The 72,089-nt window shown below is 33.3% G+C and overlaps 2 protein-coding genes and 1 pseudogene across 2 annotated transcripts; 2 read left to right on the forward strand and 1 right to left on the reverse strand.

Annotated features, from left to right (window-relative positions):
- The window catches only part of LOC107949867 (pleiotropic drug resistance protein 1-like), a 7,905-nt pseudogene extending 4,200 nt beyond the window's left edge, over positions 1–3,705 (forward strand).
- An 11,986-nt stretch (positions 3,706–15,691) lies between these two features.
- LOC107949569 (katanin p60 ATPase-containing subunit A1) lies at positions 15,692–20,276 on the reverse strand. The gene is made up of 7 exons (XM_016884267.2): positions 19,948–20,276; positions 19,136–19,604; positions 18,674–18,871; positions 17,528–17,772; positions 17,077–17,235; positions 16,882–16,969; positions 15,692–16,245 (listed from the first exon to the last, which is right to left on the reverse strand). The coding sequence occupies exons 1-7, from the start codon at positions 20,067–20,069 to the stop codon at positions 15,964–15,966; spliced, it is 1,563 nt and encodes a 520-aa protein (XP_016739756.2). The 5' UTR covers positions 20,070–20,276; the 3' UTR covers positions 15,692–15,963.
- Positions 20,277–43,448: 23,172 nt separating this feature from the next.
- LOC107949570 (D-glycerate 3-kinase, chloroplastic) lies at positions 43,449–48,442 on the forward strand. Its single transcript, XM_016884268.2, has 12 exons — positions 43,449–43,794; positions 44,579–44,967; positions 45,342–45,421; positions 45,546–45,597; positions 45,678–45,719; positions 46,001–46,079; positions 46,174–46,205; positions 46,292–46,360; positions 46,462–46,536; positions 47,131–47,247; positions 47,339–47,389; positions 48,162–48,442. Exons 1-12 carry the CDS (start codon positions 43,488–43,490, stop codon positions 48,303–48,305), a joined length of 1,437 nt encoding a protein of 478 aa, XP_016739757.2. The 5' UTR covers positions 43,449–43,487; the 3' UTR covers positions 48,306–48,442.
- Positions 48,443–72,089: the final 23,647 nt, after the last annotated feature.

Genomic DNA, 72,089 nt, shown 5'->3' on the forward strand with positions numbered 1-72,089 from the left:
GACATCAAACTTCTATTGAAAATTAAACTTTTTTTTTTCTAATCCATTTTCTTTTGTTAATGTCACAGATGACATAAAGAGCTGGTGGATATGGGGTTACTGGATTTCTCCTATGATGTATGGACAAACGGCATTGATGGTTAATGAATTCCGTGGGAACCAGTGGAGTCATGTAAGTCTTGGAATTTGCAATGTTTATGGTTTTGCTTTTATCCTTGAACAATCATCTGATTATATGTTATTTCATATCGAAGTCTCTTCCGGGTTCAACCGAAGCAGCAGGAATTGATGTTTTGAAGTCTAGGGATTTCTTTCAAGAACCAAAATGGTATTGGATAGGTGTAGAAGGATTGATTGGTTTCATAATATTGTTCAACATTTTTTTCACTGTGGCTCTCACCTATCTAAATCGTGAGTATAGCTTTGTCTATTTAAAACTTATTCTTCTTCATAATGGAGAGCTAATCTTTTACATTTTATCAAATAATTATGCAGCATTTGGGAGTTCAAGGGCTGTAATATCAGAACAAACGGAAAGCCATGAACAAACCGATGGAATTGGAGTTGGTGGAAGCATACAGTTAACAAACAATGAAAGTAGTTCAAATAATGTAACTAGCTCAGGTATTAGAACTCACTTATATTTGTATCCGTGTTTTTGTTTACAGGGCATTAAGTAGAATACTAATCCAATTGATATGCAGCGATTCAAGAGGAGGTTCAAAGAAGCATCTCATCGAAGTCCTCGTCTGTGACTGAGGCAACCATCGGGACCATTTCCATCAAGAAAAAGGGCATGGTTCTTCCATTTGAGCCACATTCCATCACATTTGATAACTTTGTTTATTCTGTTGATATGCCACAGGTAACATAAGGTTCCGTGTATAAATTCCATATATGTTCAATGGTTGGATTATATTCTGTTTGTTGCTAATGTGCTCTACAGATATAAAAGTTTGTTTGATTCATTTAAAAATTTCAGGAAATGAAAGAACAAGGTATTACTGAAGATAGGTTGGTGCTACTGAAGGGTGTTAGTGGTGCTTTCAGACCAGGCGTTCTTACAGCTCTAATGGGTGTTAGTGGTGCGGGTAAAACCACTCTTATGGATGTGCTTGCTGGTAGAAAAACCGGTGGTTATATAGATGGGAACATCACTATTTCAGGTTTCCCGAAGAAACAAGAAACATTTGCTCGAGTATCTGGATACTGTGAACAAAATGATATTCACTCTCCTCATGTCACAGTGTACGAGTCTTTGCTCTATTCTGCTTGGCTTCGACTACCTGCTGAAGTTAAAGCTGAAACTAGAAAGGTTGGCATTCATCTTTAAGCTATTTCTTGTCTCTAAATATTTTTTGATATATGTCTAGAGGTTTTTACTAAGATAATCCAGTAGACACAATTCGATCATGAACTCCAAGGACTTATAAAAGTTGAGAAGTTCTTAGTTTTGACACCCCTTCATTGCCTACTGATAGAGTCCAACAAAATAACCCATTTTTCTTAATGATCATTTTGGTATGGCTTAAGTTAATGCTTTGTTTCCAGATGTTCATTGAGGAAGTCATGGAACTCGTGGAATTGAATCCGTTAAGGCAAGCAATAGTTGGTTTACCTGGTGTAAATGGTTTATCAACTGAACAGCGAAAGAGGCTTACGATTGCAGTTGAGCTTGTGGCAAACCCTTCGATCATTTTCATGGACGAGCCAACTTCAGGGCTTGATGCAAGAGCCGCGGCAATTGTTATGAGAACAGTTAGGAACACGGTGGACACCGGAAGAACAGTTGTATGTACTATTCGTCAGCCAAGTATTGACATATTTGAAGCATTTGATGAGGTAAGGAACTTGAAAATCAATTAAAAAAGAATTTACTGTGCTTTTGTTGGTTCTTCATTCGAGTTTATATATTAATAAAACATGTAATTGCAGCTATTCCTTATGAAGCGAGGAGGACAAGAAATATATGTCGGGCCATTAGGACACCATTCTAAACATCTTATCAAGTACTTCGAGGTATGATGAAATGAAGGACCTCAAATTAAAAATTTTAATATACGATATTTATTTAACACTATAGTGTTCATCTTTCTACAGGGAATTCAAGGAGTTAGCAAAATCAAAGATGGATATAATCCCGCGACTTGGATGTTAGAAGTTACCACAACAGCGCAAGAATTAGCTTTAGGTGTTGATTTTACTGATATCTACAAAAATTCAGATCTGTACAGGTAATGATAAGATACTCAGACTTGACCTTGCAACAAAAAGTTATATGGTGGTCCAATTAATTACTTTAATTCAGCACAAGATCGACATCGGAGATAATTAACTCAAATTTGATACTAATGTATGTCATTTGTTCAGGAGAAACAAAGTTCTTATTGAAGACTTAAGCAAGCCTGCTCCTGGTTCAAAGGAACTCCATTTTCCAACTCAATACTCTCAGTCATTCTTGACTCAGTGTGTAGCTTGCTTATGGAAGCAACACTGGTCATATTGGCGCAACCCGCCATATACCGCTGTTAGATTTCTTTTTACAACTGTAATAGCATTGATGTTTGGGACAATGTTCTGGGACCTGGGCTCTAAAATGTAAGCTACAAGTCAAAACCACAAAAGCTGAAGCTTCAAAGTTGGTTTCAATCAACTTCTTTTATCTAACTGTTATATTGTGGAATTACAGGAATAGTGGACAAGATTTGACCAATGCAATGGGTTCAATGTATGCTGCTGTACTTTTCCTTGGTGTCCAAAATTCTTCATCTGTGCAGCCTGTTGTTGTGGTTGAAAGAACGGTCTTTTATCGAGAAAGAGCTGCTGGAATGTATTCTGCCATGCCATATGCCATTTCGCAGGTAAAGTTTCAGTGATTTGGAAAACTTGTAAAAGTTTCAAAATGGTTAAGAAAGTTAAACTAACTTCCATTCTTGTAAATTGTAGGTCATTATTGAGATGCCTTACATTTTTATTCAAGCTGCTACGTATGGCCTAATAGTCTATGCTATGATCGGATTCGAATGGACCGCTGCAAAGTTCTTCTGGTATCTCTTCTTCATGTACTTTACCTTATTGTACGTCACCTTCTATGGCATGATGGCCGTTGCTGTTACGCCAAACTACCACATTGCATCAATTGTTTCTGCTGCATTCTACGGAATATGGAACCTCTTTTCGGGGTTCATCATCCCACGACCGGTAAGTTTTTTTCTTTCATCATGTGATTTTCCATTTTTCAAGTTCATATAGATTTCTTGAAAAGTTTTAACTTGTTGGATTTTGCAGAGCATGCCTGTATGGTGGCAATGGTACTATTGGGCTTGTCCAGTAGCATGGACCTTGAACGGATTGTTTGTTTCTCAATTTGGAGACATAAAAACACCCCTTGAAGATGGTGACTTTGTTGGTCAGTCAGTGGAACAATATTTGAGAAGTCGATACGGTTTCAGACATGATTTTCTGGGAGTTGTCGTAGCTGTAATTCTTGGTTTCGCTGTTCTATTTGCTTCCATCTTTACCGTGTCCATTAAGCTCTTTAATTTCCAAAGACGTTAGAATTTATGGTTTCCATCTTTGAACTGTTTAAGGTCATGTTTTTATTTATTAAATTTATGCCATTTTAATTTTTGTAACATACAAATTCTTTCATTGTAACGGGAGATTTTGTTGTAATAAAATATGAAATAGTGAAATCCCCTTTTATATATATATATAGAAAAAAAATAAGAGTCAATTACACTAAGCCAGAAACAAGATTAGAAATAGATGGTAAAAAAATTATGTAATCAAATTTGATCAACAATTGTAATAGGAACAATATCAAACACAAGACGTAAACCCAAACTCTTTCATTTAATCAGCTATGGATTATAAGGATTGAACTACCGACACCTTATCAAGAACAATTGAAGAAGGCATTAGAAGACTACTAGTCAAATATACCAGATCCAAAAGAATGGTCACAAGACTATTCATAATTTTCTAGCAGTGCAATAGAAAACACGCCAACTTGGACTAATTCGCAGGAAAAGACATCACCTATGGAAGTAGAAGACAATCTTGACAGCTCACGTGATGGTCTTAAACAAAAGATTGAACAGTTGGAGATAAAGTGCTACAGAGCTAAAGAAGAAATAGTAAAGAAAATAGAAGAACTGAACCTCACTTCTGATATTAGTACAAACTATGAAAGTGATTAAATGTGATTAGATGTTTCACTATTTTGTATAAGTCATAAAAGTAAGTTTGTTATATAAGTCAAAAAAGTAAGTTTATTTGTTATGTAAATGAGATTCCTCATTATATGTTAAACTAGTCTTAGGATAAGTCCTGAAAACTCCTCCAGATGAGAAGGAAAGATTTTCCCTATATAAGGAAGAACAATTTTTAGTTGTAATCATCGAATAGCTTAAAAAATAAAAATACCAGTGTGTTTTAAAAACATGTTTTTCTAAATATTTCTTATTCTCTTTCTGATCAACATAGGTCAATCTTTAAATGAAAATCTCTCGTGAGTTTAAAAGTATGCTCTGTGCTTGCCATACAATAGATCTTGCACAACAGAAATTAAACTTAGACCAGGGGTACTAATTGATATTGGATTTAAGGAAGTATTCGAAATTAATAGTTTGACAGTTAAAAGGCAGTGCCTATTTTGTGGCCAAAGAGGAGAAAGGCCCTATTTTTGGCATAACATACTTGTTGTTAAACCCATTAATTTCAAATATTTCAGCCTTAAATCCCGTACACAAATTGGTATCCCGTACACAATTTTGTCCGGCTTATTAAATATAAATGTTATAAAAACTTCACCGGACTATAAGAAACAAAAATGCCCAACTTGAAAGCCACGTGGCTGTTGTGAAACCTTCCCAAAACAATTTCTTGTCAAATCTTTTTACATCAAAAAGCTCTCGTTAGGAATGAATACAACCACGTCCAATCACATCCTCTCCATAACTTTACCTTTGCCCTGACCCTCGGTGAAGCCTACACTCGTATAAACCTTCTCTGCCAGTACCAAGGGGCCTATTATTCGCACTGTTAGAATTAAGTGACCCGAATCCTTATTTAAATCAAATACAGTGGTAAAATAAAATAAAAGTAAAATCCCTATAGAATTATACTTCTTTTATTTTATTTTTAGAATAAGGTTTATTAAACCTTATTAAATTCCATCTATTTGATATTGATTAGAATAAGGTGTTTCAATCTTACTACACTCCTATTAGAATATGGTTTTACAAGCCTATAAATAGACATAGTCTACTTCTCTTGTAATTATTCGAATTCGACATAGTGAATTTTCTTCTCCTCTGCCCGTGGTTTTTTTTCTTGAAAGGGTTTTCATGTAAAATATGTATGTTCTTTATTTTTATTTTTTTGTGATATATTGTCATTACCGACATTCTATTTTTACAAATTGGTATCCGAGCTTTTGAGTTGTTCATCTCAATCACGGTAATGGTGTCTTTGAAGTATGAAATTTCGCTGTTGGATCGCAACACCAAATTCGCGTTGTGGTAGATAAAGATGCAGGCAGTTCTTGCACAGATAGACTTAGAGGAAGCCCTGCAATGGGTAGATAAGATGCCTTCAACATTAATGGGGGAAGAGAAGAAGTGCAAGGATCGAAAGGCGTTAACACAGTTACATCTACATTTGTCTAACGAAATTTTGCAAGATGTGATAAAGGAAAAGACCGCCGCTAGATTATGGAAGAGGTTGGAACAAATATATATGTCGAAAACTCTAAATAGTAAGTTGCATATGAAGCAGCGTCTTTATGCTCATCATTCGGAGGAAGGTGCGTCTGTGCATGAACACTTGACAGTATTTAAAAAAATTCTCTCAAATTTGGAGGCCATGGAGGTTCAGTATGATAAGGAATATCTAGGGTTGATTCTACTTTGTTCGTTGCCCCTGCCTTATTCAACCTTTAGAGATACAATTTTATATAGCCGCGAGTCTCTCATAGTTGATGAGGTTTATGATTCTTTAACCTCGTATGATAAGATGAAACATCTTGTGGTTAAAACCGACTCTTAAAGAAAGGGTCTCATTGTTCAAGAGAGACAAGATAAGAATGCTGATAATGATCGTGAAAGGACACAGGAATGAAATCCTCGCAGTAAATCTAAGGGTAGATCGAAATATTCAAACAAAGGTAAAACTTGTAACTTTTGCAAGAAGAAAGGGCACATTAAGTCTGAGTGCTATAAGCTACAGAGTAAGATCAAAAGGGAAACTGTAAATCAAAATGACAAACAACTAGAAAATTCTGGTAAGACTGATATTGTAGAAGACTGCAGCGATGGTGAACTTCTAGTCGCTTCTGTCAATAATTTTAAATCAAGCGGGGAGTGGATCATTGATTCGGGTTACACATTCCACATGAGTCCCAATCGGGATTGGTTTAAAACTTACGAAATAGTGTCTGAAGGTGTTGTTTTGATGGGAAATAATGTTTCATGTAGAATTGCAGGTGTTGGAACAATTAAAGTTAAGATGTTTGATGGAGTTGTCAAAACACTTAGTGATGTACAACATCTTCCAAAATTGAAGAGAAATTTAATTTTGTTGAGTACTCTTGATTCAAAAGTGTACAAATACACAGTTGAAAGTGGGGTTTTGAAGATTTCCAAAGGTCCCCTCGTTGTGATGAAAGGGCAGAGAAAGACTGCCAAGTTACATGTTTTGCAGGGTTCTACTGTTATTAGTGATGTAGCTGTCGCATCCTCTTCCTTGTCAAATGATGATATTACTAAGCTTTGGCATATGTGCCTAGGGTATATGAGTGAGAATGACATGGCAGAATTGAGCAAAAGAGGACTTCTTGATGGGCAAGGAATTTACAAACTGAAGTTCTGTGAGCACTGAGTTTTTGGGAAGTAAAAGAGAGTTCGATTCACTAGAGGAATCCATAACACGAAAGGAACGTTAGAGTATATTCATTCTAATCTGTGGGGGCCATCCAAAGTGCCTTCGAGAGGTGGAGCTAATTATATGCTAACTTTTATTGATGATTTTTCCAGAAAAGTGTGGGCGTTCTTCTTGAGGCAGAAAAATGATGTGTTTTCCGTATTTAAGTCTTGGAAAACCATGATTGAAAAATAGACAGGAAAGCAAACAAAATATCTCCGCACAGACAATGGCTTAGAGTTCTATTCTGATGAGTTTAATAAACTGTGTAAGTTAGAAGGGATCGTGAGACACTTGACAGTTCGTCATACTCTACAGCAAAACGGCGTTGCAAAATGAATGAACAGAACGATCATGGAGAAGGTTCGATGTATGTTGTCAAATGCCAACTTACCAAAGTCATTTTGGGCCGAAACAGCCTCTACTGTATGTTTTTTGATCAACCAATCTCCATCTGTTTCCATTGAGAAAAAAACTCCACAAGAGGTATTGTCTAGTAATCTTGCTGACTATTCTAATTTAAAGATCTTTGGTTGTCCTGCGTATGCTCATGTTGATAATGGAAAATTGGAACCAAGATTCATTAAATGTGTTTTTCTTGGTTATAAAGCTGGTGTAAAAGGGTATAAGTTATGATGTCCTGAAAATAGAAAAGTTGTGATTAGCAGAGATGTTGTTTTTGATGAAACTGCTATGCTACCTAAATTATCTCTTAAAGACTCTTCCAATAAAGAAAATCAAAAGCAGGTGGAGCATCAGATTAATCCAGAATCTATAACAGAGTCGACTACTAAAGCCAGTACAAAAATAGAACTAGAAGAGAAATTAAAGTTCCAAAGAAGTATGCCGAGGCTGATCTAGTTGCTTATGCTTTAAATGTGGCTGAACATATAGATGTAAACTAAGAGCCATCTAATTATTCTGAGGCAGTTAGTTGTGAAGACTGAGAAAAGTGAATGTTTGCTATGCAAGAGGAGATGGAATCATTACACAAAAATAAAACATAGGATCTTGTGAAACTTCCTAAAGGTAAAAAGGTTGTTCGTTGTAAATGGGTGTTTAAGAAGAAATAAGGGACTCCAAGAGTTGAAGAACTCAGATATAAAGTAAGGCTTGTTGCAAAGGGTTACATTCAAATTCCAAGAGTGGACTTTACAGGTGTGCTCTCCCCAGTTGTGAAGCATAGTTCGATTCGAGCTTTGCTTGGTATTGTGGTCATGCTTGATTTGGAGCTTGAGCAGTTGGATGTAAAAACTGCATTTTTGCATGGATAACTTTAGTAAGATATTTACATGTAACAACCAGAGGGTTTTACAGCCTCAGAAAAAGAAAAACTATGTTTGCTTGCTGAAAAAGTCCATTTACGGTTTGAAACAGTCACCAACACAGTGGTACAAGAGGATTAATTCTTTTATGACTTCTTATGATTTTAAAAGTAGTTTTGACAGTTGTGTTTACTTTAAGAAAAACAATGATGGTTCTTTTGTGTATCTACTCCTTTATGTTGATGACATGTTGATAGCAGCGGAAGATAAAAGAGAGATAAGAAAAGTTAAAGCCCAACTAAGTGAAGAATTTAAGATGAAATATTTGGGACCAGCAAAGAAGATACTTGGTATGGAGATTCTCAGAGATAGAAAAGCAAGTAAATTGTACCTAAGTCAGAAGGGATACATTGAGAAAGTTCTTTACAGATTCAATATGCAGAATGCTAAACCTATTAGTACTCCTTTAGCAGCCCATTTTATACTTTCATCTGCTTTGTCTCCACAATCAGATGATGAGATTGAGTACATGTCACATGTTCCATACTCTAGTGCAGTAGGATCTCTCATGTATGCCATGGCTTGTTCACGTCCAGATTTATCATATGCAGTCAGTGCAGTTAGTAGATACATGGCAAATCCCGGTAAAGAACATTGGAAAGTAGTTCAGTGGGTTTTAAGATACTTACGAGGTACTACCGATGTTTGCTTACAGTTTGGAAAAACTAGAGATAGAGTCGTTGGGTATGTTGATGCTGATTTTGCTGGAGACCTCAATAGAAGAATATTTCTCATAGGTTATGTCTTTACAATTGGAGGTTGTGCAATCAGTTGGAAAGCCACTTTGCAAACTACAGTCACTTTGTCTACCACTAAAGCTGAGTACATGGCGATTACTGAGGCTTGTAAAGAAGCTATTTGGTTGAAGGGACTCTTTAGTGAACTCAATGAAGACCTTCAAATCAATACAGTATTTTGTGACAGTTAGAGTGTCATCTTCCTTACAAAAGATCAAATGTTTCATGAGAGAATAAAACACATTGATGTTCGGTATCATTTTGTTCGTGATATTATTGCTTGTGGTGATATTGTTGTGAGCAAAATTAGTACTCGTGAAAATCCTGCAGATATGATGATTAAGTCACTTCTTATAACCAAGTTTGAGCATTGCTTAGACTTGGTTGGTGTTCATTGTTGAAGTTAAACCCTTAAAGGATTTTATGGAAGAGGTGGAGAACTTGTTTGTTGAAAGTTCGCGATGAAGAACTTGTTCATTAAGAATTTGTGTCAAGGTGGAGATTGTTAGAATTAAGTGACCCGAATCCTTATTTAAATCAAATACAGTGGTAAAATAAAATAAAAGTAAAATCCCTATAGAATTATAATTCTTTTATTTTATTTTTAGAATAAGGTTTTTTAAACCTTATTAAATTCCATCTATTTGATATTGATTAGAATAAAGTGTTTCAATCTTACTACACTCCTATTAGAATATGGTTTTACAAGCCTGTAAATAGACATAGTCTACTTCTCTTGTAATTATTCGAATTCGACATAATGAATTTTCTTCTCCTCTGCCCGTGGTTTTTTTCCCGAAAGGGTTTTCACATAAAATCTGTGTGTTCTTTATTTTTATTTTTTTTGTGATATACTGACATTACCGACATTCTATTTTTACAATTCGCACCTAACATTTCTCATCCCAACCTTAGCTTTAACTTTCTGTAATAGCAGTAGCTGTCAATAGTATTGTGTGAATCAGTTGCAATCTCTTTCCACCAAACCTTGTATTAACAATAAAAACACACCTTCAAAATCATAACTTTTTACTTAGGGGCGTAACATCAAGAAATTAGGTGTCTTGGACCCTGCCAACATCTTTTGCAAATACTTTAAAAACTTTGTACAAAAGATTATATAATTTTAGATTGGTCCTCCAACAACTAGAAAAAATGTTATTATAAAAAGAGAGACTATTAGTTTTTAGTTGGCTATTAGTACGTGTCTTGTCCTATACTAAGAAGGAAGTTTTTAGTGATCCCCAACTTTTCTCTTTTACTACCAAACTCAATTAAATAAAAAAAATGAAAAAAATTACTATCCCCAACACTCCTCTAGACAACAACAAAAGGAGATGAACGGGAGAAAACACAAGGAATCAAGAAAGATGAGTGAATTAAATGTCGGTAATTCAATTGTTTTTTACTTTTTCAATTCCTCTTTATTTTATTATTAACTCTCAAAGCAAGAGGGAGAGTAAATTTGTGAAATTATAATTCAAGGTTTAACTACTTGAATTTTTTTCTTTATTATTTTTGGACTGTCTAACATATAATAACAATAAGAAAATTCATTAACAATTAGACTCAAATTAAAATTAAATAAATAAATTACGCTACTTGTAATTTCCATAAATTATAAAATCACAACAACAACAAAATTATGCTATTAATGAAATCATAATTCCGCCCCTGCTCTTACTCCCTTGACACCATCCAATGGAACCGTCTACAATAAGCAAATAAGCCAAGATAGTGGAACTAGTCCATCTTCCAAAAGCTTAAGTATTAACTTACTGCTTAGTTGAAGTGTTGGAAACAAGACCTCAGTATTCATGGTTCTTTAAGGTATCATCTGTATGAGAAAGAAGCTAGGTGATACAGAAAACCTAACTACCAATGCTAATGAAGTGCTTTAATTTTCAAAATCTTTGTGCCCTTTACCATAGGAAGACTGCCTTTAGGTAAAGCCTTGTGTAGTTTATAAGCGAGCATGAATTTTATGCATTTATTTATATGTCGTAAATTCGATTTGATTGATTTTAGGTTTATATTAACTATTTCGTGATCAATATATCTTTGCCATTTACTCAAATACAATTTTAAAAGATGTCTTAGTGAAAATATATAAATACATACTTCAAGTTGACATTTTAGTCTTAATTTATAAATTTGACCAAAACATGCTTTTGATTATATGACAATCATATTTAGCAACTACTCAAACTCAAATGGGTGCTAAGCAAAGAGTGCTCACTACATAGGTAAAAAGACTCAGTTGTTAAATTCAAGTCTATGCCTGGGTTCTAAATCTCATGTTATTGCGTGGTAAAAATGCTAGTGTTGAGTATAAGGCTTTTTCTAATAAATGTCTCTATGTTTGCATGAATTATTTCTTATTATTGCCAACTATTTGAAGAATGATAACATAAAGCAGGTGACGTTGAAGTTGGGATTGCACATTGCTCAACTTTGATACTTGTCAAATTTCTAATAAATCAATATAACTATTCGTTTTAGTATATATTTATTTGTTTTTTCATCGTAAGAGAGGTTGATTGGGATTGTTTAAGCAATTTACCTAATTATTGACCTCATGTTAATTGATTCTGAATAGTTTTACCAAGATCAGAAGTAAATTGCGCAAAGGCTTTTAATTCGACAAATTGGGGCAAATTCAATTTTGATTTACTAGCGACTTACATTATTGAAGTTCCAATAAGCAACATCATGGAGGCAACAAAAGAAGTAATATGACTTCAAAAGTTCTTAACAGATCTCAAAAGTTCCAATAATTGTTTTAATAAAATATACATTAATATCATTAATATCTTCATTTATTGTCCGGGTTTTGCACTTAAAGCAAAAAGAAAGCAAATATTGACTCAGTGATTATTTAGCGTTTAACTAATATTAAGTGGTTGTAATGGCTCATTTTTGCCCGGGGCCCAGGAATCAAAAACAACAAAAACAGAAACAAACAAAATCCAAATGTCCATTACAAATAGTCCATCAAGCCCAAAGTTACATGTGGCCCGAGTAGCCCAAAATAAAAAACCTAGAGGCCCAACAGGCCCAAAACCTAAAACCTAAAACCTAAAACTTGAACCCCTAACCCTAGCTGCGCCGCACCTAGGCCTACCCCTAGCTGCCGCCACCTGTCAGCATCGCCATAGCCACCAACTCCACCTGCCACCGCCCACTTACGCCTACAAGTGAAGTGACAAGTAGATTAAAAAAAGAGAGTTGTAATCAACTATAAAAGCCATGTTAAACCGACTGTAATGGGGGGATTTTTTTTTAATACAAAAAAAAAGAGGATTCAAGCATACAAACAAAAATAGTGAGCATTGAAGGAGAGAAATACAAATTCAATCGTGCCAAGGTCTCTTTTTTTCATTTTTTCGAAACTATTTACATACATATATATTTCTTTGTTTTTCTTTTTTAAAAAAACTATTTACATTCATTAAAAAAAGTTTTAAAAAAGGAAAAACCTACCCTTGATTTCGCCGGAAAAAGGGGTGACTTTTGTCCTTCAGGCCGCCGTGGACAACGACGCCGTTGCCGGCGACCGGTGGCTGACGCGACGACGACCGACCGAACTCTCACCGGACCCTTAGGCCTTCAGAGAAAATAGAAGGGAGGGGGAATTTTTTTTTCTGAACTACGCTAAAATGATTTTTTTTGGTGAAAATTTTGCCTTAAATAGGCCTCCAAAACGACGCCGTTTTGGGCAGGCCTCTCACGTCGACCCGGCCCGCTCCTAGGATTCGCATGTTTTTTAACAGAAAGGGCTAATTGAGCTTTTAGCCCTTCCGCTTTTTTTTATTGTTTGCAATCAAGTTTTTTTTATCTTTTAATTGTCATATGATTTATTTTGATTTTCAATTCGGTCCATATCTGAACGACACCGTTTTGGAGGAGAAGGGAGATTAGTCCTTCCCTTTTTACTTATTTTTGATTTGCCCCCGAATTTTATTTTAAAGTTCAATTTAATCCTTTTTTGTTATTTTTGCTATGTTATTAATAAATTAATTAATTAATTATTATTATCATTATTTTTTTCCTTTTATTTATTTACTTATTATTACTATATTATATTAATTAGTTTTGCATTATTAGATTTTCTTTATTTATTTATCTAAATATTTTAAATACATTTATTTTATTATGTCATTTTATTTATTTACATATAATCTTTAAACTTTAGATTTCTATCATTATTATTATTATTAAATTTTTTATACAATATTTATTTATTTATTTCTATAATATTAAGTCTTTAACTTTAAATTTTTAGTTTGTTATCCTCATTATTTGTTTTGTTTATTATTTTTAGCTTGTTTATTTTATTTTATTCTTTATATTGTCATTCATATAAACGCATTTATTATTATTCCGTTGTGCATATTAACACCATATTTTATTTCTACCAATTCGTGTTACATTAATTTTACTCGATACATAAATTATGACTTTAAAATAAGTAAAACTTCGTATTTTAAGATTCGAAAAAGTCGTACCCTAACTTACGGGGTTTCGATTTTCTCAAAAAATCTGAATACATGAACCTTTTTAAACATTTTTTAAAATAATCTCAGGAATTAATAAAAGATCGGATTCTAACTTACGGAATATAGTCTTTTCTAAAACCGAGATAGTCGAATATCTTTCAAATAAGTAAATTTTTCAGCGTTTATTCTTGTATCGAGAATTTGAGACATTGTGTCCTAACTTACAGGACATAATTTTTTTTCTCGATTAACGTGAAATATGCCTCTTTCTCGAAAATTTTTAATATTTTAACAAAGGATCGTATTTTAAATCTCTTCAAAGTTTTCAATTTTCGACACATCAACTAAGTACCAATTTTGGGCGTTACGAGGGTGCTAATCCTTCCTCGTACGTAATCGACTTCCGAACTCGTTTCTCTGAATTTCGCAGACCAAAATCAATATTTTAATAAATCCAAACCGTTTATTAAAAACAACCGTTTTACGAGGTGACCCGATCACACATCATCAAAAAAGATTGGTGGCGACTCTCATATTCATTTTCGTTTTCAAAATCAAAGTCGACCCCTTTTACAAAAAAAAATGGTTTCGGTAGTGGTATTACATAATCGACTTGTAATACAAAAAGACACATTCTCACTGATAGTTAATAGACTTTTCATTTTGTATGATTGGTTCGTGATTCTTTGAACCCACACTCAAAATAATTAGTGGGTCAAGAATAGAGGAGAATGCTGCTTAGTAGAAAGTCAAGATTGATTTAACCGCCTCATACGAAGCACAAGTGTAATTTCAATTAAGGATTTATTATTATAAATATCACAAAGGTTTGATTTTAAGAAAAAATTTAAACTTTTATTGTGCCTTAAAACACTAATTTTCAAATTTATTTTTTTCAATAATTGATATTAGAGCCAGATTGAACTATGTTTGTTGTATAAACTGATACCAAAATTTATCTCTCTCTTATTGTTTGATTAAGTTGAGATAAGAAGTGACATTCTTAAATTGTATGCATGTTTTGTATTATTATGTATGTGAAATGAATTATTTTATATATATATATATTATGTTATAAAGTAAGTTTGCTAACGGTTGTGATTCCTAAAAATTAGATCGGTTGTATTTTATGTTTTTATAAATTTTGGGTTTGTGATTAAATTATGAACTATAATTTCTATGCAGGTTCATTTTAATTTTATTTTTTTTGGTAAAACTAGAAAAATTCATGTGAGCCGGAAATGGATTAGAAATTTTTGTAATCTTAAATTTTCAACAAGCTGAAGAAATGAGGTGATCGAAGACGTGATCAAGACAGAACAAAACAGGACCAATCCGATAGAGGTAACAACGGAGGCCGATGATGGCCGATAGTGGTTGTCAACGATGGTGGCCCAACAATGGATTCCCCTTTCGGTTAAAAGTTTAAGTTTTCAATTTTTAGGATTATTGTTGGGCGAACATGTTAATATCAAATTTTGAGATATTTTTAGGAAATCTAAAGGATGTTTGACTTTCATTCAAAATATCTAAAAAATGCTTTGAAAAAATATGATTACTTTATTTTTCTTTAGGATTAAATAATGAAAAATATTTACTATCAGAGTTAATTTAATTTTTGCAAATTTATAATATGTTATATAAGAAAATGATGAGATTATGAGAAAATGATGAAATTATAAGAAGAAAAAAAAACTTCTCTTCGTTTTTCCTTGTTGTGGCGTAAGATTGATGTAAGGATGAAAACATTTATCCATCCTATCTAAATATCATCTAATAAATAAAATATCTAACCTTAATGGTTTAAATTCAAAGGCTAATTTAAATCTCAATTTCCCACCAATGGTTAAAAACTATGCCCACACTTATTTAATTTTCTAATTTCATAATTCATGATTATCCATTCTCATCTTTTTGTCCCAATTCAGGTTTTAGTAATTATTCACTTTCGATAAAATTGTATTTTTAGTCCTTCCACTTTTGGTAACTATTCACTTCTGGTAAAATCTCTGCAATTCATTTTTTAGTAATTATTCGCTTTATAGGAAAAGTGAATAGCTCGCCACTTTACTAAAAAATGAACCATCTACATGTAAATGTAAAGTGGCAAGCTCCACATTGAATGTAGATGGTTCATCTAGAGGAAACCATGATAAAAGAGAGTTGATCTACTGAAGTAACATTCTGATGAAATACAAATTCTAAGTACTTAATAGCGAAATTTAATTTTCCAAGTAAGATGTCATAAAATTCAGTGACCAAGTTACATATAAACCCTGATAAATGCAGATTTTGATTAAATGCACAGTGATAAAATGGTCAACCTAGGTCAGATTACAGGTACAACTAACAACAATGTTCGAACCTCCATACAATCAGCCACAAACAAAATGCCGGGAAATATAATAAGAATGAAAGACCCTTTCAATGAAAACATATCAGGAAAGCAGACAACCCTTACAGGTTTCCGGTTTTGCGTTATGCTGATCCAAATTCGGTAAACCATTTTTCATGCTTCTCAATATCGGCTTGTGAAACACTTCTCTGGACCTTTGGCAAGGCTTCTTCAAAGTCGCACATAGCAACAGGATCCTTTGAAATCTCATCTTTGGACATGTTCTTAATCTCGTCACGTGTCTTACCAGCTATTTTCCGCCTCATGCCATTTAAGGAAGCATCGCGACAAACATTTGTGAGATCATCCCCACTATACCCTTCTGTACGACGAGCCACTTCATCAATATCCACGTCAGCAGCCACCTGCCACATTACCACAAGGACAATAAATGGCAGACAAACTCAATTTCATATCAGGCATAGTATGCTAGCCATTGACCAATGTTTTCTCAAGATCAATTGCAAGGAAACCAGAGCAAGTTTCAGAAGATTTTTTTGGATCGGTAACTATTGATCCAAGCACTAGATTTTTCACTAAAACACACACAAAACTGCATTGGTACAGGGTCCATGGCTAAATAAATTATAATACACCCATCTCTGACACAAATCTGTCCATCTGATGAGAGCAAAACTTGATAGCCAAGTAGTTTCTTCTTTATGGTGACAAAGGTGGCTGTTGAGAGAGATATGATCTACCTATCATAATATTCTATAAACATTTCAAATCATCTATAGTTTTCAAATGATTCATGTGTATACTTTTATTTGGCTTCCAAAAGAAATATTCTAAGCTGCATCATCGCCATTATGCTACCAGGGCTAAAAATTTTCATTTTACCGGCTCATCACATAAATAATAAATTAAAGTTCAAGAAAAACAAAGCATCAATGAAACAAATCAAATGTGGCATGGAAAAACAAATAAACAAAGAAGATAACCATATTATAAAGCCTTAAGAATCATAAGACTAATCATAGATTAGTGAGAATATTTACCTCAACTGTTTTTAGATTGATCCGAATGAGCTCCTTACGACTCTCAAAATTGGGCAGAGGAATATATATTCGCTTTTCCAGTCGCCTCCTACATTCCATGAAGAACAATTAGAAACAACAAATGTAAACTAGTAACTTAATCATAAGATCCCTCAAATGTATGGAGTAGGTGCAAATAAAAGAAACAGGACCAACCTGAGTGCCTCATCTATGTCCCATGGGAAGTTAGTTGCAGCCAAAACCATCACTATCTTGCGGCTGCCATCTTCATTTGTACCAGTATTATTTACACCATCTACCTGAACAAGCAGTTCAGATTTTACCCTTCTAGATGACTCATGCTCCCCGGAAGCCCTAAACCATAAAAAAAATGCAATCAAAGTCAAGAGAATGCAAAAGCCATGCAACAGAGGGAGGGAAGGAGGGAGGGAGAGAGAGATGCACAAATGAAGAAGAAGAAAACGAGAGCATGTCTATCCATGTAAATTTCCAAGTAAACACTTAAAATACTGGCACATACGTTCCCCCATCAAGCTAGACTATATGCACAAAAATTTACATTCAGAACATCAAGAACAAAAGAAAGCCAATTGCCAAGGTAGATCCCAGATAACAGCCAAAGCACAGAAACAAGCAGCAAACTTACCCACGGGCATTGCAAAGAGAGTCAATCTCATCAATAAAAATTGTACTAGGAGCATAAGCTCTTGCAAGATCAAACAAGCACCGGACCATGCGCTCACTCTCACCACGCCACTTTGAGGCTAATGTAGCAGAAGAAACATTGAAAAATGTTGTCCCACATTCAGTGGCAACTGCTTTAGCCAGAAGAGTTTTGCCAGTACCAGGAGGTCCAAACATAAGAACGCCTTTCCATGGTCTCCTAATACCCTAAAGACAAACAAGAAAATAACTCAGCCTGTCTATCAGTATATGCCAGAATAAACACATTTAGAAGTGGGAGAAAAAATATATGCAGAAAAGTTAATTCTGTAATTTTCTAGAAATTTCAAAACAAAAATTACTCCATCTTAATGATTTTGGTCAAATTCTATAGGAAGTCCTTGTACTATATGTCTTTCTTTCTGGATTTAATCTCTTTTTCGAAATAAACACTTTCAGTCCTGAGGCCAACTTTTTTTCCGATTAATTCTGTCAAATAATTAGACATGGCTTATTTCTATTAAACATGCAATGTCATGACAGTTGGATAACTTTTTGCACATTTAGAAAAAGACAAAAAATGAGAAAAAGGTAATATTTGTCCAAATTTTGCCAAGGTATAGCATGTTTAAAAATAAAGTCACATTAAATTATTTGACAATACTAAAAGAAAAAAAGTTGGCCTCAAGACTAACAATGCACATTTCGAAAACTATATGGACTAGAAATTATGAAATCATAATAGAGGACCTAGATATGGAAAAAATGTATGGTACAAGAACCTTCTATACAAATTGACCAATGATTTTCCGTAGTCATTAAATTGTATAGAGAAAACTAAACATATGAAATCATAATAGAGGACCTAGATATGGAAAAAATGTATGGTACAAGAACCTTCTATACAAATTGACCAATGATTTTCCGTAGTCATTAAATTGTATAGAGAAAACTAAACTTAAATTAGCATCCTTATATCCCTTTATTTAATGCAAACTCAAGGCAATGAAATCAGAAGAAATAACATAAAAATCATATTATGTGAAAGAAATGAGAATCAATCTGGCTCTATTATATGTCCTCTACTAAATAATACTTAATGATAATTCAGCTGCAACAGAGCAAGTACCTGAAAATATTCAGGCATCCATAAAGGAAGAACAACAGCCTCCTCTAAAAGTCTTTTTGCTTCAGTCAGACCAGCAACATCATCCCACCGTACTCCAGGCGTGGTTTCTAAAACATCCCTTTCTAACATTGCAGCCAAATCTGGATCAGGTCCCTCATACTGGGACCTCTTAGATTTTCCATCTTCAGCATCACCATTCTGAGAAATTGCAAAAGCAAATCGATAGCCAAAAAATTGAGAACATCAAACTAAAGTAGTTTGACTTTCAATTAGCAAAATTGTTCATGTCCCTATTGCTACTATCTGGAGTTCTATTAAAGCGGCTTCAGATATTAACAGCAAATTTGGCACATGCATTATATTTTGAACCTAAACATGTTAAGCTTTATACTGAAATCTCAACTTCAAAGGCAGTAATAAGTTAAAGTTAACTGGCAAAGCATATTGTCAACCAGAACTTACTGCCGAATCTCCTTTTGTAGATTTCCCTGAGCCAGTACCCTTCTTTCCAGTGGTAGATGCTCTGGCCCCTGTGTTAGTTCTACTCGAACCACCTGCCTTTGCACCTCGTCCAGTTGTACCTGTTCTGGTATTGCCACGACCCCAAGCCCCATCTTGTGGAGATTTCCTCGTGCCCACTTGACCAGCCCTAGCAGGTCTTCTACTTGAAGTGTCCCGACTTGGAGGCCTCCACACATCAGGATCATCCACTGGGGCACCTGATGAAGTTGGATACTCATCTAATGGTTGGAATACGAAAGATGACTTAGCATGAATCGGCGGCGAAGAAGGACGCCGCCCATTAGGAGCTTCCTTAAATGACCTTCTCTCAGCATCCAATTGCTTCACAACTTCTGTCTCCTCTGATAGTGCTTTCTTTACATTCATCCATTTTGCACGAATTAGCGGGTCATCAAGATTGGCTAGATGCCTAAATGCATAACAAAAGATCAACAAATTTTGCAAATTAGCTCAAACAATAGTTAAAATAATGCATATTTGACCAAAAAATCTGAAACAAATAAGCACATTGTGACCCAATAAAATAAGATATCAAGCAAACTCAGCTGATAAAGCTAACATTTTTCTTTTGCGTATTTCCCCACGCACTTCAAATTATTTTAAGAAAATAACTATTAATGTAACTAACTTAATTGTGACTCAAAACTGCATAATAAATCGAAAATTTACGCCGAAAAAAAAAAGAAAAAAAAAGAATGAGTGGCTGAAATTCCAGAAAATAAGAGGAAAATGAAAAGAGGAAGGAAATTTACTTGTTGATCTGAGCAATGGCGCCATCAAAGAAGATAATGGAAGTGTCGTAGAGGCCTTCGAGAGCGTATTCTCGAGCCAATTTCAAGTGATCTTGCAGTCCAGCTAGCGAATTTCCAACCATTTCGAATTCACCATGAAAATCCAAAAACAGCAAACCTCCCAAATTCTGGGGTTCTAAATTTGAAGAAGAAAAATCTGTTTTTTTTCGGGCTTTGAGTGGTCGAATGGATATGGTGGTGTGTTCACGGCGACGGTTGAACTTTAAACCGTGGGGAGGAAGGGGGGGAGACTGAGGTAGGAAGGACTGAAATTACGTTTGAACCCTTAATGTACGAAATTACATTTGAGCCATTTGATATTTTGAGGGCGTTTTAGGCCGTTGGTTATGGTGGACCCAATAACGGAACTCACATTCAAGGTGGGGCACAAAAAGCAAAAGGCTTATTAATTGCTTTAATTTTTATTAAGGAAGACAACATAGGGGATGACTGCCATTCGTGTAGGTATAATGTTCGAATTTATATATCTACGAGTATTTGTTTTTATTAAATTATATAATAAAAATTTGAAAGTTAAAATATGTTTTAAATTTTATATATTTAATATATTTAGAAATTAACTTTTTATTTTTTAGATTTTAAAATTCAGAATTAAAATTTTTTATTAAATTTTTTGATGCGACATTTTAAAATTAAAAAAAATCCCTTCATATTCACCTAACAATAAAAAATAATATTGAAAGTATTAATTAGAAATTTTCTTTCTTAAGAATACCCATTCGAAATTATCATGATAAAATATTTTTTCTATTGGTATAGTATTTTTAAGAAAAATCGATGTTAACATGTTGATTGTATTAACTATTTAGATTAACTAATAACATTCTAAAAGTAGATAGACCAAATTATGTTAAAAGTTAAAAGTATATAGATTAAATCTCAAGTTTCAACATAGTTTAAGGGCCAAAATTAAAATTTAACCATTAACTTATAATATCAACCAAAAAAAATGGGAAACCACAATGAGTATCTAAAATCTTTAGGGTATCCATATCATATATATAACCACGTAATGTTTTAATTGAAAAGTTGGGCTTTGAGATAATTATTAAATATAATTATTGTTCTTTTTATCTGGATAATGTTTTTTATTATTCGACAATGTTGGTAAACAACCTCTACATTTTATATCAAGATATGTTTATTTATAACATAAATACTAAAAGACCTAAAATAAATGACTCAATTTAAACTTATCTTTGGCATTATTGTTTGAGCCACATAAGTGAGGAACACATCTTCAAGCTCCATAAAAAAAAGATTTTTTTAATTTGTTTGTTTTTGAACAATTTGAAGTATGTGAATCTTACTTATTAAGTAAAATTATTAAAGCTTCTTTTACTGAAAAAGTGAGTGAACTAGTGATTTATTGGGTTTAATACGTAGTAATTTATGTTGGCTAATGAATATACAGGCTGGAGATGGTTTTCAATACTTTATTACTTTTACTGATGATTTCAGTAGATATGAGTATATTTTTCTCATGTGTCATAAATTCGAAGCCCTTGAAAAGTTCGAAGAAGTTAAAAATGAAGTACAAAATCAACTAGACAAAAATATCAAGGCATTTCGTTCGGTTCAAGGTGGATAATATTTAAGTTTAGAGTTTAATGACCTTCAGAAGGAATGTGAGATTGTCTCACAACTTACTCCTGTTGGTACTTTACAATGGAATGGAGTTTTTGAGAGAAGAAATCGAACATTGTTACCACAGTTCGATCAATGATGAGTCATGTTGATCTTTTTATTTTCTTTTGGGGACATGCACTTACTTTCACATTAAATCTTGTTCTTTCTAAATCAATTTAAAAGACACCACATAAGATGTGGACTAGGAAGCTTACTAGTACGTTTTTCATGAAGATTCGGGGTTATGAAACTTATGTTAAACGTCAAACGTCTACTAAGCTTGAACTCAAATATGAAAGATGCAATTTTGTAGGATATCCTAAAGAAAGTGCTTGTTGCTCAGACAAGTGTCTTTCTTGAAAGAGAACTTGTATTCAGAAAAGGAAGTGGGAGGAAGATTGAACTTGAAGAAATTTGAGAACCATAAGTACCATTGAACCAGAGATAGAACAACAACAAGTTCCACAAGTTGTTGTGGAAATACAACCGCCACGTAGCTCTTTAAGAGAATGTTATGCACTTGAAAGATATGGATTTCTCGTTACAATACAAGGCAATGTTCTACTTATAGATCAAAATGAGCCTAACACTTATTAAGAAGCGATAGTAAGCATACAATTTGAGAAATAGCTCGAGACCATGAGGTTTGAGATGGATTCCATGTTTGTTAACCAAGTATGAACCTTGGTTGATGATCTACCACAATTCGTTGTTGTAAATTAGAGTCTTTTCGACACTGAATGAGCTTGTTTTTGGACAATTTTATTAGTATTTCAATTAGTTTTCTAATTTAGTAGTTTTAGTAAAATAAGAATTTTTTACGCATATTTTGGTATTGTAACGACCCGTTGGGCCAATATGGACCTAGGGTAGGATTGATGAGCCAATTTAGTGTGCGAGACATTATTTTCAAGCCAAAGAACACCAAGGAAGACATTGATGTCGCGACACTAGCATGCAATGTTGCAACATCACATTTCAAAACAAGAAAAGTCTCATTCGAAGTTCTGTGTCGCAACACCGATCTTGTGGTGTCGCGACACCACTGTGATAAAGGCCAAAATATTGTTGATGGTGTTTTCATCTGTACAATGTACTTTATTCAGTTTAATGGCTTGTATTTGACCTAATTAGGGTAGAAACAACTGTTTATATATAGTTATGTTCAAGCTTAGTTGAGGAGGTTGTTCTTAGATTAGATTTTAGATATTAAATTTTAGTTACAATTTAGTTTTATTTTCTCTACGAATTTTTATTCTTGTTTCAGACTTGGATTTGATTTAATTCCAAGCTTTGGTTTCTTTAATATTTCATAATTTTTCTTTGGTTTTCATTTGCAACCGACGCTATCTCGACAATTGTTAAAGGGTTTTCAGTTTTCGAGCGCATCTAATATCAAAATAGATCAATCTCTTTTTTCCCTTTTCTTTCATTTAATATTTTCTTTGCATGTTTAAATTACAGTCAGGATTTTTTTTATTTAGATCCATGAGTAGCTAAATCCATCAAGTAAATTTCGACTATTAGCCTTATTTAATTATTTTTTATTATTTTCCTTGATTAATTTTTTGTTTGGTTATTCATACTATAATTTCGATTAATACTATTTAGCCATGATAGTGTATAAAGTAGTTTTTGGTTTGATTTGACCTCCCTTGGGTTTGATCCTTGGAATACTTCCTGAATTGTTTCATTGTAAAGTTAGTATATTACAATTTGACCCATATACTTGTGGGCACCACTGTTCTATCTTCTATATTTTTGTTGCAGTATTTTTAGTCTAGATGTTTGCATGTCTGGTGGCGGTCAGTTGACCCACATGGATAGTACTGCACAACCATACAAGGGGTGGTTAGTCACCAAAATTTTTTGCCAAATTTAGATTAAACCTTCACTCATGTTTCCATGTTTAAATCTATTCGGATCTTGCTTGTGATAACTACATTTCGTGATTGTAAAATCTGACAGATAGATATCAGAATAACTTTCCTTAATAACTTTTCTTCATGGGAAATTAGAAGAGGATTTGTGCATGACACAACCTGAAGGATTTGTTGATCCAAAGGATGTTGGAAAGATATATAGGATAGAAAAATTCATATATGAAGAAGCAAGCTTTTCAAAGTTGGAATCTTCATTCTATTGATGTAATCAAAGAGTTAGGAAGTTGGAATCTTCATTTTAATGATGCAATCAAAGAGTTTGATTTTTAAAAAATGAATATGAGTCTTATGTTGACAAGAAATTTAATGAGAGTACTATTATATATTTGGTACTATATGTAGATGACGTACTGATAATGGGAAATGACATACCTACTTTACAGTTTGTTAAGACTTTGTTAGGAAGTTGTTTTTCTATGAAGAACTTGGGTGAGACCACTTTCATATTATGAGTCAAAATCTATAGAGATAGATCAAGATAACTCCTAGGTCTAAGATAAAGTACATACATAGATATAATACTGAAAATGTTCAACATGGATGTGGTTAAAAGTTGGTATATAATGTTAAGTTTCATGTTTTATGATCAACTTGTGATGAATGTGATAAAACTAATTAGGTATATCATATTGATTCTATTTTGTGAGATGATGATTTGTGCCATTTGAATTGTAAACATGATACTGGTATTTGGTATCTTGAAATGGTAACTAGTCATTTGATGTCTTCCTCGGAGATTTATTGTTGAAATGGCTATTTTGTTTTGGTAATCTTTTGAAATTTTGGTTGGAATATATTGGCATTAGAAAGTGTGGTATAAAAGTTTGATTATGGCATATGACATTTGGAATTTATTTGGTACATTTTTTAATAGGTTAATGTAGTGGTAAATACATGTCTTGGTGTCTAAGAAATTGTAGGTGAATTGGCTTGTGTTTGAAGGTATTTTGGGCACACATGGTCTGGGACATGGTCTGCCACACGACCATGTATCCCATACAGTTGCATGACATGGCCACGTGGCCTGTTTGATATTTTGTACAGGTTTGTTCACGTGGTCATAGAGAGTTACACGATTTGAGGACACAGTCGTGTGACCCAGGTTTACCTGACTACAGAGAGTTACACGGCCAAGTTCTTGAGCCACATGGGCTGAGATTCGTCACATGGCCTGGCCACACGGTCGTGTGACCTTTGTTTTCACTTTTTACTCAATTTTTTTAAAAGCTTCATTTTAATCCAAAATTGTTCCCGATTTGTTTTAAATGTTCCGTAAGCTTGAATTAGGTCTAATGATTGCAAATGAATTATTTGGTTATTTTTTTATTAAATTGTGAATGATGTTAACGTTTATATTTGTAATATCTTATAGCTCAGACTGGGCGATCGAACTAGGTATAAGATGTTATATTTGGTACTTATACTAAAAGTATTAGAACTTTGCAAGTCAATAACTAAAAAGTTATAGTTTCTAGCCAAAGTATCAGAACATAAGCTTATGTATCGATACTTTGCCCAAGGTATCGGTACATGGGGTACATGTATCGATACATAACCCTTGATTTTGTACCATTGCACTGTTTTTAGTATTTTGAACCCATCGAAGCTCGAAATTAACCCAGACATTTTCGATTACCTGTAAAATGTTTCTAAATGATTTGAAAATGATTTTACCTAAATTTTATGGTTTTATTTAATTTCTTCAAATTTTGATTACTTAAATAGTTGTTGAGATTTTTTATATGTGTGTGCTCGGGTAGCATTTCACATCAACACTGGATGTCGAGATGGGTGAAGGATGTTATATATTGAACAATTAGCTAATACATTGGATGAAATAATAATACTAGGCTTTTACTATTGATTGATTATTTCATTTCAGATTGATTATTTTGTTTTAGATTGCTTTGTTAAATTTTATTTGTTATTTTGGTATGAAAAAAAATTACTTTGGTAATTAGCATTATAATTAGTAATAGCTCTACCTAGGAGTGATTTTTTATACTACTTGCTATAATACGTATACTTGTGCATATGATATTCGACCAACAAATATATGTAACTTCAAATTAAAGGTTCGTTTGTTTACTAACAAAATATTTTTTGTAAAATATTTTCATTGTTTTACAATATTTGTTCGGCAGAAAATGAATTCCCAAAGGAGCACATTCTCTAAAACATGGGTAAAACTAATGCATTTTTAAGGAAAACATCTTACTGATTTTCATCTCGTAAGATATTCTCTCTACTCCTCTTCACTCTCAACACTGACTTGAATAACAGTCGTTCTCCATTCCTTGTCATTTTTGTCCGTCAACCTTCACCTCTCCTCCTCATCTCTGTCTGTTGGCCTCACCTCATCATCTATGTCAGTCGGTCGTCGTCCTTACCAAGTCTTCCTTCCTTGTCTGCATTTCGAAGAAACCCCAAAAACTAAAAAAAAAACAAACTTTCTAGTCCTATAAAAGTATATCACTATCTTCTTCTTATCAAGGTTTTGCATTTAAAATTTTATATATATATATATAGAAATGGAAGCTATTTACTTCATTCAAAATGGGTCTATTTATTTTTAGGTGAGTTTTTTTTCTTATAGTTTTTTTTTTACTTTGTGCTAAATTGATTTGTGTAAATCAATTAAAGTAAATGCTTGCCAATATGTTTTTTACAACTCCCTTATTTCTATTCTTAGTGTTTTGGGTGGCGTTTGGGTCGATTTGGTTGCTTTGATTCACTTAGCTAGTTTCTTATTCAGTTTATTGATATTTGCTTCTATTATCTTTGTTCCAAGTCTGTCTCTATTGGTGTACTAAAGTTTTGTGTATTGAATAAGTTTTGTATTTTATCTTGAAACCTAAGGGGCTTAGGATTGAGCATAAAGAAAAGAAAGATTAAGCAACTGGTTACTAAGTTGAAAGTACAGTTTCTCACTATTTTAGAGTCCAAGATTGAAAATTATGTTGATTGGTTAATTGATTGTTTATGGCCCTATAGTAATCGAGAATTGATTAGTCAATCTTCAAATGGAAATTTTGGAGGTCTTATTATTATTTGGGATTCTTTTGTGTTTTGTAAGGATTGAGTTCAACTTAGAAAGTGTTTGATAAAATACTTCATTGATGAAAATAAATAGGCCTTCTAAATTTTGATATTTTTAATGATTTTTTTCTTGTTGGGTGTTTTTGTAATGCCCTCAACCCAACTCGATTCACTAAGTTCGGATCTCGAGTGTTACTAAACAATTCAAAACGTTTAACAAAAACAATTTACATTTTTGTCGTTTAATTTTTAAACTTGTTATTAGAAATTCTAAAAGAAAACTTAAATTTTGAAAAATTCGAACAAAATATGCAATGAATAACTTATTACACCAATATTGATACAAAACTTTACAAGTGGGAAACTAATTCAGGACAGACTCATAGGCATATCAAAGATTACACCACAAATCCACTATATGCATAACAGCCTACTCGCCACCAACTTGGATATTCCTGTCGTTGTCCCTCTAGGTAAAGCCTGTTCTCAACAAACCTGAAAAGAGATAACAATCTTGTAAGTACAAGAGTACTTAGTGAGCTCATTAACTATACCTTAATGGAGGCTTTGCAGTCTCGTAGAAATTACTATGAGTGAACTATTACTCTGTCTCATTTACTTCGACGGATACCATACAGTCTTATCATTTCTTTATACACAAGTTTTCATACCCTTATATACCTAATCTTTCATATCTTGTTAACTAAGGAATCCTTCCAATCATTCCATAAATCTCTTGTCCCACAATAATTTCTTATCAAAATATACTCTTAGAAACCACTTCCTATAATCCATAACTTAACCCATGTTCTTCCCTCAACCAATTGCTTACTGATATTGTCTTTGGACGGATACATACACAAATTTTTCTACTATTGGCTCCCACTCAAATATACCCCTATCTAGTTCTGTACACATATCCATATTGATAATTCACAGCTTATAACATCCAGATGAGCTTTATATCATGCTATTACAGAATCTCATAATTCAAATAGCAGTGACTCAGATTCAGAATGAACTTCGAAGAAAGTGTGATACTCCTTACTTTTTGTATTTACAAATCATCATAACAAATACCTTTCCTGACATACATATACGCATCTTTTTTTCATGGAAAATCCTTAAGACTTCATTCAACTCTTATTCCAGAGCATATCAATACCTTATCTTGGTTACATTTATTACAAAACTACAAGAACTTACTCATATCTTACCACAGAGGCAGACACCAGATTCATAACTTACAAGATATTCTTGACAGTTCACGCCACATAGACTTAGCAGAATATACCATACAGAAAATTAGATAGAACATGCCATTAAGGTGATCCATTCAGAATTTGCCACCAAGGCATCTCTTTTCAGAGTTTGCCACAAAGGCTATTCTTAACTGTCATGTTTATGATATGGATTTACCTAAACTCACATTACGTGAGGTTTGCCCATCATCATCCTAGGACACGTAGAGAACCTCATTGGCTAATCACCATTCCTTAGTTCTTTTCAGAGTGGTGCCATGACCAAGGGCTTTCCTTCAGAGTTCGTGTTTTTAGTCCCGATGGACTCTATTAGACACCACTGCTATGAATAGACATAGACTCTCTTGACAAACTCTATATACATTGACACAATCTAAACTCAACCTTTTACTTCACTAACATACACCCCAATTAGAACACACATCGCATAACATACATTTTAAACACATACATACTTCTCCATAATTCAATGGTTCAATACTCATATTGTAACACCCCTTACCCGTGTTCCTTGCCGAAACAGAGTATAAGGTATTACTAGAACTCAAACACTTATAATTTTTTTTATAAAAATTTCGGCAGCATTTCGACTTGTTTTTACATAAAACCCCCTACAACTTTCCAAAAACAATTTCAAACAACTTCAATATTTCCAACCAATTATAGATATATGTTCAGACATAATTTTTCCATTAATAATCACCAACATATTAAACCAAACAACACTATATATATATTTATACCACATCACATAAAGTCATCTATACATGCCATATTTCAAAATATTAATTACAAAATACCCAAAAATTTGATGATAGTGTGGATGATTTCCTGACTTCGTCCAAATTTCGAGCTGGCTGATGTCACTATAATCAAGGGAAAATAAAAACGAGTAAGCATATAGCTTAGTAAGTAAACATATGACAAATAAATAAATTTCCCACATGATTTCATAGCAACATAATTTTAGTCACACATAAATTTCAAGGTTCGTTTAATTTCTAGCAAACTGTTTTTCTGTGTCACAGACGCTAATTTATTTTTATCTGGACCTACAGAACTCCAAATTAAGTTTTGTAAATTTTCCCCGAAACTAGACTCATATACTTTTCCACCATAAAATTTTTAGAATTTTTGATTTAGCCAATTAGTACAGTTTATTCTTTAAAGATTCCCCTATTTCACTGCCCGACGGTTATGACCTCCCTTTACTAAAATTTACTTAACTCTCTGTACAAAATTCAAACAATGGTCTCGTTTGTTTCTATTAAAAATATACTCAATAAGGAATCCAGGCATATAAATTTCAGGCCATAATTATTTTTGTAAAATGTTTGCTGATTTTCCAAAGTTGGAACAGGGGATTTCGAAATCAATCCAAACCTGTCTCAAATAAATTCAAATATCCCCAAATATACAACTCTTTTGCTTACTCTGTTTCTTTCATATGAAAATAGACTCACTCAGCTTTAATTTCATATATTATTAAACCTCCAATTCATTTTCCACCATTTATGGTGATTTTTCAAAGTTTCCCAACTCCCGTTGTTCAAAACAGTTTTATATTTAATTTGCTTTTTTGTAGTTTTTGATACTTCCTCTTACCTTATGCATGGGTTGACTATGTACCAAACCCAATATTCCTCCCATAAATTTGTCCACCATACATAAATATTCACCTTCCCAATTTCCTCGTTGAACACTCGAAATGTTAACCGTTATCGGTGGATTCAGCACTTAGCAACCACCAGTGATTCGGGGAATCAGCACTTAGCAACCCCTTTCACATTCAAAGATATGGTGGAATCAGCACTTAGCAACCACCAATGATTCGGGGAATCAACACTTAGCAACCCCTTGGGGGAATTAGCACTTAGCAACCCCCTTCACATTTAAAGATACGGTGGAATCAGCACTTAGCAACCACCAATGGATCGGGGAATCAACACTTAGCAACCCCCTTTATATTTAAAGATACGGTGGAATCAACATTTAGCAACCACCAATGAGTCGAGGAATCAGCACTTAGCAACCCCTTCATATTCAATGTACTCCGGCTTATTTCGACTGTTCAACCGAAACCCATATTTTCAACACTTACCACCTTTCCCAACTTAACCACATTTTTAGGATCTTGCCAAATATTTATTCTATGTTCTATTAAATACTAACATATATTGAATAATATCAAAATAATGCATTAAATCACATGTTTACTTACCTCGGTGCAAAATATCGAAATTTTACAATTTACTCCACTACCTTCTCTTTTCCCCGTTTGAGGTAGTCTTCTCGTCTTTCTTGATCTATAATGGAAAATTTAACTCAGTTAATGTCCACATTTATTAAAATAATCCACCATCCAACTTTTTGAAAATTACAATATTACCCCCAAACTTTTACATAATTACACTTTTGTCCCCAAGCTCGGAAATTAAACTTCATCTCTTATTCTTATGTTTTATGACATGCTGAACATTTTTCCCTTCGATGGCAACATCAAATTCTCACTCTAACACATACTTTTGAACATTAACTATTTTTACCGATTATGTCAATTTACCCGTTTTCATTTAAAATCGCTTAGCAAAAGTTGTTTAACATAAATTCTAGCTTCATATTCCACCATAAAACAGCAAAATAAACACTTTTCACCTATGGGTATTTTTCCAAATATAAACCCTAACATGAATTAACAGTAAAATAAGCTAAACCGAGCTACGAGGATTTCAAAAATGCAAAGAACATTAAAAACGGGGCTAGGATGCACTTACTATGAGCTTGAGAAAGCAAAGAAACCCTAGCTATGGTGTCTTCCAAATTTTGGCAGCAACTTAATGAAGATGGACACCATTTTTCCATCTTTTTCCATTTTAATTCTATTTATTTACTAATGACCAAAATGCTCCCCATTTAAAAAAATCTATTTCACCCATTTCTTATGCCTATTTTTGTCCATCAATTAACTAATGGTCTAATTAACACATAAGGACCCCCAATTTAGAATTTCATAACAATTTGACACTTCTAACATGTAGAACTCAACTTTTGCACTTTTTACAATTTAGTCCTTTTGACTAAATTGAGTGCCCAAACGTCGAAATTTTTACGAAATTTTTTCGTAAAATTGTAGACCATAAAAATATAATAATAATCATATTTTCCCTTGTCGGATTTGTCGTCCCGAAACCACTGTTCCGACTAGGCCCAAAATCGGGCTGTTACAATTCCCCCCTCAGGGATTTTCGTCCCCGAAAATCTTACCCGAAAAGAGGTTTGGGTACTGTTTCCTCATAACTTCTTCGGTTCCCACGTAGCCTCTTCCATTCCATGTTTTTGCCACAACACTTTCACTAAGGCTATACTTTTATTTCTCAACTGTTTGACCTCTCGAGCCAGAATCTTTATCGGTTCCTCCTCATAAGTCATATCCGGTCGAACTTCAATTTCTGTAGGAGAAACTATAAGTGAAGGATCAGAACGATAGCGTCGCAACATTGATACATGAAATACATTATGTATCCTTTCTAACTCTGCCGGCAAAGCTAACCGATAAGCTACAGGTCCAACTCTTTCAATAACTTCATATGGTCCAATAAAACGTGGACTCAATTTGCCTTTACGGTCAAATCTCAGAATCTTCTTCCATGGAGATACTTTCAAAAACACTCTATCACCCACTTGAAACTCAATCTCTTTCCTCTTTAAATCCGCATATGACTTTTTTTGATCTGAAGCAGCCTTTAAGCAGTCACGGATTATTTTCACTTTTTCTTCAGTTTCTTTCACCAAGTCAACTCCATGAATCCGGTTCTCACCGAGCTCAGTCCAATATAAAGGAGTTCTACACTTACGCCCATATAATGCTTCATACGGTGCCATTTGCATACTCGACTGATAGCTATCGTTGTAAGCAAATTCAACCAATGGTAGATATTTCTCCCAACTGCCTTCAAATTCTAAAATACAACACCGGAGTATGTCTTCAAGAACTTGAATCACTCTTTCCGATTGTCCGTCAGTTTGCGGATGAAACGCGGTACTAAAGTTCAATTTTGTACCCAAAGCTTCCTGCAACTTTATCCAAAACCTCGAAGTGAATCTCGGATCTCTATCCGATATAATAGACTTAGGCACCCCGTGTAATCTCACTATTTCAACAACATATAACTCAGCCAACTTGTCAAGTGAGTAATCAATGCGTACAGGAATGAAATGGGCTGACTTTGTCAGTCTATCAACAATTACCCAAATATCATCCTTCTTATTTAGAGTCAAAGGCAATCCTGTCACAAAATCCATCGTGATACTGTCCCACTTCCACTCTGGAATCATTACCGGCTGAAGTAAACCCGATGGTACTTGATGCTCAGCTTTTACTTGTTGACAAATTAAACACTTTGATACAAATTTCGAGATATCCTTTTTCATGCCCGGCCACCAATATAATTTCTTCAAATCATTATACATTTTCACACTACCTGGGTGAACTGACAAATCACCACTACGTGCCTCACATAAAATGGTCCGAATTAACTCATCATTCTTCGGTACACATACTCTATCCCGGAACATCAGGCAATCATCTGAACCAATTTGAAAATCTGAGTCAACACCTGCTTCACACTGAGCTCTCCTGGCTTGCAATTTACTGTCATTCTTTTGAGCTTCCCGAATTTGCTGAAGAAATAACGGTCTAGCCCTCAATTCAGCCAAAATTGAACCATCATCAGAATAAGCTAATCTCGTACTCATAGCTTTTAAAGCAAATAAAGATTTCCTGCTCAAGGCATCAGCAACAACATTAGCTTTTCCAGGATGATAATCAATCACTAGCTCATAGTCTTTTTTTAGCTCAAGCGATCTCCGTTTTCGCAAATTCAAGTCTTTTTGATTCATTAAATACTTCAAACTCTTATGATCAGTGAAGATTCGACATTTCTCACCATACAGATAATGACGCCAAATTTTTAAAGCAAAAACAATAGCAGCCAATTCTAAATCATGTGTCGGATAATTCTTCTCATGCGGTTTCAGCTGTCTCGAAGCATAAGCTATTACTTTGCCCTCTTGCATTAACACACACCCAAGACCATTCAACGATGCATCACTGTAAATTACAAACTCCTTCCCGGACTCAGGTTGCACCAACACTGGCGCCTCAGTCAATAATGCCTTCAACTTCTCAAAACTCTGTTGACATTTATCGGTCTATTCAAACTTGACATTCTTCTGCAGTAACTTAGTCATAGGAGAAGAAATCATCGAGAATCCTTTAATAAACCGTCTGTAATAGCGGGCTAAGCCCAGAAAACTTCTAACCTCGGTCACATTCTTTGGTGGCTTCCAATCAACAATTGCTGAAATTTTGCTTGGATCAACCCAAATACCTTCACTTGAAACTATATGTCCCAAGAATCCAACTTCGCGAAGCCAAAACTCACTTTTGCTGAATTTAGCATATAATTTCTTCTCCCTCAGAATCTGCAACACAGTTCTCAAATGTTCTGCATGCTCGGATTCATCCCGAGAATAAATTAAAATATCATCTATGAACACTACCACGAACTTATCCAGATACGGTCGAAAAATTTGATTCATCAAATCCATAAAAATAGCCGGAGCATTAGTTAAACCAAAAGGCATTACCAGAAATTCATAGTGTCCATACCTCGTTCTGAAAGCGGTCTTTGGCACATCAGACTCCTTAACTCTCAACTGATAGTAACCAGATCTCAGGTCAATCTTTGAAAACGCTGTTGCTCCTTTTAGTTGGTCAAACAAATCATCAATTCTCGGCAAAGGATACTTGTTCTTTATAGTCACTTTGTTGAGCTGACGGTAATCAATACAAAGCCTCATAGAGCCATCTTTCTTCTTCACAAATAATACAGGAGCACCCCAAGGAGAAAAACTCGGTCTCACAAATCCTTTATCCGTCAATTCTTGCAACTGAGCCTTTAATTCTTTCAATTCTGTCGGAGCCATCTGATATGGAGCAATAGAAATCGGTGCAGTACCAGGTAACAAATAGATAGCAAACTCAACTTCTCTAATCGGAGGTAACCCAGGCAATTCCTCTGGAAATACATCTGGAAATTCACAGACTACCGACACTGATTCAAACTTCAACCCAGTTATACCAGTATTCAACACATAAGCAAGATAAGTCTCACATCCTTTTCTCATGTATTTCTGAGCAGATATGTGCAAAATCACAGTAGGCAGTTTATTCGGCTTCTCTGCCTCAACCCGAAGAATTTCACCATTTTCACACTTCAATTCAAGGATTTTCTATCTACAATTTACCTTGGCATCATGCAATATCAACCAATCCATCCCCAAAATAACATCAAACTCATCAAATGGTAACAACATCAAATTAGCCAGGAAACAGTGACCTTGAATCATCAAAGGACAATTCTTGCAAACCTTATTGGCTAAGACATATTTGCCTAAAGGATTTGATACTTTAACCACATATTCAGTATTTTCAACAGGCAAATTCTTACTAGATACTAAATTCACACATACATATGAATGAGTAGACCCAGGGTCAATCAAAGCAACAACATCAATATCATGAAGAGAAAATGTACCAGTAATTACGTCAGGAGATGATGCATCCTCACGAGCACGTATGGCATAAGTTCTGGCAGGCACTCTAGTTTCTGATCTCCCAGCTGTATCTTTCGCCACGCTTTTACTACTGGCTTTGCTCCCAGTATTCCTCGGTGGTCTACTTCTACTGACAATATCACCTGTTCTAGCTCTCTGCAATCTTTTATATAGTGTTCTTGAGAACCACATCTGAAGCAGGCTCATTTAAATCCCCAACACTCACCAGCATGTCGCCTGCCACACTGTTGACACTCGGGTCTAGTATTCCCCACATTACCCACACTTGCCACTGAGGTAGCTTGAGTTTTAGCTCCAGAATATGACCTCCCTCGGTCTCTACGTGAATACCCAACTGAGCCAGTTGGTCGTGGATCCATGCCTTTAAGCTTCTTTGGTTGGGATTGAAATGTTCTGCTCATTGACCTTTTTCTTACATCTCGAGCTTCCATCTCTGCTCTTCTCTTTTCTTTACTCAGTTCTTCAGCCTTACAGGCTCGGTCAACCAGCACTACAAATTCTTTCAACTCTAAAACCCCAATATACAGTCTGATATCTTCATTTAACCCCTCTTCGAATCTTTTACACATAATGGCCTCCGTGGGCACACATTCCTGGGCATATTTGCTGAGCCTGACAAACTCTCTTTCATATTCTGCCACAGACATCCGGCCCTACTTCAACTCAAGAAACTCCTTGCATTTTTGATCAATAAACCGTTGGCTTATATATTTTTTTCTGAATTCCTCCTGAAAGAAGTCCCAAGTAACTCTTTCTTTCGGAACCACCGATATTAATGTTTTCCACCAACGGTATGCTGAATCCTTCAGTAAAGACACAACACATTTCAAACATTCATCAGGAGCACAAGATAGTTCATCTAATACCCGAATAGTGTTTTCAAGCCAAAACTCTGCTTTTTCTGGATCATCATCAACATTAGCCCTAAAATCTTCAGCCCCATGCTTTCGGATTTTGCCAACGGGAGGTTTACTTGATCTCACCAAATCAACACTTTGTGGAGCTACGGGGACCGGTTGAGGAATAGGAGGGGTGGAGGAGGTTGAACATTCAGATTTGCACGAACAAATTCTGTGTACCAATTACTCATCATTCGAAGGAAGGCTTCCCGAGCCTCATCCTGACTATGCGTCACATGTCTACTTTCTCCATGCGCGGTCCCTTGTGTGGGAGCCGGCGCGTTACTTTCAACATCATCTGTCACACTTCGGTCAGGATCCATTTACTATATAAAACAAAATTTTAAATTGTCAGAAATCATCAACTTAGAAAGTGTTTATGGCCCTCTAGTAATTGATTGTTTGTGGCCCTCTAGAAATCATCAAAATTTTAAATTGATTATTTATGGCCCTCTAGTAATTGAGAATTGATTAGCCAATCTTCAAATGGAAATTTTGAAGGTCTTATTATTATTTGGGATTCTTTTGTGTTTTGTAAGGGTTGAGTTCAACTTAGAAAGTGTTTGATAAAATACTTCATTGATGAAAATAAATAGGCCTTCTAAATTTTGATATTTTTAATGATTTTTTTCTTGTGGGGTGTTTTTGTAATGCCCTCAACCCTACTCGATTCACTAAGTTCGGATCTCGGGTGTTACTAAACAATTCAAAACGTTTAACAAAAACAATTTACATTTTTGTCGTTTAATTTTTAAACTTGTTATTAGAAATTCTAAAAGAAAGCTTAAAATTTGAAAAATTCGAACAAAATATGCAATGAATAACTTATTACACCAATATGGATACAAAACTTTACAAGTGGGAAACTAATTCAGGACAGACTCATAGGCATATCCAAGATTACACCACAAATCCACTATATGCATAACAACCTACTCGCCACCAACTTGGATATTCCTATCGTTGTCCCTCTAGGTAAAGCCTGTTCTCAACAAACCTGAAAAGAGATAACAATCTTGTAAGTACAAGAGTACTTAGTGAGCTCATTAACTATACCTTAATGGAGGCTTTGCAGTCTCGTAGAAATTACTATGAGTGAACTATTACTCTGTCTCATTTACTTCGACGGATACCATACAGTCTTATCATTTCTTTATACACAAGTTTTCATACCCTTATATACCTAATCTTTCATATCTTGTTAACTAAGGAATCCTTCCAATCATTCCATAAATCTCTTGTCCCACAATAATTTCTTATCAAAATATACTCTTAGAAACCACTTCCTATAATCCATAACTTAACTCATGTTCTTCCCTCAACCAATTGCTTACTGATATTGTCTTTGGACGGATACATACACAAATTTTTCTACTATTGGCTCCCACTCAAATATACCCCTATCTAGTTCTGTACACATATCCATATTGATAATTCACAGCTTATAACATCCAGATGAGCTTTATATCATGCTATTACAGAATCTCATAATTCAAATAGCAGTGACTCAGATTCAGAATGAACTTCGAAGAAAGTGTGATACTCCTTACTTTTTGTATTTACAAATCATCATAACAAATACCTTTCCTGACATACATATACGCATCTTTTTTTCATGGAAAATCCTTAAGACTTCATTCAACTCTTATTCCAGAGCATATCAATACCTTATCTTGGTTACATTTATTACAAAACTACAAGAACTTACTCATATCTTACCACAGAGGCAGACACCAGATTCATAACTTACAAGATATTCTTGACAGTTCACGCCACATAGACTTAGCAGAATATACCATACAGAAAATTAGATAGAACATGCCATTAAAGTGATCCATTCAGAATTTGCCACCAAGGCATCTCTTTTCAGAGTTTGCCACAAAGACTATTCTTAATTGTCATGTTTATGATATGGATTTACCTAAACTCACATTACGTGAGGTTTGCCCATCATCATCCTAGGACACGTAGAGAACCTCATTGGGTAATCACCATTCCTTAGTTCTTTTCAGAGGGTGCCATGACCAAGGGCTTTCCTTCAGAGTTCGTGTTTTTAGTCCCAATGGACTCTATTAGACACCACTGCTATGAATAGACATAGACTCTCTTGACAAACTCTATATACATTGACACAATCTAAACTCAACCTTTTACTTCACTAACATACACCCCAATTAGAACACACATCGCATAACATACATTTTAAACACATACATACTTCTCCATAATTCAATGGTTCAATACTCATATTGTAACACCCCTTACCCGTGTTCCTTGCCGAAACAGAGTATAAGGTATTACTAGAACTCAAACACTTATAATTTTTTTTATAAAAATTTCGGCAGCATTTCGGCTTGTTTTTACATAAAACCCCCTGCAACTTTCCAAAAACAATTTCAAACAACTTCAATATTTCCAACCAATTACAGATATATGTTCAGACATAATTTTTCCATTAATAATCACCAACATATTAAACCAAACAACACTATATATATATTTATACCACATCACATAAAGTCATCTATACATGCCATATTTCAAAATATTAATTACAAAATACCCAAAAATTTGATGATAGTGTGGATGATTTCCTGACTTCGTACAAATTTCGAGCTGGCTGATGTCACTATAATCAAGGGAAAATAAAAACGAGTAAGCATATAGCTTAGTAAGTAAACATATGACAAATAAATAAATTTCCCACATGATTTCATAGCAACATAATTTTAGTCACACATAAATTTCAAGGTTCGTTTAATTTCCAGCAAACTATTTTTCTGTGTCACGCTAATTTATTTTTATCTGGAGCTACAGGACTGCAAATTAAGTTTTGTAAATTTTCCCCGAAACTATACTCATATACCTTTCCACCATAAAATTTTCAGAATTTTTGATTTAGCCAATTAGTACAGTTTATTCTTTAAAGATTCCCCTATTTCACTGCCCGACGGTTCTGACCTCCCTTTACTAAAATTTACTTAACTCTCTGTACAAAATTCAAACAATGGTCTCGTTTGTTTCTATTAAAAATATACTCAATAAGGAATCCAGGCATATAAATTTCAGGCCATAATTATTTTTGTAAAATGTTTGCTGATTTTCCAAAGTTGGAACAGGGGATTTCGAAATCAATCCATCTCTGTCTCAAATAAATTCAAATATCCCCAAATATACAACTCTTTTCCTTGCTCTGTTTCTTTCATATGAAAATAGACTCACTCAGCTTTAATTTCATATATTATTAAACCTCCAATTCATTTTCCACCATTTATGGTGATTTTTCAAAGTTGCCCAACTCCCGTTGTTCAAAACAGTTTTATATTTAATTTGCTTTTTTGTAGTTTTTGATACTTCCTCTTACCTTATGCATTGGTTGACTATGTACCAAACCCAATATTCCTCCCATAAATTTGTCCACCATACATAAATATTCACCTTCCCAATTTCCTCGTTGAACACTCGGAATGTTAACCGTTATCGGTGGATTCAGCACTTAGCAACCACCAGTGATTCGGGGAATCAGCACTTAGCAACCCCTTTCACATTCAAAGATATGGTGGAATCAGCACTTAGCAACCACCAATGATTCGGGGAATCAACACTTAGCAACCCCTTGGGGGAATCAGCACTTAGCAACCCCCTTCACATTTAAAGATACGGTGGAATCAGCACTTAGCAACCACCAATGGATAGGGGAATCAGCACTTAGCAACCCCCTTTATATTTAAAGATGCGGTGGAATCAACATTTAGCAACCACCAATGAATCGGGGAATCAGCACTTAGCAACCCCTTCATATTCAATGTACTCCGGCTTATTCCGAGTGTTCAACCGAAACCCATATTTTCAACACTTACCACCTTTCCCAACTTAACCACATTTTTAGGATCTTGCCAAATATTTATTCTATGTTCTATTAAATACTAACATATATTGAATAATATCAAAATAATGCATTAAATCACATGTTTACTTACCTCGGTGCAAAATATCGAAATTTTGCAATTTACTCCACTACCTTTTTTTTCCCCGTTTGAGGTAGTCTTCTCGTATTTCTTGATCTATAATGGCAAATTTAACTCATTTAATGTCCACATTTATTAAAATAATCCACCACCCAACTTTTTGAAAATTACAATATTGCCCCCAAATTTTTGCATAATTACACTTTTGCCCCAAGCTCGGAAATTAAACTTCATCACTTATTCTTATGTTTTATGACATGCTGAACATTTTCCCCTTCTATGGCAACATCAAATTCTCACTCTAACACATAGTTTTGAACATTAACTATTTTTACCGATTATGTCAATTTACCCGTTTTCATTTAAAATCGCTTAGCAAAAGTTGTTTAACATAATTTCTAGCTTTATATTCCACCATAAAACAGCAAAATAAACACTTTTCAACTATGGGTATTTTTCCAAATATAAACCCTAACATGAATTAACAGTAAAATAAGCTAAACCGAGCTACGAGGATTTCAAAAATGCAAAGAACATTAAAAACGGGGCTAGGATGCACTTACTATGAGCTTGAGAAAGCAAAGAAACCCTAGCTATGGCGTCTTCCAAATTTTGGCAGCAACTTAATGAAGATGGACACCATTTTTCCATCTTTTTCCCATCTTAATTCTATTTATTTTCTAATGACCAAAATGCCCCCCATTTAAAAAAAATCTATTTCACCCATTTCTTATGTCTATTTTTGTCCATCAATTAACTAATGGTCTAATTACCACATAAGGACCCCCAATTTAGAATTTCATAACAATTTGACACTTTTAACATGTAGAACTCAACTTTTGCACTTTTTACAATTTAGTCCTTTTGACTAAATTGAGTGCCCAAACGTCGAAATTTTTGAACAAAATTTTTACGAAATTTTTCTGTAAAATTAGACCATAAAAATATAATAATAATTATATTTTCCCTTGTCGGATTTGTGGTCCCGAAACCACTGTTCCGACTAGGCCCGGAATCGGGCTGTTACACATATACCATTCATCACATACTATACTCTTCATTACTTCAGATCCATAATTCAATCAATTTTCGATAAATGCCTCACAATATGAACAATATACATGCAAGAATCAGTGTAAAACTCACCTGACACCTACGAACAACAGCCTGAACTCCAGATTCAAACTTTCACCATGAAACTGTAGCAACCACTACTTACAAAACATATATAGTAACATCATTACTACTCTTACACATTCAATTTGCTTATCAATTCAATCACTGTCAGTTCCGTATAGAAACTTTATACTTACAGTTTCACTGTTCAGTTACCAATTACAGATTTACTCATTTAAAACTTAACATGCAGAGTTGAAATAATTACCTTGATGCAAAGTAACTACTGATCTTAAAAGAACCCTAACCTCTAGATCATTGAGGTAGGATACATTTAGATTTAAGGAAGGTTTCAGTAGATAGAACTTAAGGAAGAGAAAGAAGAAGAAAGAAGAACCCCTTTCAGAACACATTCTCACATATAAATATGACTTATTGCTTAGTGGAATTTAACAAGTGTCATACGTATCAGAACTTACCTTCTTATTGGCCTACAATTTTTGATAAAAGTATAAATAGGTTCCTTTCATCAAACTTATCAAGCTGAACTATACAATTGGTTTCCAACTAGATTACTTAAAGTTCAACTAGCACAATATTCCATATAAATCAGATGTACTATACCTTTGGTGAATACTCGTCCCATTATTCACTTTTATCCCTTAACATGAACATCTCTTTCATATAACAGAATATCATGAAATCAAATTCTTACCAACTCAAGTGAAAGTTACTATACGCCTACACGTATACGCCAAAATGATCATTTGGGCGAATAACACCACGCCAATCAGACTGTCTACTTCTATACGCCCAAAACTTTAGATCCATCAGAATTGGGGTGTTATAGTTTTTGGTAGTTTGTTTGAGTTGAAGTGATTTATATTAATAATGGAAAACAAAGATGATGAGGTGAAGAATTATTGGGTTTAGTTATTACAAATATGATGAGGTGATTTATATTAATGTTTGTTGGATATTGATATTGAACTTAACATGTTGGATATTGAAGTTATTATGTTTTAAGCATGTTGGATATTGAAATTATTAACAATGTAAATTGTTAATGTAAAATGGGTAAATGCAACAAATAAGGGACAATAAAACAATCCAGGTGGACAAAACCAATGGAACATATTTTCTCAAAATTCTAATAGAGGAGGCCCAGAAAGGAAATACAACAATCGAGTTGCTGCAGCTATTTTTGAAAGATTTCAAGTTCAATGTGACGTTAAGCATGTGGAAAATCATCTGAGGACTGTAAAACACACATGGCAAGTTATATGCACAGTTCAAGCTTAAAGTGGTTTTGGATGGGATGATAACATGAAAATGATTACATGTGATAGAGTGACATATGATGTAGCAGTGATGGTAATATATATGTTAAATATATTTTAGTTGCTTTTTACTTGTTATTTTAATTGTGTATAATATCCAACAAGCACACAAGAAGTATGAACCAAAATATCTTCATCTGGCACATCTAAACGTAAAAGGAAAAGTACTCAAGAAAGTGTCGTTGATGAACAAATTAATTTTGTGGGTGAACATCTTGGTAAGATTGCTAATGCATTGGAACAATTTACCAAGGACAAGACACCGTATCTTTAAGGAGAAGTGATGTTGATAGAGGTAGAAGGATTTGATGACGACTTCCTTTATAGTATGTTTGATTATCTTATGGGTCATGAATTCGAGGCTAAAGCTTTCTTGGCTAAAAGTACGAAGCATAGAAAAATTTGGCTTCAAAAATTTTCCCAAGGTTAAAAATATCAATATGTTAATGTGGTGTAGTACTAAATATGCACTTGAATAATATTATTAATTTGTAGTACTAATTGTGGTTTGGAAGCTAATTTATTATTATTCAATCTTTGTTTTTTTTATAACACAATCAGGAGTCATTTATTCATTTTAATTCTTTTCAATTTATGACTATTAATATTCTAGCTTAATAATTGTGTACTATTATACATTTGTATTTATTTATAAATAAATCATTGTAATACATGCAAAAACAATGTAAAATATAAATTTAATATATATAAAATAAAACTCAATTAAATAATAAAAAGACAAGAAATTCACAAATGTATGTTTGTTTAATTTTAAAATATTGTTTATGAAAAATTTTCATGAAATCTACAAAACAACGGAAAATATTTTATATAGAATTATTTAAACATCAGAAAATATTAGCTTTTACAAAAAAATAACTCATTTTCCAGAAATAATTTTACGGAAACCATTTTACATGCAAACAAATGGGCCCTAAGTTTTAATTAGATATTGATTATTATTAAATTATATAAGATATTATTTATTATAAAATATTATCTTATTATAAAATAAAAATCGTTTGTCAAAAGAAAATTTCTAAATACCATTTTATAAGAAAATATAATTTATATTTTTTTTCATTAAAAACAAGTTTCAAAAATGATTTTAAGAAAATTGGTCAAACAATAAAAAATATTGTACGTCATCCTGACACAAAAATATTAATTCTTCCAAAAAATCAATCTAATTTCGTGAAAGAAATACAACCTAAACCTTTTTTTCCCACTTTAATAAAAAATAAAAATGAATTTATTGCTTCATCTAGATAAGTTTATAAATTTTTATTACATAAAAAATGAAAAATGAAAAATGAAAAATGAATATTTAATTCCCTTTCAAATAAGTTTTTAATTTTTAATTTATATTCGACCAAGTTAATGCATATTTTAAACTTTGCTCAAAAACTTGAGTTGTAAACTACTTATTTTTATAAAAAATAAATAATAATATAGAAAAACTAAATATTTTTCGTTAAAAAATTAAATATTTATGTTGATGTTTAAAAGATTTTAATTCACAATAATAATACTAAACCAAATAAAAGTAAAGAATAGGATGATGTTTTATTGGCTTGTGTACAGCATGCCCTGCCAGTATCACAAGGTATAAAATGTTTAATAATAAATACAAAGGAAAATATTCATGCCAATAGCCCAACCCAATCGCTTTGCCTTCGGTTCATTCTCCTCCTCCTCCTCCTCCTCCACAGAGAGAGAAACATTAAAAAACATGGCGGCTTTGACTACATTAACGCCTTGCCAAGCCACCTCGCATTTTAATATTAGAATTTCCCATTATTATAATCAAAAGCAAAACCAAAATCAAAATGTTTATATTAATCAGACTAAAAGCATTCATAAAGCGAAGTCCTCTTTGCTTAGTTTTGCTTTCTCTTCTCTTTCTGCAAAATCCACATCAGTTATCCCAGCTACTCATTTCTCTACTTCAGGTATCTCTCTATACGTGTAATTGTTCTTATTATAGTTGTTTATTTATGGTTTATGTTCTGTTTTTATGTACTCGTTGAAATGGGCCGGAAAAGTGAGGATAAGATTAAGAAAACGGAACTTTTGAAACCTGCTTTTGTTTCTTAATGTTTTCAAAATAATTTGGGATGCTTCAGTTAGGAATTTAGTCTTTCAATGTTTGTTTAATAATGATTTATGAGGAATTAGGAAAACAAAATGGAGCAAAAATCTAATCTACTGATGTTATATTACAATGTGAACTAGACATTTTTTATTCTGTTTATAGAATTTCCCTGATTATCCACTAAAGAACTCAATTTGCTTAGTCCATTTTAGTTGTTAGATTTACTTTTCATGAACTGTTAATTGTTTTCTTTGTTATTTTCGTGGTGGTTAGAACTGGAAATTTCCAATAAGGGGTATCAAGGAAGGGGTTGTTCTTTCCTTAATCAATTTTGGGAATTTTGAGTAGACACTCTAATTATTCGCATTGGATGTATAATATTCCTATGAGCTCTCGGAATTTTCCTTTTTTTATGCTGAAATGAGTTTTCTTCGATGTTGTTCAGTGCTTCATTTTGCTTCTCACCATATAGGTACAGAAATATGATCTTCTAAGGACCTTCACAATACACAGAAAAACTTTAAACAATTGAACATACAAATATCCTGAGGCCCCTGATACCCTCAACACTGAATGCTGTTGTATGTCTTATCTGTTTAGTTCATAATAAATCTTCACTTCTTTTTGAATTATATATGCAGGCAGTAGCAGCTCATGGTTGCAAGATAACACCATGAATCTTGATGCTAGTAGTAGTGGCAGTGGATTAAGGGAGGGTCCAATATATTCGGTTTTTCCTGCAAAACCTGCAGAAGTTTCCTCTGTACAAGACCTTTATGAATTCATATGTTCTGGTCCTCTTATGGACAAAGTGGGACTGACTGCTGAAAAGGTGGCTGAATCCATTGACAAGTGGTTGTTTTATGGATCAAAGCTTTGTCGGTTGTTTCAGCTTAATGAACTTTACCTTACTGTTCCTGAGAAAGCAAGGTTTTATCACTATTACATACCAGTCTTTTTATGGTGCGAAGACCAGATATCAGAACACAGGTCCAAGTTTAAAGATGGGGAAGAGATTCCTCCCTTAGTGGTATGTATAAGGTCTTGCAATGATTGTTGTGTGCATTCGTGTTCGATTTTCCTTTGCAAAATTCAGAACTATTTTGGGTTCCATTCCATTAGGATTAGGATATTGTAAAAGGTTTTCATAGCTGAGGGCTTGTGCTACGTAACTCTGAGTCCATTATTTTTATGTCTGAAGATATCAATGTCCGATGCATATTTGACTTGGGCATTGGATGTAATCCTCGAAGGATCCTCAAAATACATGAAAGAAAACCTTAGAAAAATTAGTCATACTCATATCTAATACATACCCATATCTGACTATCAAATTCGAATCCGAGTAATGTAGCTTGACTATTTGGTGGATCCTGTTGCACTGACCAACTTTTTGTGATGCAGATTGGTTTCAGTGCACCACAGGGTTGTGGAAAGACGACACTTGTCTTTGCTCTAGATTATCTTTTCAGGATCACTAACAGGTAGCTAGAAGAGCAATAGAATTTAATTTATAAAATTGATTCATATCTCTTTTTTCTCATAGTTATAATATAAACTGTGAAAGTGGAAACAATTGAAACTACTGACAATCCACCTTAACCTCAGGAAGTCTGCAACATTATCCATTGATGATTTCTATTTGACAGCAGAGGGTCAGGTAACAATTGTGGAGTATTTGGCATTTGCTAAACTTTTCTCCGTCTTTCTTACAGTTTCTGACACAGTTTATGTTGATAGGCCAAACTGAGGGAAGAGAACCCAGGAAATGCTCTTTTGGAGGTGCCTATTGACTTTTCTTTTACTTAAATGTGGGATAATTTGTTTCTATGGTACTTTGATTTTTCATTCTTTTTTTGAATTATTTGAGTTTAACATCGGTATCCGACACTTTTGAATATGGGTAAGGAAATATCACCTTTCAAGAACCCTTCATATACATAAAAAACATAGAATATAATATACCTATATTGGACACATATTTCTTTTGACACACTCAAATCTGAGTAATATAGATATTTGTTTTGGTAGTCTCCATAGAATGAAATATTGTCTTATTGCAGTTACGTGGAAATGCTGGGAGCCATGATCTTCCATTCTCTGTTGAAACACTGACAGCTCTAACCAAGTTGACTAAAGAAGGTATTCTTTTTTTTTTGTCTTCACTCATTTTTCCTTAGCATGATTTGCTGTTTATCTATCGCCTTGTGATTGATTATGTTTGAGTTGTATACAGTCATGAGGATGAAGCTTCCCCGATATGATAAAGTAAGCTCAATATTATCAATTTTACTTGTTTTATACTTAAGTTTTTAGTTGAACTCTGCTCATTATAGTACTATTGTTTTTTACAGTCTGCATATAGAGGTAAGGGTGACAGAGCTGATCCTTCAGTATGGCCAGAAGTTGAAGGGCCGTTAACGGTAAGAGAATCTTCAGCTAGAGCTGGGGAATGATTAGTACTGTTGTGCTTGGATTATATTTGCTCAAAAAGTAGCCTATAACTTACGTGATTTGAGTTCAGGTTATTTTATATGAAGGCTGGATGCTTGGGTTTAAGTCGCTTCCTGCTGAAGTTGTTAAAGCTGTTGACCCACAGGTTAGACCTATGTTGCTTCAATTCTTCATTTGGCTTGACATATCCATGTCCGATACAAAATCAGGCATAGATATGGGGATATGATTCTCCAAAGACCTTCCAAATACATTAAAAGACTTAGAAAAATTGAACATGCTCGTGTTGAACAAAAACTCACTTCTGATGTAGTAAATGTATTGAGAGGTCCCACCATTGGACCTCCCAATTTGGACTTGCTTGGTTCCTTTTAATATTATAGGGATTAATTTGATTCATTTAATGATAGAGGGACTAATTTGATTTAGTCCCTATAATACAGGGACTTCCCATGTACTTTAACCCATCTGATACTCATACCTAGTGTTAAACCTCCAAACTCCCAACTCTTCAAGGTCCCCTTGGAGATGTTCTTTGTTACTCCGACTCTTCATTTTTCACAAAGCACCTTTATTTGACACTTATATTATATGCATATTTGGATATGGATATGAGAATGTAATCTTTGAAAGACTCATCAAATACATGAAATAACTTAATATATATATGGACATCCTACGCTCACACTTGAGTTCGAGATATTTATGTTATAGATGATGCTGATGTTTACTTTTGCAGCTGGAAACAGTAAATAAAAATCTTGAAGCATATTATGATGCATGGGACAAGTTCATTAAGGCATGGATTGTTATCAAAATTCAGGACCCAAGTTGTGTCTACCGGTGGCGTCTGCAGGTTTGGACTCTTATTTTAAAAGTTATTACTTTACGTCAATAATAGATAACTTTCACTATTTTCTTTTTCTTCTGTTAACTCTTTTGGGCAGGCTGAGGTTGCCATGAGGGAGGCTGGGAAACCTGGAATGTCTGATGAAGAGGTGCCTTTACATATTTGTTATGTGATATATTACATTCTTTCGACTTTTCACTTTTGGTGAAGTATTCGTGCTTGAGGGATATGGGTATTGAAATATAATCCTCTAAGGATCTTTTATAACTTTTAAATATATCAGGGACGAAGCCCGAAGTTTATCTTTGGGATCAAAATTAAATTATAAAAATTTAGAAGGATCAAAATATAATTTTATCTTTGTATATGTTTGTTATTTTAGAATTTTAAAGGGATTAAATTAAAATATTTTCATCTGTGGAGGGAGAGGGGGGCAAAATTACATTTTAAAATTTTAAAATTTTAAAATGGTCATAGGACTATGTTATCTTTGTATATATGCTTGTTATTTTAGGATTTTAAAACGACTAAACTGAATTTTTTTAATCTGGGGGAGTGTATTTTTTACCATTAAACTAATAATTTTAAAAACTTAAGGATCGAAATGATAATTTGACATTTGGGGGGTCCCTAAAATACAAGAAAATATATCATTATTCAAAATTCATACTTGATCCCGAGTAATATAGGGCATAGCAAATAATGCATCTATCATATGTTACTCGAACTAAAAGATGAGTGTACAATAGGGATATGTTCAATTTTATTTTCATAAGTGTTGTTGATGGTATATGGGAAAGCATATCTTCATGATACACGTGGAACACACTTCAGAAAGGAGTATAAGAGTGTGGAGCAATATAGTGTGTGTATATACTGTTTATTTATATCTTAAAGGAAGTGTGTGGGAATGTTGACAGGTGGAAGATTTTGTGTCACGTTATTTGCCGGCTTACAAAGCTTACCTTCCAACCCTGTACTCGGAAGGACCAAATGGATCAGATCCAAACCATCTCCTCGTAATTGAAATTGATGAAGGGAGGAATCCCATCTTATTTGAGTAGTATTTGATCCTTCACATGTTTAGTGCGTCTACCTGTACTTTCTCGTAAATTATGTTTTTGTTTGTTCATGTTTAATTTGAAATTCTGTGTTTATATTACTTAAACTAAATAATCATATTCTTGAACATTAAATTAAATATGTTTGCAAATATTAAATATAACGTATAATCAAATATGAAGATGGGAGATACTCTATTTCGGTTCTTTGAAATAAATAATATTATATTTCAAGAAATTGTACTATCAAGCGCGAGATAATTACCATCATTGTTTCACTTAATATCTTTTCCGAAGCAACAATTTTTGTTTAGGAAAGTTGTTCAGAATAATTGTTGTTTAAGAATAACAATGTTAAGAACATGGCTTTAGTTGAAACAATTATCATTCAATATAGGTGTTATTTAAAAATAACTCTTGTTAAGAACAACTAATGTTTGGAACAATTAATTTTTTAGAATAATGACGTTTTTGGAATAGTTATGTTTAGAATAATCATTATTTGGAACAATTTGTATTTAGAACAATTGTATTTTTTAGAATGAGCCATTGTTCAAAACAAGTTCTACCAAGAAAAACATCGCCACAATAAAACTCTTATTTGAAACAACCTTTACATTGATAATAATTATGTTGAGAACAAGTCACGTTTAGAACAAGTCTAAATAACTATTATTCAAGAACAACTTTTATTTAAGAACAATCATCATCTTGCGTTTCAAGAGATGTTCCGTGAAAGATGTTTCACATAGTATCTCTTCATCAAAGTAGAAGCGGGAGTAACTAGTGAATACAATAGTATTCTCAGGTTATCTTTACTCTTGGGATGTTCCAAAGAGTTTAGCTTGGTGGATCAGATATAGAGGTAGTTAATGAGGTTTCCTCTTAACCTTTTTCCTGTAGCACTGAGTACAAAATGAATTCTTATTCATTATTCACCATCACCTTCAAAATTCTGTCATAATAAAAGGAACCATTAATGCATTTGTAATTGAAAAATATCAGTTATTATTCTTATTAACTATTAGCTTTGTAACTCCCATTCTTAAAACACTATAAATGGGAGTTATTAAGCATAAGATACACCAAGAGCGGGTGAATTAGTGTTTTAAAAGATTCAAGAAAATATGGCAAACAAGAAAGACACAAGAATTTATAGCGGTTCAGCCGCAATTTCCTACCTCTACTACCTTAGCTTACCACAACTAAGGATTTTTCCTAAATTCACTAATTTGTAACATTTTGAAAACAATGTTTAACCTTTACAATCACTATCTTTTCAAAGGTCAAGACATAGCCACTTTCCTAAAGGTTTTCTTCCCCAAAACCTTAAGCAAATCCTTTCAAAAATGATAAATAAGATTAAAGATCAAAGACACCTCTTAAAGGTTGATATTACAATGATCAAGCTCACTTAATGACTATACAACACTTGAAAGTTTGAAAGAAATTGCTACCCAAGTGTGTAAATGAAGAACAATGAGACTAACAAAGAAAAGATTAAATTTTTGTACAATTAGCTTTGCAAACTTCTTTCTAGCCATCTATGTGAAGCCCTTGACTTGTATTTATGTCTTCTAACAGCCTTGGGGACGTTTGGAGACATTAGAAATAAATTAGAGTGGTTGCAACAATAAATTTGAGCATTAATTGTAGCTTTCAAGGAACTTGTACCCATATAAGTACACTTGTATCACTAGAACTCTTTAAATATGTGACCGTTGGAAACTGTTGTATTGGTAGAAGTGGGTTTGTATCGGCACAAGTTTCAAGGTTTTAAGGGAAGTAGACTTGTGCCAATAGTTGTATTAGTAGAAGGTGTAGGAGAATTTTTGAAGGCTCACTATCAACATTGTTTCAATAGATGTCTCTCTAGCCATTGGTAGAAATCCACTTGTATTGGTAGATAGGCTCCTTTGTGTATCAATAGAAGTCTATAGAACTCCTTGAGGTGCTTACTAACTTGCTTTTATCGATACAAGTTGGCACTTTCACTGGTAGAAGTCTTCAATTTTTATAAATATGCTTTGGAGGTGATAATTTTCAACGTGTTTTTAAGAAATCAACTCATGAAATATATTTAATAACAAGTTTGACCAGTTTACGAGTTCGTAAGCCCTTGAAAATAATTTTATAAGATTTTATCATTTAATCACAAATTTAACTAAAAGAGACTATAATTTGACTTTGTTATATCAAAATATTTGAAAAACATGATTAAAAATCTCCTTCCTTTTGATATAACAAAACCATGGAAAAAAATTACTAACTCTCCCTAACTCAAATATTATTTTCAAGTTGAGCTCTACCTTTAAAAAAATATAATGAAGAAGATATTTTTAAATATTTTAGAATCAATATCAAGTTTGAGAATGAAAATTTTTTTAAAATTTAGTTGAAAAACAATTTTAGTTTTCAAACCATAATATAGAATAAAAAAATAAGTTGTTTTGCTTGTAGAAATAAAATGTACTTATTTGCAAGCTTTTACTTTCTTCTCCTCCTTTTTGTTTAATTAAAAAAATGCATGAATCAAACATTTGAAAAACTAAGGAAAGATAGAAGAAAAAAGAAAAAGAAAAATAGAGAAGTATATAAAGAACACAAGAAAAGAAATTGAACATGTACAAATTAAAGATAATTTAATATCAACAAAAACAAGCAGAAAATTCAAAGTATAATATTATCAACCAAACAAAATAGTAGCTACAAATGATCCAAAGAGAATATTCAAAGTAGCATTAACCAAAGATAACATTCAAAAGCATTGTAACCTAGAAAAGTACCAACCAAACTATTGATAATAGGAATATTTTTTTCTTGTATATTTTAACAGAAAAATTTACATGGCTATTTATACTAAAAAAGTAGGCCTAACTAAGGAAACATAATCAATACATTAAATCAACAATCCTAATTTTAAGCTAATCTAATCACTAAAAATCAATAATGAGATTAGCTAAGATAAGCTGTCAACACTCCCCCTCAAGTTCGTGTATAGATGTCACACATGCCCAGTTTGCAAACCAAATTATGATAGCTTCTGTTGTTAAGTCATTTAGTGAACACATCAGCTAATTGCTTGTTAGAGGCTACATGACTTAAGCCCAAGATGCCGACAATCAACTTTTCTTTGATGAAGTGACAATCAATTTTTATGTGCTTTCTTCGACCAAGTTGTATTGGGTTTTGGGCTATACTGATGGCGGCCTTGTTGTCTCAATATAAGGATAATTTTCCTTTATTTGAAAACTTTAATTCCTTAATAACTTTTAATAACCACAGTAGCTCATAAACGCCTTAAGCCATGGCTCTGTATTCTGCCTTAGCACTTGATCGAGCAAACACACTTTGCTTCTTGCTTCTCCAAGTGATTAAGTTTCCATCCACAAATGTGCAATATCCAGATGTAAACTTCCTATCATCCAGAGATCCAACCCAATTTGCATATGTAAAAGCTTTTATTTAGAGATGACCATGTTTAGAAAAGAGGATGTAACAGCTCGATTTTCAGTGATTTCGGGACCATGGCTCCAATGTGTCAGTTTGAAAACATTAAATAATTAATATTTACGAGGTCAGTAGTGTTGTATTAAATTTTTGTTAAGAAATTTTATCATTTAGATAGTTAAATGCATAAATAGATAAAGAATATTGAAAAGGAGGATTATTATGGTAATTAGCCCATATTATTTATAATAGGTGATGATGGCTTGGTTAGTTTGAAATTCTTATTATTTTTAAAGATTATTTTAGTAATTTATTAATGAAAAGAAATAAACACAAGATGAAAAGGTATCATCTTTTCGATTTTTTCTTCTTTTGGCCAAATGCCATTGTTGGGGGAGAGCTTCAAGCTTTTTTTGGTGTTGAGTCTTTGCATGTAAGCCACTTCTTGCCCCCTTTTTGATTTTTTTTATGTTTTTGCGATCGTTACCTTGATATCTAACTAGTTTAGGGATTAATTTGACAAATTGTTGAATGTTAGAAAGTCTACCATTAATTTTTTGGAAGCTTTTTACTTGAAAGAGTATTTGTTGGGTGCTTGACGTGGATTTTGAGTTATTTTATTAAGTAAATTTTTATAAATTTTAAAAATGAGGATTGAATTGATTAAAATTTTTAATGAGAGGGATTTCATGAGAAATTTTAGAATTTATGAATTGTATATGTAGGGTTAAATATTCGACAATATTGGGTTTATGTATTAATTGTGGGAATTGGCTTGTTTAGTATTATGGACTAAATTGTATAAAAAGTAAATGTTTGGGGAAAATGTGTAAAAGTGTAAATAAATAATTATATGTATTGAATTGAATAGTTTATGAATTAGAGGTTAATAATTGAAATAAATTTTATTATAGATCAAGGGCAAGTTGATAATCGTGGAAAATGAAAGGTTGTTGATTAGTCTTTGAACTTTTGATGTTTCTGCAGTTTGGCCCTGGTAAGTTCATACAGTTTAATTTTAGTATAATTTAAGCATTTAATTAATTATGGAATGAAATTGCTAAATGAATTAAAACTGTTGAAGTGTAGTAAGTGGGTTGATTTGAGATTGAAATCATATTGAATGTTGTTATTTGATAAAAAAGTGAACCGATGAACGTAGGATAGGATACGATTGACATGCCAATAGGTTATATCGTGCGCTGTACGAGATTGATTGATGTTGAGATGATGATTCTGTTTTATTCTTATTTATTGAATATATTGAAGTTCAACATTTGTTGCGAACTATCGCCTTACATTATAATGATTCAGGTGTGTTCAGGGGGCGGATGTAAAGCCTCCGGCTTGGCACTCGGTGCCGAGGTGTGTTTTAGAGGGATGTTAGCCTACGGGCTTAGCACTTGGTACCCAAGTGTGTTCTCGGATAGTTAGCTCATTTGAGTGCTTTGGTGTGTTTGGATGGTTTACCGTGTATTCGAGTCCGTTATAACGTTCATTGGGTCTATTTTCAATGGTATAATGTAATTGATTGGATGACAATATTATGATTTATGATTTTTCTGTATTCTGTATTAGATAAGTTTATTTGGTAAGTTACTTGTTTTTAATCCGTGGAACTTATTAAGCTTAAGAAGGTTACTTGTGTCTTTTCTATTATTTTCTTGTAGATATGTTCTGGTAGAAACGGGAGATCGGATTGACTCAAAGAATCACACTATCCAGAAATCTTGTAGTAGTTTTTGAATTTTTAACTTGGGTTATATGGCATGTACTAGGTGAATTGAAACCATATTAGTTATTTGTGAGGTTGGTTGAATTTGAATGATGCTTGTCTTTATATAGTTTTTAGGTGTATGTGAATATGGTTTTGGTTTGGTATATTTGTATGTATGGAACTTACTTGTTATATGTGGCCTAAGTCTTATAAAAGAGTGTGAATATGGAAATTTGAATTATGGATTCAAGGAAGTGGTGTTTTGGTATGAAATCTTAACAGTGTTTGAATATTTTGATTGCATATAATATAGTTGAGATGAAATATTGATATGATTATTGAATTGTGGTGTCAATAAGGGCACATTGGTTAGGCACTTAGGATGGATGTTTTAGCATGTTTTGAGCTTGTTTAATCATGTTTTGAGTAGGTATAATTGATGGTAACTGGATTGCTTGTTGTCCAAGTAAATTGAATATGATAAATTTGATTTTGAAGGTGCATTTTGGTGCATACGGCCTGGGACACGAGCTGTCACACTGTCGTGTGCTACACACGACCACCCCACATGACCGTGTGTCTTCATTGTGTTGGGTGCAGCTTTCACACTGTTTGAGATATGGTCTGTGACACAGCCATATGTCTCAAAACAGTTTCGAGCATGGTCTGGCATATGACTTGCGACACGGCTTTGCGATCCAACATCGAATGCACACACGGGCTGACACACAGACTACGACACAGTCATGTGGCCTTATTTCAAATACTCATACGGACGGGCACACGGGCTGCGATAGGACTGTGTCTAGAATTCGAATATCCACATGGTTTGGCCTCTGTCACACGACCTGGCCACATGGCTGTGTGACCCCTATTTTTAAAATTTTCAAGTTTTTCCATACCTTTTTTTGTTTTGTTTCAAATTGATCTTGGAATGTTCCTAAGCTATTTTTAGGGCTCGATAGGCTCGATTTTATGCTCATAAATATATTTCTATTTCAAATTATAATAATTATTGAATGATATAAATCTTTTTGCATAACTATTTTTGTTTGAATATAAATGTCTTGAATTGAATTGTAATGCTCCGTAACCCTATTCTGATGACAGAGACGAGTTAGGGTGTTACATTTAGTGGTATCAAAGCTATGGTTTAGTTGATGCTTGGACTGAACGCAGCGTGCTTGGAGTTTATCAATTACATGCCATATATACCTTTGATAGTGTGATATTGATTGGTCCGATCTAACCCCTATTTTTCTTATAGATATTAAAGATGTCGACATAATCTAAACATGCTGACACTGATAAAGTTAATAGTAATGTTTTGACTACTTAATAGGAAGCAAGTCATAGTTTACTGATTCCTTAGATGTCAAAAAATAAAGTCAAAAACGTTTTCTTTTGTTTAATAGGCCAATGAATCACAAAATTCATGTGAACCAATCTGGTGGCTCAACAACCTCTACCCCTTGTAGTACCTCCTGTGATAATTCCACCCTCTTAGACGACCAAAATGAGTTGACGGATCCCTGTTGATAAAGTTAGAAAGTATAGAGTTGAGAAATTTAGGGGCACAACTGATGATGATCCTTCTAAAGTCGAGTACTAGCTTAAGAATATCCAACGAGTTTTTGATGAAATGGAATGCTCTTCTAACGATTATTTGGGATATGCTGTATCGTTATTGAAAGATAAAAATTATAGTTGGTGGTTGACGTTAACAACTATTGTACCACGAGAAAATGTTAATTTGGATTTCTTGAATTTCGAGTTTAAAAGGAAGTATGTCAGCAAACGTTACTTAGATCGGAAAAAGAAGGAATTCCTTGAACTAAAGCAGGGAAATAAATCAGTGCTTGAGTATGAAAGAGAGTTTGTACATCTTAGTAAGTTTGCTCGTGAAATTGTTCCGAATGGGGAAGAAATATGCATCAGATTCGAAGATGGTTTAAATGACGAAATCAAGATGATGATTAGAGGAACTAAAATACGATAATTCGTGGTATTATCCGATCTAGCTCAAAAGATAGAGGAAATGTATAACAACAAGAAATAGAGAGAAAGAAAGGCTCGAGATTTTGGTAAAAGAAGTTTTCCCAAGTCATTTTCTGCACCATCGACAAAGAAGCCAAAGGAAGGTTTTAGTCGTATTACTTCACCATCTTGATTTTCGAGTAAAAATAAGTTAGTGCAACATGATTCAAAGTTTTAGATTAAACCTGTTGATAACGTGGCTAGGGTCCGATATGTTCCGAGATCTATGTGTGAACACTGTGGTAGATTAAATGTCGATGAGTGCAGGGGTAAAACATGTGCATGTTACATATATGGTTCAATAAAACACCCTGTGTAGAATTGTCCAAGGTTAGCAAGAGAAAATGAAGAAAAGAATGAAAAACAAATGTCAACATCTCAGAAGAGTAGACGTCCCGGCTAGAGTAATAATCCTAGAGCAAATTGAAGTGGCACTAAAGACACAACTATCAGACCAGAAGCTAGAGCTCTTGCACTAGCATACGCCATCCGAGCCAGAGAGGAAGCTGCTGCACCTAACATTATTGTTGGTACATTCTATCTCTTTGATGTTACTATGTATGCATTGATTGACCTTGGGTCAACTCAGTCATATATTTGCACGACATTAGTAATAGATAAGAATTACTTATTGAGTTAACAGAGTTTGATGTCAGAGTTACTAATCCACTGGGTCATAGTGTGTTAGTTAATTCAATATGTTGTAAATGTCCACTGAGAATTTAAGGTTGTGATTTTCTTACTGATTTGATATTGTTACCCTTTTGGGAATTTGATATGGGAATGGATTGGTTGACGCTACATGATGTTGTGGTAAATTGTAGACAGAAGCTGATGGATTTGAGATGTCAGATAGGAGAAATGATTACAGTTGAGTCTGATAGATCAAGTAGTGTTACTGGAGTTATTTCAGCTATTTCGACACATAAATTAATTCAAAAAGGTTGTGAGGCATTTTTAGCCTATATTCTTGATAGTCGAGATTCGGAGTCAAAGCTCGATCAGGTACCGATTGTAAATTAGTTCACAGATGTATGTCCTAAAGTTAAATTTGGTATTGATTTGATGCTTGGAATTGCGCCGATATAAATCTCGCTATATAGAATGGCACTAGTTGAGTTGAAAAAACTTAAGACACAATTACAAGAATTGTTATACAGAGGTTTTATTCGGTCGAGTGTGTCTCCTTGGGGTGCACCTGTGTTGTTTGTGAAAAGGAAAGACAAGTCGTTGAGATTATATATTGATCATAGGTAGTTGAATAAGGTTACAATAAAGAATAAATATCCTTTGCCTCGGATCGACAATTTATTTGATCAGTTGAAAGGTGTGACAATATTCTTGAAAATAGATCTCAGATCGGGTTATTATCAATTTCGAGTTAAAGATGTTGATGTGTTAAAAACTGCTGTTAGAACTCGATATGGTCACTACGAAATTCTAGTGATGCCGTTCGGACTAGCAAATGCTCCTGCTACTTTTATGGATTTAATGAATCGAGTTTTTCAACCTTGTTTAGATATATTTTTGGTTGTATTTATTGATGATATCATAATCTATTCTAAAACAGAATTCGAGCATGCTTAGTATTTACAGATTGTTCTATAGATTTTACACGAGAAATAATTGTATGCAAAGTTCAGTAAATGTAAATTTTGGCTTCGTAATTTTCTTGGTCACGTAATTGTATGCAAAGTTTAGATATATTCTTGGTCACGTAATTTTCTACAGATGATATTCAATGTTGATCCAAGTAAAATTTCTACTATTGTTAACTGGAAAGCTCCGAAGATTATTTATGAGGTACATAGTTTTCTGGGCTTAGTTGGTTATTATTGTCATTTTGTTAAGAATTTTTCAATAATTGCTTTACTGATGACCAAGCTATTGTAGAAAAATGTTGAGTTTATTTGGTCAGATAAATGTTAGCAGAGGTTTGATCAGTTGAAAAATATGTTGACAGAAGCTCTTGTTCTGACTCAGCCTGAATCTGAGAAAGAAGATGTTGTTTATAGTGATGTGTTGCTCAGTGGATTGGGTTGTGTATTGATGCAAGCCGGGAAGTAATAGCATATGCTTCTCGCTAGTTAAAGCCACATGAAAGAAACTACCCGACTCACGATCTTGAATTGGCCGCGATCATTTTTACTTTGAAGATTTGACGACATTATTTGTACGGTAAAAAATGTCATATATTTACAGATCCCAAAAGCCTGAAATATTTTGAAAGATTACGATCTTATTATTGATTATCAACAGGGAAAAAATAATGTAGTTGCAGATGAGTTGAGCAAAAAATCACTACTTACTTTGAGAGCGTTGAACATTCAGTTGACTTGGAATTGTGATGGTTCACTTCTTGCTGAATTCAAAATTAGACTGATATTTCTTCAACAAATTCAGGAGTTACAAAATAATGACCCAAAAGTAATATCTAAACGAGAATAGATTCAGAAATATCAGTCTGCAGAATTTAAGGTTGATTCAGATGATATGTTGTACTTTCGCAACAGTGGGTCCCAAACGATCTAGAATTAAAACGAGACATTTTAGCTGAGGCAAATAGTAGTACAGGTTCAATTCATCCAGGCAGTACTAAAATATGGGTGATCTAGTATGAAACAAGATATTTCGAAATTTGTGGCGAAATGTCTGGTTTGTTAACAGGTGAAAGCAGGGGATCAGGTACTATCAGGGTTATTACAGCCAATTATGATTCATGAGTGGAAATGAGAATGAGTTACGATGGATTTTTTATTTGGATTACCTGTATTACCGAGAAAGAAAGATTTGATCTGGGTTATTATTGACAGATTGAAAAAATCATCTCATTTTATTCCAGTTAGAAAAGATTATTCGTTTGAAAAATTAGTTGAGTTGTATGTGTCAGAGATCGTTAGATTGCACGGAGTGCCAATATCTATTATTTCAGATCGAGATTCGAGGTTCACATCTAGATTCTGGGGTAAACTTCACGTGGATTTGGGCATTAAACTCAATTTCAGTACAACATTTCATCTGTAGATAGACAGATTGCCAGAACGGGTGATAACAACCCGATTTTTAGTGGTGTCGAAAATAGTGGTTTCAAGACCACGACTCTGATGTGTCAGTCCAGAAACATTAAATAATTAATATTTATGAGGTCAGTAATGTTTATTAAATTTTTGTTAAGAAATTTTATCGTTTAGATAGTTAATTATTGAAAAAAGGACTTAATTTTAAAAGATAAAAAAAGTTAGATTTCTTTTACTTAAATGAGTAAATAAATAAAGAATATTGAAAAGGAGGATCATTATGGTAATTAGCCTATATTATTTATAATGGGTGATGATGGCTTGGTTAGTTTGAAATTCTTATTATTTTTAAAGTTTATTTTAGTAATTTATTGGTAAAATGAAATAAACAAAAGATGAAAAGGTATCATCCTTTCCATCTTTTTTTCTTTTGGCCGAATGCCATTGTTGGGGGAGAGCTTCAAGATTTGTTTGGTGTTGAGTCTTTGCATGTAAGCTATTTCTTGCCCATTTTTTATGTTTTTGATGTTTTTGCGATCATTGCCTTGATATCTAACTAGTTTAGGGATTAATTTGAGAAATTTTTGAATATTAGAAAGTCTACCATTAATGTTTTTGAAAGCTTTTTACTTGAAAGAGTATGTGTTGGGTGTTTGACGTGGAGTTTGAGTTATTTTATTAAGTAAATTTTTATACATTTTGAAAATGGGGATTGAATTGATTAAAATTTTAAATGAGAGGGATTTCATGAGAAATTTTGTAATTTATGAATTGTATATGTAGGGTTAAATATTCGACAGTATTGGGTTTATGTATTAATTATGGGAATTGCCTTGTTTAGTATTATGGACTAAATTGTGTAAAAACTAAATGTTTGGGGCAAATGTGTAAAAGTGTAAATAATTATATGTATTGAATTGAATAGTTTATGAATTAGAGGTTAATAATTGAAATAAATTTTTTTATAAATCAAGGGAAAGTTGACAATCGTGGAAAAGGGAAGATTGTTGATTAGTCCCTGAACTTTTATTGTTTCTGCAATTTGGCCTTGGTAAGTTCGTATAGTTTAATTTTAGTATAATTTAAGCATTTAATTAATTATGGAATGACATTTCTAAATGACTTAAAATTTTTGAAGTGTAGTAAGTGGGTTGATTTGAGATAGAAATCATATTGGATGTTGTTATTTGATAAAAAAATGAACCGATGAACGTAGGATAGGATACGATTGACATGCCAATAGGTTATATCGCACGCTGTACGGGATTGATTGATGTTGAGATGATGATTCTGTTTTATTCTTGTTTATTGAATATATTGAAGTTCAATATTTGTTGCAAACTATCATGTTTTATTACAGTGATTCAAGTGTGTTCTGAGGGCGAATATATTGCCTTCGAGCTTGGCACTCAGTGCCGAGGTGTGTTTCAGAGGGATGTTAGCCTACGGGCTTGGCACTTGGTGCCCAGGTATGTTCTCGGATGGTTAGCTCATTTGAGTGTCTTGGTTTGTTTGGATGATTAATTGTGTATCCGAGTCTGTTATAAAGTTCATCGAGTTTATTTTCAATGGTATAATGTAATTAATTGGATTTTCCCATTTGTAATTAAGTTTAAAACTCACCGTGATTCGATTATGGATGACAGGATTATGATTTATGATTTTTCTGTATTCTATATTAGATAAGTTTATTCGGTAAGTTAATTGTTTTGAATCAGTGAAACTTACTAAGCTTAAGTAAGCTTACTTGTGTCTTTTTTATTGTTTTCTTGTAGATACGTTCTTGTAGAAAGGGAAGATCGGATCGACTCAAAGAATCACACTATTCGGAAATCTTGTGGTTGTTTTTGAATGTTTAACTTAGGTTATATGGCATGTACTAGGTGAATTGAAATCGTATTAGTTTTTTGTGAGGTTGGTTGAATTTGAATGATGCTTGTCTTTAGATAGTTTTTGGGTACATGTGAATATGGTTTTGGTTTGGTACATTTGTATGTATGGAAGTTACTTGTTATATGTGGCCTAAGTCTTTTAAAAGAGTGTGAATATGACAATTTGAATTATGGATTGAAGGAAGTGGTGTTTTGGTATGAAATGTTAACGATGTTTGAGTATTTTGATTGCATATATTATAGTTGAGATGAAATATTGATATGGCTATTAAATTGTGGTGTCAATGAGGGCACCTTGTTTAGGCACTTAGGATGATTGTTTTAGCATGTTTTGAGCTTGTTTAATCATGTTTCGAGTAGGTATAATTGTGGTAATTGGATTGCTTGTTGTCTTTGTAAATTTAATATGGTAAACTTGATTTTGAATGTACATTTTCGTGCACACGGCCTGGGACACGGGCTATCATAGAGCCGTGTGACACACATGGCCACCCTACATGGCCACCCTACATGGCCATGTGTCTTTATTGTGTTAGGTGCATATTTCACACGGCCTGAGGCATGGTCTGTGACACGGTCGTGTGTCTAAAAATAGTTTTGAGCACGGCCTGGTTAATGGCCTGCGACATGGCCGTGTGACCCAATATCAAATGCACACACGGGCTGTTACACGGCCAACGACACGACTGTGTGTCCATAATTTAAATAGACACACGATTTGGCACACGATCTGTGACACGGTCGTGTGACCCTATTTCAAATACTCACACTGGTGGACACACGGGTTGGGATATGGCTGTGTGTCCAAACTTCGAATATCCACACGGTCTGGGCTCCGTCACACGACCGTGTGACCCTTGTTTTCAAACTTTTCAAGTTTTTCCATACTTTTTAGTCTTGTTTCAAATTTATCTTGGAATGTTTCTAAACTATTTTTAGGGCCTGGTAGGCTCAATTTTATGCCATAAAATTATTTCTATTTCGAATTATAATAATTATTGAATTATATTTTTTTTTGCATAACTATTTGTGATTGGATGTAAATGTCTTGAATTGAATTGTAATGCTCAGTAACCCTATTCCGACGACGGAGATGGGTTAGGGGTGTTGTAGAGGAGACCCTTTTCTTGGGGCAGACTTTAGGTAGTGTAGAATGCGAAAGGCAACTTGCATATGAGACTCTCGAGGATCATGTATAAACCGACTTACCAAACTGACTGCATATGTTATGTCAGGTCTAGTGTGTGTGAGATAAATTAGTCTACCAACCAATCTCTGATATCTTTCTTTATTCACTGACTCTCCTATTCTAGCCTGCAACTTATTATTGCTTTCTATAGGCTATTTTGTGGGTTTGTATCCCATCATACATGTCTTAGTCAAGAGGTCTAGGATGTATTTTCTTTGAGATATGGAGATTCCTTTCTTTGATTTGGAAAATTCAATTCCCAAGAAATATTGTAACTTCCCTAGATCTTTTATTTCAAATTCTTGAGACAAACATTGTTATAGTCAAGCCATTTCTTCCTCATCATCTCCTATCATCACTATGTCATCAACATATACAATAAGAAGAGTGATATTACCCTTGTGATGTTTCATAAAAAGAGTACAATCAATATTACTTTGTTGATAACCAAAGTGATCATAGCTTTGTGAAATCTGTCAAACCATGTTCTGGAGATTGTTTTAATCCATACAAAGCTTTTTTCAGTATGCATACTTTCCCTTGCATTTTTGCATTATGAAATCCATGAGGAATCTCCATATATACTTCCTCTTCTAAGTCTTCATGTAGGAATGCATTCTTTACATCAAATTGTTGTAGGTTCCAATCAAGGTTGACTGCACAAGATAACAAAATTCTGATGGTGTTCATTTTGGCAACAGGGGTAAACATCTCTTGATAATCTACTTTAGAAGTTTGAGTGAAGCCTTTAGCAACCAATCCGGTTTTGTACCTTTCAATCGAACCATCAGACTTTTGTTTCACAGTAAACCCTCATTTGCATCCCACCAAATTCTTGTTTACTAGAGAAGTTACTAGCTCCTAATTGTCATTATTTTCTAGTGCCTTCATTTTTTCAACCATGGCTTCTCTCCACTTGGGATCTTCAAATGCTTCATGCTAATTGTGTGGAATAAACACAAAGGACAAAGACATGGTAAAGGCTTTATAGGGAAAGGACAATGAGTCATAAGAGATAATGTTAGACATAGGGTGTCTAGTATAGGATCTAACACCTTTTCTTTGGCAAATTAGTTTATCTAAATCATTAAGGGGTAACTCATCAGAAGAGGAAGATTCTTGGCACATAGTAGGTTGTATGATGGCTTCTTCTGTTTTAAGCCTTCTTGAACACTTCTTTAAATCTGGTTTGTCCAAACGCCTAATAATATCCTTTTGAATAGTAGTCTCCCCCTGAGCAATAACTTCCCCTTGAACAATGGTGTTTTCTAGAATAAGGTTTTCAATAGTCACTAAGTCAGGTATCATTTCTTCTCTATCATTGTTCTCCCATTAAAGGGTTGATTGAGTTGTACCATAATAGAGCTCAGTTTCTCTGAATGTAACATCCATACTAATGAAAGTTCATTATAAAGGAGGATGATAACACTTGTAACTTTTCTGTGTTGGAGAATACCCAATGAACACACATTTAAGGGCTTATGGATCTAATTTTCCTACTTTACGATCATGGACATAACAGACACATCCAAATATCCTGGGAAGAAGAGTACACTTATTTTTACCTTGTAAAGTTTCCAAGGGACTTTTAAAATTAAGGGTTCTGAGTGGCATCCTATTAATAAGGTAGGCGATTACAAGAATTGCATCCCACCAGAATGGTTTTGGAAGGTTTATGGAAAACATAAGAGATCTAACGACTTCTAGAATATGTCCATTTTTCTTTTCAGACAACCCTATTCTGTGAACTAGTACTGGGATGAGTTGTTTGATGAATTATCCTATAAGACTCCAAATAGGTATCAAAATTGTACTTTGTACCATTTTCAGTTCTAAAAAACTATATCTTAGCATCAAATTAAGTACACACATTTTATGAAAATATTGGAAGCATGTAAACACATCAATTTTCGATTTTAGCAAATTCACCCAAGTCATCTTAGTGCAGCAATCAATAAAAGTAAAAAAACATCGATTACCGGATAATGACGTATGTCAAGTTGGTCCCCAAACATCAAAATGAATCGTCATAAAAAAGTAATACTTATATTATTTCTCAAAGGATAAGAATTTTTAGTGTGTTTAGCAAACTCACAAGCTTCACAAAACAATGAATCAAAATCGAGTCTTTGAAAATAATCTGGGATATAACTTTTCCAAAACAAAAAATGATGGGTGTCCTAACCGCTTATGCCACTTCATTATTTCTTGATTGATAACCTTATTACCTCTAAAAAAGGATTGAACAAATTCACTACTGCTCTCCAACATATATAAGCCATCAATTTACCACTGCTAATCTTTTTCCTTGTCTAAAGGTTCTGGAATACACAATGATTAGGATAAATCTCAATTTTATAGTTTGAGGTATTTGTGATGGCACTAACATATAAAAGGTTAACCGGAAAATGAGGGACATGTAGTATAGAGGATAGTTTAATATTGGGTGCACAGTTGATAAAACGTGATCCAGTTACAGGAGTAAAAGACCCATCGGCTATCCTGACACTTTCTTTTGTTTGACTTGGGAGGTGGTTTAAAAAACTTTTAGAGGAACCTGTCATGTTTCTATTCGCACCAGAATCAATAATCCATGAGTCAGCATTAATATGGGTATTAAAGACATTACCTAAATTTACAAAATTGGATGTTGGATTCCTTTTTAATTCTGCCATTTTTTTCTCTAAAAAAATGCGCCACAAGAGCCAATAACAGCAAGGAAGTCTGGAGAAACACCAACAAAGCCAACGGTGGTGGTCAGGGAATCAAACTCAACAGATGTGAGATGTACGTGTCGGTGCATGAGCAAGTACACCGAAGCTATGGTGGTACGTGAGAGCCATGCATAAGGAGTTTGGTCATAAGATTTTTAGGTTTCGTCGGGGATGAGACTGTGGCTCTATTGAAGGGGGTAGTAAGAAAAAAATAGGCTGAAAAATAGAGATTACCAAATTGGATTTTCTAAGATTTGGGAATTTCAAAAAAAATAGGCTCCCTAAATCTGGATTATCAAGCTCTTGATACCATGTTGATAATAGGAATCCTGTTCTCTTGTATATTGCAATTGAAAAATTTACATGGCTATTTATACTAAAATAGTAGGCCTAACTAAGGAAATATGACTAATAAATTAAATCAATAATCCAAATTTTAAGCTAATCCAATCCTTAAAAATCAATAATGAGATTAGTTGAGATAAGTTGTCAACACAAACTAAACCAACAACCATAAGAGTATCAAACAAAGAAACAAGTTAAGCGTTTGGAGTTGGTGGGAAGCGACATGAATGATCCCTACTTGCTCCTCCTAGATGTTGAATCGATCATTAACATGGTCTGTTAAAGAACCAAATCAAGTATCAACACACTAGGACAAACCATGAATAACATCGAGAAGAGAAAGGCTGCAAGGTGACGGAGGAGGAGCCAAAGTGGGAATATCCACAATCAGTGGTTGAGCTTCGTCTTCTTGTAGAGCACCATCTCTTTGTAAATCGACAGTGGCTTGCCAAGCTAGTTGGGCTTCTGAGTGCATTGTTGATTTCTAACTCAATACGTCATTAGTTTTAACCCATCCACAACTATGAGTAGTCGACACATCGAGGAAAGAGGTAATGGCTCGATTGGGGTCAATATTAACTTTCAACTTAAAATAATGAAATAGGTGAGAAAGAAATGTGCCATACTTAAGTGTTTTGTTACTAGACACCATTAGGCAAACCACTTTAATAATATTAAGGAAAATGATAGAGGCAAGGTTAAGACGATGGTTGGTATGGAAATAATAAAGCATCCAATACTTGAAAATTCAAAAATTGAATGTTTGTTTGTTAGAGCAACTATCCAAGAAAAAATGAGATGGAAGATCCTATTATGTAATGGTAGGTCACCAATATAGTTATGAGGGGTTGCAAGATCATGAGGGAAGAGATCGTGGGTGTTTCCATCACCCTCGTTGGGAATAGAAGGCATTCCGTAAGGATAGAGTGAGAAACTTCAATCTCTTCTCCCATAACATATGAGGTGATGGAGACAATGGTTAGACGATTCACACTATAGTCAAATTTTGCATTGGAATAAAAGGCACAATGGTCAAATTCGATGCTTATTATGAAGTGTTAGGGGTTAAAACCGTGTACCCGTACTTAGGTTTGCATCCAGTTAATAAGGGCTAAAAGAAAATATTTTATATGCTAGTCTGATTTTGAAAACGATATGATATTTTGATTTGTCGATGAAATGTCATTCTGATTATAACTAGGTTTTCGAATGGTTTATTTTTCATACGCATATTATAATTAGGTTTTCGAATGGTTGAGGATCCGTCAGCATCCAAATTTCCAACTCTTAGCTCAACTAATCATTGTAGTGATCTTGTTTTGATTAGTTTTTCATGGCATGTACCTAAGTCTTTTGTGAGCATTTTGAAGTCTTCTTATTATTTTGAGTTGTAAATATCTTAATAGTATATGTGTTGTTAATTTGGTGAACTTAGGTGCTTGTTTTGGTTGGTTAAAAGCATGCTTTAACTTACTTTACTATCTTTTCATATTTAGGATAAATTGGTGTTTATAATGCCATGATCGTAAGTTGTTAGAATGTAGTTTCATAAGTTAAATGATTGTGCAATAGCTTGATATGATAATAGTATGATTTAGATGACAATTAGGTATCATTTTCGTACTTGTAATATTGCATTTTGGATCATTTGGCACATAGGTCTCGAGACACATTAGTTAAGTCTTGAGATAGTATGAATAAAAATGATCAATTTATGCATTTCTGGGCAAATATCTCAAGACATTGTAAACAAGCATCAAGACAATGAATTGTAAGCCTCAGCACATGTACCCCATGGTCTTGAGACAAGTAAATATCAAACCTAAATAAGTTTTATCATGTTCCAGGTCTCGAGACAAGAACCCCTTGTCTCAAGGCATCCAAACATTGAAACAAAAATAGGAAAAAAGAGGAGGTTTATCTCGAGATCTAGTCTCAAGAAATGAGGGGCTCTACCTTGAGACCTAGTCTCAAGACATTAGAGGCCTTGGCTCGAGACACAACTTCTAGTATCTCGAGATATGTTGATTTTTAAGCTTAAAATATAAAAAATAAAATAAGGCCTGTCTCGAGTTGTCTTGAGACACAACATTAAAACTTGACAATTGAGTTTGGATTAGAATACTAATTTAGGTTTTGACCCCGCTTAATTGTAAAAAAAATTTTGTGGCTTCATTTGATTTGAACTAAACATGTTTGTTCTATATATGATTTATAATATGACTGAATATCAATATTATTGTTGAAATGGTTTTTGAAATAGTTTGAGTTGCCTCGACAACGTAATGTGACGCCACGCATTTGGATTTGACGATTGGATCGTGTGTTGGGTGTTACATTGTAGGAATTAACGATTCCATCCCATACTTGGTCGTAGTGACATTATTACCATTTTCCATATAAATGACATGATTCATACATGTTCTATCATATTCTAACATGCTTTTTAAAACTTCTATGGAAACTAAAGATTTCATATCCCATAATTACTTAATAGCATTTCGTGACCAAGCATTTTCACCACAACTTATTAATGACTTATTTCATATATTCTTATGCCACAAAATTTTCATATTTTACTTACAAGATAAAGCTCATATTTATAACTTTCTTACCCTAATTTTCTACGCATAATAGCATAAGAGAAGTATGAGTATCCAATAATACTTACCTTTAGACACTCTAAAACAAAAAATCATGCCTCCATAAACTTGAATTCATTCTCAAACAAGCTTAAAATTTCACTTATCATCATTTCTCGATTTCCTATACACAAAAATATAATAAAAAAAATAGCATCTAAGCTCTCCAAGCTCTTTCATAACAGTTCATAACAAATATCAAGTTAAAAAAGATGAAAACATCATTATTAACCTTTATAAAGCTTTCTCTCTCTAGCTTCTATTTTTTTGTCTCTAACACAACATTCACAACAAGCCACAACCAATAAGAACCCTAGCTCTATCAACACCCAATTTAGCAAGCCAATCGGCCATAAAGATTGTTGCTTGGAATCCTTCCGTAAACTACCTTACTGAATGTGCCACAAATAACATCAATAAAATTAAATATTTTTTACTTGTGCCATGGTTGAACATCTGCCATCATGCACCACACCAAAATGAAATTGAATCACAACAGTGTAACCAATGTAGAAAGAGGCTCCTTCCAAAATTCTCAAAGTCGATTATAAATAAGATATGCTTGTAAGTTCTTTTATTAGGGGCATATTCAAATATTATCAATCAGTACATCTGTACATATATAAATTTAGTATTACGGGTCAAAATTAGTCCAACTCAATTGATTAAAATATATAAAAAAATCAAAGTCAATATATTAATAAGAAAAAAGAAAAAGGTTTTCTTGTTATAAATAGACAAAGAGTAAAGAACAAAGAGAATAGGAGAGCAAAGAGAGAACGTATTTTATTAATCAATCGGAACATTTACAAAGCTTCTCCAAAGTCTCTATTTATAGGCATAAGAAATATAAATGAAGTAAAGATCTACTTCTAATCACTATTAGAATTTAAAGTACATCAAAATTTATCTTGATCTTGATGGACATCCACTTAATAAGATATTCATAACACTCCCCCTTGGATATCCATTTGTAGATAATGTGTCTCGTTAAAATCTCACTAAGATAAAAACCCCATGGGAAAAAAATCCCAGTGAAGGAAAAAGAGTACACATATCTATAATACACATAATATGCTGCCTCATTAAAAACCTTACCAGGAAAACCTGATAGGACAAAACCTCGATTAAGAGAAAAAAAGTACAACGCGTATTTACTCCCTCTCATGGAAACATCACATAATATCATATATTCTATGTATTCAATCTTGAATACTAGATTTTCAAATGACCATTTGAATTTATTTACTAAACATTTATATCAACATTCTTTAGAAAGTCACGAGTAAGGAAAAATTTTGGGAGAAATATATTTTGATCTCTTTAGAAGTTTCAATAATAATCATAGAAAACTTTAATCATGATTCTTCTATAAAAACAAAAATAGGTATTTTGGATCATTTTATAATCCTCCTTCAACTTGTATTCTCTAAGTCAAATTTACCACATATATTCAAATTATTTCAATTCATATAAATGAATAATTTCTTGACAATTTTAATATGATTTTGGCATTCTAAATCCTTCATGGTTGTAACAACAACCATTAGACACAAGTTAAATCTTTTATGAACTGTCAGTTTAATAATATATCTAAAGGTTATTGTATCCACCACAAAAGAATATTATATATTTTCATAGTCAATGCCGGAGCTGAGAGAAAAACTTTATATTTTTATTCTTTTTTTTGCAAAACTACTTCATTTGCACCATCACTAGCTTTATACCTTTAGATATTTGGACTATTGGTCCAAAAATTTCACAAGTTTAATTGTACTTGAGTTGCGTCTTTCTATTGTGACCAATTTATTCCATATCTATATTTTTCAATAGGTTTATTAAAGATCTTCCTTTTATTTCATTATTTCAAAAATAATATTGCATGCCAAACCTTTGTCGACCACTTTTATTATTGGTTCGACATTTTCTCAAATTGATATAACTTATCGAGATCTCTTATTTTCACTATTTTAATATTCAATTTATCGAGATCTCTTATTTTCACTATTTTAATATTCAATTTCAGGTATCAGAATCTCTTCTAGAGTTTAACTTATTAGTTATGTCTTGGGTCTTTTCTGGAGCACTCACCTCCACTATATGACCATTTAGAAGAATTTTCATCTTTGGAACCGATCAATCTATTATTTATTCTAACTTATTGTCCTACTGGGACTTTGATTCAAATTAAAATATTAGATGGTATATAAAACTTGGTTATTCTCATTAAGTTTGTAAATACATCTGACAGTTAACTTGTAATAAGTTATCATTATTAAACTTTTGGTTCAATTTACTCTCTCCCTAACTCATTACAAGTTATTATTTATCTCCCCCTAATGTCGGGAAAACTATCGAATAAAAATGGTAATCACAAATCATATCATAATTGAATCTCCAATACATTCAAAACATCTAATAATATAAAGAGACTTGTTATTAATATATATTCACAACTTTCTTTGAGGATTCATTCATCTTTTGTGTTGTGGTGGAGCAATTGGAACATATATACACGTACAAAAATTCAAAGATGAGAAATATTTATCTCTTGATCAAAAACCAATTATAATGGAGAGTATTTATAACTTATTAGCTTGATGTGTACAACACATAAATCAACATAATCTCATGTTGAAATAGGAAGTTTAGTTCTCATAAGTAATGGTTTAGATATTTACCAGAGGCGTTCAATTAATAATTTCTCTAAACTATTATGCGCATAAATAATAAACTTTTACAAAAAAAATTCAAACTCAATCAATAAAAGACTGAGATATAAACTCATCAGCATTAGTAAGATGAATTGTCTTAATTGCATTATTTGAAATTAATTATTTAAACAAGCAATCTTGCAAACGACAAGTTACAAGTTGATAACACATACATGATTATTTTGTAGATACATCTACCAAAATCATATAAGATCAAAACCATCAACATGGTGGATGAATATGCCCATATTCATTTCAAAAATGCGAGACATTAAATCTTAACTTTAGCTAATGAGTTTCTAACAATCAATTTTCATTGAGAACAAGGAACAAATGAGAATTCTTTAAATTAAAGAATCTTCTGGTTCTGTAATGAATGTCCATATGAATTCTCAATTAATTTTCACATCATATATGATCCAGAATGGTCTAACTGGTCACGCCAAGTAGTAAATGTATTTGTATCACTAAACTTCTGGTTTACTTTAATATGTGTTTCAATTGTACTTCAATTGTACTAAATTGATACTTTTACTATAATTCCTTTTAATTTGTATTCATATATAAATACTATTGTGACATTTACTACTGGACATGTCTAAATCAATGTGAAGTCAAAAATGCCACTAAGTCAATAAATATAATTGTAATGACCTAAATTCAAGGTTAGCGGAACAATGATTTCGTAACCACAAATCTGATTTAAAGAGAAATTTATTTTAATATTTTTGCATTAATATTGATATGATAGGAAAATCATATGAAAATATCGATAGAAAAATTTTACCAATTTAGTGGTTAGTTAGAAAAAGAAATTATTGAAGAAATTGGGTAAAAACAAGGTATCGAGACCTCAATCTCATAAAACCGAGTCGAAAATATTTTTATAAATATTTATGAAGTGTTAGTAATATGTTATTAGAATTTCGTTAGAAAATTTCTACGTTTGGGTAGTTAATTAAGTAAAAAGGACTAAATTGAAAAGGGTGTAAAAGTTACTAGAAGGATTATATAGCTCAATTGTTAAATGAGGAGGGACATAAATTGCAAATAATCCCAAAAGAAGAATTGATGAAATATATTTTGGGCTGCATAAGCTGAGAAAAATCAGGAGAATTGGTGAAATAAGGGAAAAATGGGAAAATAACAAAATTTACTAAAATAAAATTGGGACCAACTTGTAATATCTAGAATTCTCTTCATATTTTATTCATTATCATCAGCCAAAAACGTCCTAAGGGTTTATTCAAGCTGGTATTTCATAATTTTTGCACCAAGTGAGTTAATCCTTGCATTTTTCTTGTAATTTTTGTGTTTCTAAGACATTTACAACTAGGTCCTATTACTAAATTCATTAGTTTTTGATTTCATGGATGAAATTGAAAGTCACCATGGTTGATTGCTGTAAGTTTATGATGAAATAGCATGAAATTGAAGCTTTAATTTGTTTATGAGATGATTTTATTAGGTAATTTCAATAGAAATTGATTTGTAGGACCTAATTGTTAAAAAGTTTGGAATCGAAGTCTAGTGCTAAAATTTTGATGTCCAAAGGTTATAAAGTAGTTTAAAGTGATATAATAAAGTGTTAATTGAGAAAAATCATCTCAATTGAGAGGTTAATTGAGCAGGGACGAAATTATCATTTATTGAAAGCTTAGGGGAAAATGGTAATTAACATCATGTACTAAAACAGTTTTGGACAGTAGCAGTAGGTTAACTTTGAAAAATCACCATAAATTGTAGAAATTGGTAGAGGATAAATGAAATATGAAATTAAAGCTTATTGAGTCTAGTTTCTCATAGAAGAAACGGTGTAAGCAATGGAATTGTAAATCATGAGATATAATAGGTTTTGTGAGACAATGTCAGAATGATTTCGGGTTCCTCTGTTTTGACTTTGGAAATCATAAAAAATTGGAGGAAAATAATTAGGGGATTAAATTTATATGCTTAAAATCCTTAATGATTCTATTTTCAAAAGAAACAAACGAGAACATCATCTAAATTCTGTACTAGGAGATAATTAATTTTTAGTGAAGAATGGTCAAAACTGTCAGACAGCAAAAT

Source organism: Gossypium hirsutum, chromosome D03 (genome assembly GCF_007990345.1).
Source record: "Gossypium hirsutum isolate 1008001.06 chromosome D03, Gossypium_hirsutum_v2.1, whole genome shotgun sequence".
Classification (NCBI taxonomy): Eukaryota; Viridiplantae; Streptophyta; class Magnoliopsida; order Malvales; family Malvaceae; genus Gossypium; species Gossypium hirsutum.

What these genes read in the sequence shown, in the direction of transcription:
- LOC107949569 (XM_016884267.2), bottom strand. Translation starts at nt 20,069, where the DNA reads ATGGTTGGAAATTCGCTAGCTGGACTGCAAGATCACTTGAAATTGGCT. An exon ending in GCCATTGCTCAGATCAACAA is followed by an intron (nt 19,605 to 19,947) that starts GTAAATTTCCTT and finishes TTATGCATTTAG; the next exon opens with GCATCTAGCCAATCTTGATG. An exon ending in TCTCTTTGCAATGCCCGTGG is followed by an intron (nt 17,236 to 17,527) that starts GTAAGTTTGCTG and finishes TTTATGGTTTAG; the next exon opens with GGCTTCCGGGGAGCATGAGT.
- LOC107949570 (XM_016884268.2), top strand. Translation starts at nt 43,488, where the DNA reads ATGCCAATAGCCCAACCCAATCGCTTTGCCTTCGGTTCATTCTCCTCC. An exon ending in AAGTTGAAGGGCCGTTAACG is followed by an intron (nt 46,361 to 46,461) that starts GTAAGAGAATCT and finishes ATTTGAGTTCAG; the next exon opens with GTTATTTTATATGAAGGCTG. An exon ending in TCTACCGGTGGCGTCTGCAG is followed by an intron (nt 47,248 to 47,338) that starts GTTTGGACTCTT and finishes TCTTTTGGGCAG; the next exon opens with GCTGAGGTTGCCATGAGGGA.